The sequence below is a fragment of the Abrus precatorius genome, unplaced genomic scaffold, assembly GCF_003935025.1.
Source record: "Abrus precatorius isolate BTA unplaced genomic scaffold, Abrus_2018 Scaffold2, whole genome shotgun sequence".
NCBI lineage: Eukaryota > Viridiplantae > Streptophyta > Magnoliopsida > Fabales > Fabaceae > Abrus > Abrus precatorius.
This window is the reverse complement of record NW_020874362.1, coordinates 20,170,792-20,227,352: the sequence shown is the minus strand read 5'-3', so window position 1 is coordinate 20,227,352 and position 56,561 is coordinate 20,170,792. Positions and strand designations below refer to the sequence as shown.

Sequence of the window (56,561 nt, the reverse complement as noted above, 5' to 3'; positions counted from 1 at the left end):
TCAAGATGAAGTTTGGTGTGACGTCCTTCCCATGGATGCCTGTCACCTCTTATTGGGACGTCCATGGCAATACGATCAAAAGATTATATATGATGGGTTTAAGAATACTACTCATTCGTCAAAGATGGAGTGAGAATCAAGTTGACTCTATTGGGTCCAGAAGAAGTCAACCCGACCTTACGCAAAGCCAAACCACTCGTATCCCTAATCTCTAAACCACAGCTTAAGATGACGCGAGAAGAATCTCAATCAACAAGCTTATTACTCATGGTCGAACAAAACATTGGAACACTTATTCCACAAGAAATAGAAAAGCTCTTTGCAAAATACCCAAATGTGGTACCTGAAGAAATTCCTCCTAGTTTACCACCTATAAGGGACACCCAACATGCCATCGACTTCATCCCAGGAGCTGTTATCCCAAACAAACCTGCTTATAGGATGAGCCCACATGAATATGCTGAAGTACAACGTCAAGTGGAGGATCTTCTCAAAAAAGGATTGATCCAGGAGAGTGTCAGTCCATGTGCAGTCCCTATCATATTGGTGCCTAAGAAAGTTAGAAGTTGGAGAATGTGCATGGATAGTCGAGCCGTGAATAAGATTACCATAAAGTATCGATTCCTGATTCCACAACTCGATGATATGCTAGACCAACTACATGGTGCAGTCATATTCTCGAAGATTAACCTTCGCAGTGGCTATAATCAGATTAGACTACGTCTTGGTGATGAGTGGAAGACCGCTTTCAAGACAAGAGATGGGCTATATGAGTGGACTGTCATGCCATTTGGCTTATCCAATGCACCTAGCACCTTTATGTGCTTGATGAATCAGGTACTACGCCCTTTCATTGGAAAGTTTGTAGTTGTTTATTTCGACGATATTTTAATCTATAGCAAAAGCAAAGGAGAACACCTAGACCATATTCACCAAGTGTTGGGCGTTCTCCAGGAGAAAAGTTGTATGCCAACCTCAAAAAGTGCACCTTCTTGACCAATGAAGTAAATTTTCTGGGCTACATCATTACGGGTGAAGGTGTCAAGGTTGATCCTAGCAAGGTTGAAGCAATCATCAGCTGGCCTACCCCTAACTCTGTGAAAGAAGTACGGAGCTTTCATGGATTAGCCTCGTTCTATCGAAGATTCATAAAGAATTTTAGCTCCATTGCTGCCCCGCTTACAGATTGTATTAAAAGAGATAAATTTCAATGGTCAAAACGCACTCAAAATAGTTTTGATGAGTTGAAGAAACGACTAACTAAAGCTCTAGTTTTAGCACTTCCTAAATTTGATCAGGTGTTCGAAGTAAGCTGTGATACTTCTAATAGCGGCATTGGTGCCGTTCTCAGTCAAGAAGGAAAGCCTATAACTTTCTTTAGCGAGAAGCTAAATGATGCTAAACTCAAATACTCCACCTATGACAAGGAATTCTACGTTGTTGTGAGAGCACTACAACATTGGGGTCACTATCTGCTTCCTAAAGAATTCATCCTTTATACAGATTATGAAGCCTTGAAACACTTGAATTCTCAACAAAAGATCAGTCATAGACATGCATCTTGGAGTGAGTTCCTTCAAGCCTATCTGTTTCTGCTTAAACACAAGTCGGGGGTTCAAAATAGTGTAGCAGATGCGCTAAGTCAACAACGTGCATTACTATCTACAATGCAGATGAAGGTAGTAGGTTTTGAAATTATTATGGAATTGTATCAAGATGATCTAGATTTCCAAAACATTTGGAGCTCTACAGAAAATCAACCTTTCCAACATTACCATCAACAACAAGGATTCCTATTCAAAAATAATGTCTTGTGTATTCCCCAATGCTCCTTAAGAGAAGCAATCATTTGGGAAGCACATGACGGAGGATTAGCCGGACACTTTGGACGAGACAAGACAATAACCTTAATCAAAGAAAACTTCTATTGGCCGAGACTTGAAAGGGATGTTATTTATCACATTCAAAGGTGTCGAATATGTCACCTTGCCAAGTCCACAAGCCAAAACACTGGGCTATACCTACCTCTTCCAGTACTAGTTGCACCATGGGAGGATATCGGCATGGATTTTTTGTTAGGATTACCTCGTACACAACGACAAAAGGACTCAGTAATGGTGGTCGTGGATTGGTTCTCTAGAATGACCCATTTCATACCTTGCCAAAAGACTAATGATGTTGTTCACATTGCCGATCTATTCTTCAAGGAGATTGTTTGACTGCATGGAATTCCCAAAATCATCACTTCGGATAGAGACGTTAAATTCTTAAGCCATTTTTGGAGGACTCTATGGAAGAAGATGGGCACTAAACTACAGTTTAGCAGTGCTAGCCACCCCCAGACTGACGGACAAACAGAGGCAATAAATAGACTTCTGGGAAATGTACTATGAAGCTTTGTTTAGAAGAATCTTCGATAATGGGATCTTATCTTACCCCAAGTTGCATTCGCCTACAACAATTCCAGTAATCCTGCTACTGGAAAATGTCCATTTGAGGTCGTGTATAGTACTAGACCTCTTAGCCCATTGGACTTGATCCCTATTCCTACTAATAACCAGTTTAGTGTCGATGCTGACCAAAGAGCAAAGGAGATTAAGAAGCTTCATGAGCAAGTTTGAGCACAAATTGAGAAGCAAAATACCAAGTATAAAACTCAACGAGATAAGCATCAGAGACATGCTATTTTCAAAGAAAGAGATTTGGTATGGATTCATCTGCGGAAGGATAGATTTCCAAAGCGGCAAAATGCTAAATTGTCTCTAAGAGCAGATGGACCATTCCGAGTAGTACAGAAGATCAATGACAATGCTTATAAGATAGAACTACCTGAGTCATACGAAGTTTCTGCTACATTCAACGTTGCAGATCTATCGCCTTACTATGAAGATAATACTTAGACTCAAGGACGAGTCTTTTCCAACCAGGGGAGTATGACCTAATATCTAGAAACATTCCTAACAATATGGCCCAATATATAGAAACATCCTTAGTCTAGAAATATCCTTACTCTAGACTTATCCATTCTCTAGAAACATCTCTAATTTAGAATTATCTTATTTAATATCTACTATAAAATAATCTATGTTCTAGAACCATCCTTGTAATACTATAAATACCCCATTGTACTCCTCATTTTAGCATCAAGTTGAATAAGCAAATTCTCATTCTCTACTAAGAGTTTTAAGCTCTAGTTCTCTCTTGTCCTATTTGAGAGATCTAAGCACTACTTGGTCACTTTCCCTTACTAGTTTCTGAGCCAAACACTTTCTACTGAAACATCAAAGTAAGACCTTATTGATATTACTGGAGTACTGATGGTCAATACTATTGGATCCAGTAATGCTAGAAGCTTATTCTATGATTCTCCAAAAGAAGATGACGAAGAAGAAAAAAGAGGAAAGAAAGGAACCAAACTTAATGGAGGTCCTTACTTTACTTTTGATGATGTTCTATCTCAACACTGGAAAAAGAGATTACTTGATTTCAAAGCCTGGCTAAACACTAGATTCATGAGAACAAATGTAGATCCTTACAAAGTTGTTGAAGAGTTATGTTGCAGAATGACAGGAACTTTAAAAGAATGGTATCACAACCTTGGAAGAGTAAAACAAGATCAATTTCACCAACTCCCTGACACTTGTTCAGTCCTTGGAGCTATTCACCAAGAATTTGTGGGAGATATGGATCTCTACGATAAAAAAGTAAGGCAAGATTACTTTGAAATGAAATGTTGTTTTCTTAAGAAAAGCCATATGAATAAACATCATAAGAGAATGGTGGAAAGCTTCTACCTTCTCAACAGATACAACAATACTAGTCTTAAGAATACTTATGTTGCTTCACTTCCTCAAGAGCTACAGCCAGAAATTCACAAGATGATAGCCGCTCAAGGAAGAGATTTAATCAGTATGAGTCTAGGATAAATTCTTCAAATAACTCTCGAAGCTCTGGACAAATTATGCAGGAAACATTTATATTTTACAGACATGATGAATCAAAGATCAAAATTCTCCAAAGCTTGTAAGAAAAGTTTCTTAGAAATTGGATGCAAAGACAAAAAATGTGTCTGTTCCTCTAAGAAAAAGGGAAAGATAAAGAAATTTTCCGAAAAGAAGAAAAAGATGATGAAGTTCTTCAAAAAGAAATCCAAAAAAAAGGAAAGAACAAGAGTACCAAATGCTTTATATGTGGGAAAAAAGGTTATTTTACAAAAAAAAAAAAAAAGCCCAAATAAAGATTCTAAAGCATAAAATTTGTTCAATTCTCTTAAACTAACTGAAGAAGACATTGAATCATAATACTCAGAATAAGAAGCAGATCAAAATATAGTTTTTGCTTTACAGGACTCCTCTGATGATTTTTCTGAAAAATAGATGATGAAATTGAGTACATTCCTCTTTATGTTGTTCAAGAAGTCCAAGGTATTTCTCAAACTCCTTCATAACCATGTGTTGAAGTCCAAGTTCTCTCCTCAAAATTTGCAACTCTTATGAAAGCTATTGCTTACATGGATATTGGAGCTTAAAAGACAATGATGAATCCAAATATCCGCCCAGAAAAGCATGGATGAAAAATCCATCTTTTTTCGTAGCAGCTGATAGGAAGATTTTCAAAACTGATTTGATTACAAAGAAACCTGTTGGAATCAAAATTTTTCCAGATTGCATAGTCTGGATAAAAGTCATAGGAAGTTATCTTCCTAACAAAGATATACTCCTTGGAATGAATGCTTATTGTGCTGCTGAAAAGCTTCAGATCTTACCCAACGATATAAAGTTCAAAAGAAGCTATAAGCCTTATACTGATATATTAGGACTATAATTCTTATAACATTGTCCAAAATGATATGCTGAAATAAAGGCAAGGCTTCAACAACTATGTGCAGATGGGCATGAAAACTTTGTTCATCCTAATCCTGTCTGGAACAATCCTAAATTCTTCATACAACTTCCTTTCAAATTAAATGAAGACATCAATCCTACTAAAGCTACACATCCTAGTATAAGTCCTAGTGATATTCAACTTGCCAGACAAGAATGTACTGAACTCTTACGACAATGATTGATCGAACCAACTAAATCTGAATGGGCATGCCAAACATTTTATATGAAAAAAAGTCAAAGAAATTAAGAGGCAAAAAGAGGTTAGTAATTGATTATAAACCTCTAAATCATTTTCTCAAAGATGATAAATTTCTCATTCCAAAGATTGCCTCTCGTCACGCTCTCATGAAAGAAGCCGTGATTTTCTCAAAGTTTAATTTAAAATCTGGTTTCTAGCAACTCGGCATTGACTCAGTCGACAGATACAAAACTGCTTTCTATATTCCTAATGCTCAGTACTAATGGAAAGTCCTTCCATTTGGTTTGAAGGTTGCTCCTTCTTTATTCCAGAAAGCAATGACAAAAATCTTTGAACCCATCCTGGACAGTATTCTCATCTACATTGATGATGTTCTTCGATTCTCAGAAGATGAAGAATCTTATAAGATATTGCTGAATAGATTTTATGATCTTGCTAATACTTATGGGATTGTGCTATCAGAAAAAAAAGATTCATTTGTCTCAGACCCAAATAGATTTTTTGGGAATGCATTTTTCTCAAGGAAATTATCAGCCCCAACCTCACATTGCTGAAAAGTTACTTAATTTTTCTAATATGAAAATCTTTCTATCAAACAAATCCAACAATTCTTAGGGGTGCTGAAGCAGTTCATCATCTAAAAAAGATAGCTCAAAATCCTCCATCATTGAAAGTTCCTGAAAATGGAAAAAGGATTCTACAGACTGATGCTAGTAATCATTATTGAGGAGTTGTCTTATTAGAAATTGATGACAAGAAAGCTTATTATGGACATGCTAGTGGCCAATTTAAAGAATCTGATAAGCATTATCATACAACATATAAAGAGGCTCTTGTGGTCAAATATGGAATTCAAAAACTTAATTTTTATTTAAGAGGATATAATTTTGAGGTACAAATGGATAATTCGTCATTTCTAGCATTGCTTGAATTCAAAAACAAAATGCCTCCTGATCCACAAATCCTCAGATTAAAAAATTGGTTTTCCTGATATAATTTTTCTGTCAAACATATCCGAGAGAAGAAGAATGTAGTTGTAAACCTATTAACCAGACCAATAAAGCCTATCTCAATAATTACTTCTGCACAGATTTATCCATTAATTTTTCCTCTTAATAATGCAAAAGCCAGCACTAGTCATCTTGATAATCACATATTTTGACTTGATTTCAAGACTGATGATTTCATAACTCCAAAATATATAAAGAATTTTGCTAGAAATCACATGTTCCATTATCTGACTCTCTCTTTGCACAACCATCGAATCAGATCTAAACCATCATGGTTTCATCCAAATATCTTTGCCTTATTAATAGAGATTCCTATGATTAAAGAAGACCTTTGGTACTTATGGTGTGTTTCCTTACTATTTCATTATCTTATAGTATTTCGTACCTTCAAGATGTTCGAATTTCTCAATAATTCCCTAAATAATTCATCTCTCTTGTGGAAGTTATTAACCTAGTTTCAACTTATTCCATCTTGGAAAAAAGATATCTAGCTAGATTTGGAAAGGTTATCCATTTGGAAAGAAACAAGTTTGCCACCTCCTGAATATCTAAGAAATGTCACTGTGGTAATAATTCATAGGCCATATTTTGAACATCCAACTTCCAAATTAATTTATACCTAAAATCAAGTCCGATTTTGGAACACTTATGGAAGTATAAAAGAAATCTCTAAACAAGACAAGCCACTTTTCCATCAAGCAGATCTAATAGTTCATCTCTATGTCATCAATGGACCTCAAGAAGATATGACCAAAGTAAGTTCCACATGTACAAATCTCAAGCCAGTAGATATCACCTTCCTTCTAAATCCAGATGATGATAATATGTGGAATTCAATTCAACAAATCAGGCCACCTCTTATTTCTTCTAGTCTTGTCTTTGGTAATTAGGAAAGAGAAGGACATATTATTCCACATGATGAAGCTGAATCATCACAAGCTGACATTGTAATAGATTCACAAGATCCTTATGACTTAGTAATGAATCAAGATAGATGGGAACTGATGATGACCTAAATCTCTCTCCGAGTCATGAACCTATCTTCAAAGACTAAAGGATAAATGAACAAAGCATCTTTAAGTCTTTTAAGATGACTTGTATTGTACTAAAAGAAGCTTTAAATTTTATTGTGTACTTTATCATGTATTAAAAGCAATTTTAGTTTGTTTGTTTGCTTAAAATTTCTTTAGACAAATATTGGAATCTTATCCGATAATGTCTATTTGTAATCATGTTATTTGCTTTCCATCCTCTATATAAGGAGGAATGTTTGCTTGTAGAAGGCAAAACGGATAAATAAAAATTCTTTGTTTATACAATATCATGTGTTCTTCCTAAAGTTTCTCTCTGAAAACTTTATTAATAATGGTTATCCTTTACTCTCTGACTAGAAGTAAGTATATTCTACACTGAGGATCATGTGTATCAGAAAACTTCTTGGTTATGATCCGATTGCTACGGTCCTCTTTATTGTAGCTTTGATATGTTGAATAAGGACGAATATGAGAAAAATGCATAAAAGGATTGCTAAGATATCAAAAAGTGTTGATGGTTCATATATATATATATATATATGTGTGTGTGTGTGTGTGTGTGTGCAAATATAAATTTATATTATTTATTATAAAATTTAAATATTTTTAACATAATAATTTAATAATAATATAAAAATATTTATAGTATATTTTTACTATATGTAAAAACAATTTAAAACTGATTTTAAACTAAATCTAAATTTAAAAACTAAATTTAAACCGGTTTTAGAAAAATTAAAATGGATTGATCTATAATCCAATCCATATAATTAAGTTTTAAATAGATCTAGATTAGTTTTTTAGAAATCCAATCCATGAATACCCCTAAAGTTAATAATTTAAATTCTCTACTTTTAGGTGTAGAAAGTACGGTGAAGAGAAGGCTAAGAAGCTTATTTCACCTAGTTGATTACTCAGTCTAATAAAAAATTTGAACAAAATATAGTAATAGATTAGAATCTACAAAGAATTGGATGTAACTGCGTTAGCTATGAATAAGATACATAATTTTCTTACATTTTTCTAAAATTTGTAACTCAATTCATATTTTGATTTTCTTTCTTCTTCAAAATCAATGGCTGACATTATTAAAAGAGAAATAAAATAGAACTATTATATTTTACATGAGATAAACAGTGTGCTAAAATATGGAAATAATTAATAATTTAGTAAACTACCTTTTGATAATCAATTAACAATGTAAAAAATAATTATAGTTATAGCTGAGGATAAACGACTAACAATAGTAAAATTTTATTAAAAAGATAAATATTTATTGTATTTTTATAACTTTAATACAATAATTTTATAATTTTTTTATAATTTTTTTTATTTATAGATACTTAAACTCAAACTTAAAGGCTAAGGGACTGAGTTTAACAAAACCTTTTATTTTAAATAAAAAAAACTTATATAGTTAGCAAAATTGACTTTATAATAAATAAATAAATCATTTTCCATATTCTTATAGTTCTGGTAAATTTTTAAATAGACTTTCATAATTAAAAATTTTAAAGAGGTCCTTGGATTTTAAATTTTTTTAACTACATTCTTATTATTTTACCAATCGTTAAAAATCTTAATTTTTTAAATTATAAGAGTGTAATTATATGTAGTATAATTTAATAGATTTTAATTTTTAAAAAGTCTTTATATTTTATTAATGTTAGTGGTCGTTGTTAATAGGTAGAAATTTATTCAAAAAATTGAAATATAAGAATTTTATTAAAAATTAACAATATATAAAACTCATTTTAAAACTAAGTGAAATGATAGAAATTACAAAATAATTTAGTGTATAAAATTTCAATAAATCTTTAATTTAAACACATACAAACAAAAAATGTAGGAATGTAAATAAAAAATACATAATAATATCATAAAAAAGCTTGCATTATATGATATTACTCTTTTTTTGTTGCAGATGAAAAGAAAAGAAAATATGTAACATTACTTTAATTAGTCATATTTTCTAAAAGACTTGAATAAAAATCCTTCAAAATAAATGGATGTAATAAAACGAATTTAATGTTCGTGACTTCTGTAACACAATGCAACTTAATTAATGCAAATTGTAACTTATTTTCAATAAGAAAGTATAAAAATATTTTTAAAATATTTTTCATATTTACTTTAATATAATAGATATTTTGTATAACTTGTTTAAACAAAAAGTATTTATATCATGACAAACTAGCTCATTTAATAGAATTTGTTTTTTCTTTGACATAGCTTGAAGATGAGATTTTGTTTAAATAAAATCAAATGTGAACCATTTGAATCAATTGCAATTAAATAGACATTTTTTAAATATGTACCAAAAAGTTTATTATGTAAAATGTTATACATAATTAACTAATTATATGAAAAATTTAAAATATTGTTAATTGTTAAATTATAAAATAGATATTGATGCAAATAATATAAATACACATGAAAATAGAGCACATGCTCATATAGGTAAAATGAAAAAAAGATATGAGTTATTAACATTGTCAACTTAGAGGTGCAACAACCAATTATTTTTTCTTTAAATAATCTACACTTTTTCTTTTATTATAAATACAAAAAGACACCTAGCTAGTATGTTGATAAATCTGTAGTTAGACCCTCTTTTACATTCCATATATTCATATTTGACCTTTATTTTATTTGAGTTTTACTCTAATTTCTATATTAATTGTGCAGTTTAGTATAAAGAAGTCACAAGTGGATTTTGGATGCATTCTGAACCCAAATTGATGGAAGATTAGAGCTTCGCAACAGTTAACACGCCCAGACCCATTCAATAAGCACGGGGGTACTTTGAGCCCATGCACAATTGTGCTTAAGGCCTTGCACAACCGTGCTCATCTGCGGGAAGCCCAATTATGAAGAGTCCTTAAGGTTTTCAAACCTTATTAAAAGGAAGACCTCAGGTATCGTAAGGGGGACGGTTTTTTGACACCGTTTTTATATCAGAACTTTTGCTCTTTGATACACCTATCATCTCTCTCACACGGAATCTTTGGCATACTCTTGGCAAGACTTAGAGTTTCGAGCAACCGTACTTGAAGACTGAAAACTCATCTTATTTTAGTTTGCTTTTCTCTATGGCTTTATTTATTATTGTTCTAGTTGTTTTCTTTAGCATGAGTAACTAAGTCCATAACTAGGGTTATGCGAACTATTGTTCATGAATTTATGGAATTTTGATGTTTGAATCTAAATTTGATTTCCGTTTCATGATTAGATTTTATCCTATTGTGCTTCTTTCTTAATCCTAAATTAATTATATCATCAAGTGACCGTACCTCAGTTAATTAATAGATCTATAGGGTAAAACGAGACAAAGGATTAGGTGGACCAAACCAATCTTTCTCTTCTAATCATTATTAAATTAACAAGTTCATAGGTTCCTTAAGCTTTCTTAAATTGATGTCTTGCATGACCATTGAGGATGTTAATTTAAAGAAAAGAATATTAATATTGCATGACCATTGGGTATTAATAGTATTCATATGAATGATTGGTAATCACAAGAAAATTGGATTTAGAGTTAAACAAAAAAATAACATGAAGGATTGAATGAGAACCCTAGGTTCCTCTCCGATAAGTTTAACCAAGACGTGCATTGTATTCCTTACTCTTAGTTTTATAATTGATTTTATAAATTCTTATTTTTGTTAATCTCGCATCTTTGAAGCTTAAATAATTGAATTAGAAAATTCTTAGTAATTAGAAATCAATCCTTGTGGGACAATATTTTGAGAACTTAATTTAAAAATCCTTTATTACTTCTCGATAGGTATACTTGTCCTCCGAACATGTGTGTGTGTCTCTATATATGTGTGTGTGTCTATATATATATATATATATATATATATATATGAATTAAGTAATAATACAATTCTCTAGATTATTCCCTTTTGCACCTCTTTAAGTTTTATATCTATCTTTAATCATTTATAAATCATAAGATAATACCAGAGATAATCTAGCTCTCTACCTGTGTCACTTTAATGGTTCATGGTGATGGTTCTAACAACAACAATGGCCGTGGTCATACAAATCTATTCCTTTAGCCCATATTATATTCACATAGGGGATGGACTTTTATTTGTATTGGCTACTCTTATGTCGATTGGCTTGAACTATCATGTGTGGGCTCGTTCCATGAAACATGACTTGGTTTCTAAAAACAAACTTGTGTTTGTTGATAGGAATATACTAGTTCCTAATAGTTTTGATCCAAGTTACAAGGCTTGGAGTTGTTACTATATGATCATTCATTCATGGATTGTAAACTCAGTAGCTGAATCCATTACCTAGAGCATAGTGTCTTTGGAGAATGGTATTGGTGTATGAAACAATTTGAAGGAAAGATTCTCCCATAGAGACCTTATCAGAATTTTTAAGCTTTAGCAAGAAATTAATAACCTAAGGCAAGGTTCCCTTTTTGTCATTGAAGTTTATTTTGAATTAAAGATACTTTGGAAAGAACTTTTAAACATACCATAATTAATTATATTTTATATTGTAAGCGACCATACTACATAGACTTAATGGATCTATAGGGTAATGAGACAAAGAATTAGGTGGATTGATGTGCATATTTTATGTTTACATTTAATGTTTTATTTTGGTTAATAAACATTTTTCATATGCTTTATTTTTATAGTTTTTACCATTTTCTACTCATTTGAATAAATTGGGCTTATTACAAATAAATACTTTAATTTCATATTTTCGGTTATTTTGACTTTTGACTACTCTTTTGGCCATAACTTTTTTTACAGATATCATTTTTGGCTGATTCTAATTGCATTGGATTCTACACATCCAGAGCCTTAAAATGCATATATGGATCGCTGGATTTGGAGTTGTTTTCAATTTATTATGATTTTTTTAAGTTGAGGCAGATTTGCTGAATATTGTTGCGAGATTGCATTTGGACCTTTGTTATTTAATAATTGTATTTGGGCTTTTATATATTATTGAGGCCCATATTTTGGCCACTTAATTTACTCTAATCAGAACCTATAAATAGACTAATAAGGCTCTAAATTCGGGGAAGATTAGACACTTTGAGCTTTTGAGACTACGCCGAAATAAGAATCCTTATTTTTACTTTCTCTCAAATTCTCTCGTTCTTTTCTCATTCTTGCGTGGGTTAAGCGTTTTGATGGAAGGTTAAACCTCTTGTTCAATCTGCGGAATCCAAACACTGTAGTTCTGACTCAAGCTCTGCGCTAATTGCTCCGAGTTTGTTCTCTTTTTCTCTCTAATCTCAGAATTATTTATTGCGATCATGATTGACTTTTTTGTTGTTAAATTTTAAATTAGGACTTGATTGATGCGCTAATTTGATAATTAATACAAATTAGATTAAATGATTATTTGATTTAATTCGTAACTCTATTCAATTAGGTTATTCGATTGAATTAATAATTGAATTGAGTGATTGTTCAAACGTGTATTTAAATCTTTAGATACTGTGATAGTCGAAGTTACAGCAATTGGTATTATGTGGATTGATATTTTTTAATTCATTTTTTACTCACTTTAATTATGTTCGTAATTTAATTTGATTAATTGCAATTTTTGAAACCCCAAAAACCTTATTTGCATTTTTTTAAAAAAAACCTAAAATTGAATTTGACTGAAAATGTGCCTCCGTGAATCGACTTAGGTTTGACTCTATACTACAAAATCTTTAGAAAAATTAATTATTTTGATAGAGACTTGGCAATCGTCTATCATGGATCAAGTTTAGTTTTTCTCTTTCAATCATTATTAAACTTGTTATACGTGAGAGGGAGGAGCCACATACTTAGGGTTAGGCACTATGATAAGCTGCTCCTATCCCTTAGTCTGGGAGGTGTGCACTACAGTTGATGTGGAGGTAGAAGTGGGAGCTGTGGATGAAGGAGTGTTGCCACGATTATAATGCTAAGCAACACCTTTCTTACCTTTACTAGCCATATCTGAATGAAATATAATATTATTAGAAACCAATATCATTATCTTTATAAAATAGGATTAATATTGGTGAATATTCAAAATAGTTAATCATAGAAACTAAATATTTGTTAACTTAGCTACTTAATTTACCTTATTTACGCTAACCATCATTATTCTCAGATAAAATGTCATCTATAAATTCTTCCTCCTCATCTTCAGTCATATCATCCTTTTCATTATTTCTTAAAGCTTGGGTAAGAGGGTCAATTATTTCAAGTTCATTCAAAGAAGAACATAAGGTTGGGGGACAACAGTGTCTATTACTACACATGAAGATATTGACTTATCAATTTGATATGCATCGTCATCATCTACTTCATCAGTTTCAATCTGACCCCTTAGTTTAGTTTTTATTATGATCCTCCAACTTTTATTACATATTCCAGGGTAAGATAAGAAATATACTTGTCTTGCATTTTGTGCAATGATGAATGAGTCAAAGCCTCTACATCTTTTGATATGATTAATCTCAATTATATTGTACTAGTTATGTTTACGTGTTCTGTTAGACGTGTTGGATCAATCCATTCACACTTGAATAAAACAACTTTTTTTTATGGTTTTATCAGCATATTATAGCTCAACTATTTCCTTAAGTTTTCCATATCAATCACTATCACTAGCACTTGAATTTCCTTTGACACTAACCCCACAAATGTTTGTTTTTCTTCCTTTACATGATTTAATGATTTGAAATTTGTACCTATTAACATAATAAATTGGTTAATAATATGCTTTATTTTTTGGGCCTCTAGACAAGTTATATAGGTGAATATCAGTTATACAATTACTAGGATCACGCACCTATACATACCATTAAATATGTCAAATTGAAGAATAAGAAGAACATAAAAAGTTAGTAACAAAATCTTGTTAGGGAAATTCCACAACGTACATAACTTTTGAGCCATGATGGAAATTGATTAAGGCATTTGTCACCATATCATTGTTCAAAATATCTATAAACATTGCAACAGTGAGTAAGAATTGAATCACTTTATTGAAAAAAGAATTTAAAGCAATCATAAGTCATTTACGTTTAAAAGTTTGAACTTCATCACAATTTATCAAGATGTGCAAATGCGCAACATCTGATTCATCTCCTAAGATCCATCATTCTTCGCATTTCCCAGAAGAATGACCAGGTTGATTGAATATGGATAGAGTTGGCTCATTACTGCTTCCCCTCCATCAAAATTTTGACCAACCCGAGTCCTCCTTGATTGAACATAAGGTTCGAAATAGTATGTACAAAAATTTGATATCTTCTTTGATATGTATGTTTAGGATATGGATCCTTCAATTTAAGCTCTATTTTTTATAGTCCTTTTGAACCCTTTATTTTCCCATTTAAACAGATACATTCACCTGTATTGTACTAGTCCATAGACACGTCTTTCATATGCTAAGTGTATAGGCAAGTGTTCCATGGAGTCATAGAAACTAAGGGGAAGTATTCTCTCTAATTTGTACAAAATCACAGGGATATTTTTCTCCATCACTAACAGGTCATCAACCCTAAGAGCAGGTGAACACAGGTCCCTAAAGTACTCATTTAGCTTAATCAATGGCTTCAAAACATGGTCAGGTAGTTCCTTAAATGCAATAAGTAGAAGACACTCTATGAATATGTGACAATCATGACTTTTCATCCCAAAAAAATCTTCCTTGTTCAACATTCACACAACGATCCAAGTTTGAAGCATAACTATCAGATATTTTTAATTCCTTCACCCACTTACACAAATCTTGTCTTTGTGGTAAACTCAGGAATTTGCCTTTGGCTTTGACCATTGACAATTTGTGAGTTGTTGTAACCTCAATTTTGGATGCTTATAATACTTTTCTAAATCCTGCCTTTGCCTTTTCATTATCTTTAGTTCGATCAGTGTCCATCATAGTATTAATGATATTGTCAAACACATTTTTTTTCCACATGCATGATATCTAAACAATGGCAAACTAAGTTATTCTTCCAATATGACAGCTTTCAAAATATACTTTGTTTAGTCCAATTATGTGTCACCTCATAACTAGGAAACCTGATGGATATTCCTACTTCTATTATTTTTGGCTATTGTCTAACTCTATCTTATGCTTGATGACCATATAAATGGACAAAAGGGTCCTCATTTTTAGCAGTTGCTTTCTTAAATTTGTTGGTTTGGAATCTATAAGGATGTTTCATATCTAAAAATCTCTTATGTCAATCAAACCATAAATATTTTCCTCCATATTTCAAAGTAAATGCTTTTATATCCTTCATACAAATTGGACATATTAATTTCCCTTAAGTCATCCATCCAGACAACATTCCCTAAGTAGAAAAATCATTTATTGTCTATATCAGTGTTGCCTTCATATTGAAATTTTGTTTCCTTGATATGCCATAAATTACTACACCCTTATACCACAACTCTTTCAACTCATCAATCAAAGGTTAAGGTATACATCAATTTTAGCCTTTAGATTTTCTAGACCAGGAATTATACAAGTCAAGAATAAATATGCATTTTTCATGCACATTTCAAGAGGAAAATTAAAAGGTATAATCACAATAGGCTAACAAGAATATGGTTTATTAAACTGATTATTTGGAGTGAACCCATCAGCACACAATCCTAACCTTACATTCCTAGGAATCATGTAGCCTTTGTAATAGAACATACAACCTTTCAAACAACAATCAATTTTGACTTCTTTTAAACCAAGTTTGGAAACTAACTATTTTGCTTGGTAAAAGTCTTTTGGGATTGAGCAGGTTGAAGACTAAGCTCACTAATTAATGTAGCTCATTAATCAAATGAGCTCTAACTTTAATTTCCTTCTGACTTTATGGTTAACATTCTTACTACTAAAGATAACTCTGAATGCACACACCTATCCCATAAAAGGCTTGTTTACTACCTCTAAAAGACTATAAAACTTGCAGCCTTTCCATTAGGTTCTTGTTCAGTTTAAAAATCATGAAAAATTCTAAATTCGAAACCAACAACGTCATAAACCATTTTTTGATAACAATCATTGCTTTCTTCCTAACTCACATTATCTTCATCCTTACTTGATTGCAATATACTTGAGCTGACTAATTGATTTTCCACATTAACTACTTTCCCATGTTCAGTCCATATCCGATAATTATGTTTAAATCTAAATTTATATAGATTGAACCTAATTGAATTAATTTCCAAAACTTTCTACACTTGCACTTAAAATAAGGACACCTAACTTTCTATCAGTAATGAATTGTTGCGAATTAGAACAAACACGTATGAATTCCTTAACACCCTTGTAGAATTCAAGTTTTATGCTCTCTAGCCTGGGTTCAACCTATCATACATCTATGAACAATTTTCAAGAAACATCTTGATCAAGAACTATATAAACCTAATTCAAGTAAACAATACTGTATCAACCTTTTATTTTACATTATACGAAATTCTAATGTAAATTTCAACAGAAATTCTCCTAATATATGAACATTTCCTTACGTATGTTAATACCTAATACACAAATCTAATTTTTTTTCACACATAATATATATATATATATATATATATATATATATATATATAATATAAAAATATATTAATTAATGCATCAAAAACATATACATCACAATCCTAAACCGTTTTAGAGCGCATCTCCTTGTAACTCCATAACATACATATTCTACAATATCTGCAAGCATAAACAATCTCATAGCAAATAATAATAAGGTTCGAGGTGAACCCTCAGTCATACAATCTTTAGTCCACAATTTTATTTTTGAAATTATAAATATTATATATTAAAAATTAAAAAACTGAACCAATAACACAATGATGCAAATTGTTTTCCAAATGGATGCTCCGACCGCTTGCAAAGGCCAAAAAACTAAAGATGCTAGAGAGGTATAGATAGAGAGAGAAGAGAGAGAAAAGAAATAATGGAAAGTAAGGAAAAAGAAGGAGAAGGTGCGATTTTGATGTGTTCCACACATTATAGACGACTTTTTTCATTTGTAAATTGTTTAATGAAATAGAGCATTTTGCATGTTCACTTACAAATATATTTATCTGTTTGTAAATCCACAAAAGGCAAATAAAAACAAAAAATCCATCTGTAACAAGCTATATGAAATGTCGGTAAAATTTTTGCAAATTACAAACTTTTTTCATTTGCAATTTCCACTCAAAATTCCCCCTTCAGTTTAAAATTACAGACAAAAATTATTCTATTTATGATGTTTTACGCCAAATGGTAGATATTACAGAAGAACTTTTTCACCTGTAATACAGATGAATTTCTAAAAAAAATAAAATAGATTTATCGTCTATAAATTCGTCTGTATTACACAAGGTTTTTTTGTCTGTAAAATTCATCTATATTTTGCGTGTTTCTAGTAGTTTCTATTGAATTTAAATCCTTATTTTATTTAATTTCGCATTCTTTAAGTACAAACAATTGAATTAGGATATTCTTGAAACTTGAAAATAATTCTTATGGCACGATATTACGGGAACTTATTTTAGAACCTTTTACTACTTTTTGACGAGTACATTTATCCACAAACAAAGATTAAGACCATTAAGAGAACATATAAATGCTATAAATCTAAGTCTTCTCAATATCTTGATTGTGTGAGAACTATGAAATTCAAGATCGTAGGGGTTGTAATTTTGGCATAGGAAACCTTAAGGAGAAGATTACAACTTACAATTTTTTCTTTTAATCAATCTTTCAATATTTTTATTCATTTTTTTAGTATTTAACTTCATTTTATAAAATAAAAAATACAAATTATTCACACAATAAAAAATAGTTTTTTAAATAAAATAAAAATATCTTTAAAAAAAAAATCCTATTTTCAAAAATTTGGAATATATCTCAATCATATGTAATACGTAAGTCATATCAGGATAAAACAAATTATAATTTGTACATAAATCGCACAAGATTAGAGTGACTTGTAATTGAACACACCCTGTAAATCATGCTAGGGCGGGATGACTTGTAAATTGTACACCCTTGTGTGACTTATGCATTAACATAACCATATTTGTAATGAGCATAACCATTTTAGTCACTAAACACGAACATACTTTAACATGAGTATGTTTAAATGTTTTTTTACCTCTTTAGTTTTGAACTTTGAAAGAGCATGACTTTTTGTACATAACTCCAATTTACACAAATTATATCTCTATTTCATATAACTTATTAAAATATATCTAAAATTCCAATGTTTTTCCCATTATTTTCAATTTTTTATATTTTAAAGTATTTTTACGTTTTTTACTTCATAATCTTTTATATTTTGGTATGTTTCTCTTATGTCGCTTGATTGATGTATTTTCTTATTAATCAAAATTAATCAATCTTTATAAAATATCTTTTTTTTATATTAGCGTAGATGTCACGTTACCTTTGGACAGACGATTCATATTCTGAATGAGTTTGGTCAAATAGATATAAAAAATTATATGAAATTAATTTTTAATTTACATAAATTAGAGTTCTGTGCAAAATGTTATGACCTTTAAAAGTTTAAGACTATGATCATGCTAAGTTCAACACACCCTATGCTATAAGTTGCACAATCCTTAAGCGACTAATATTTTGTTTTTAGATATGCACATTCAATAGCACTTACCATGATTGTACTGTAAGTTGTACAATTCTTAAGCGACCTATGTTATATTTCTAGATAAACATGTTTGTACTAATATATATTTTGAGATTTTCTAAAAGGAAGACATTTAAAATTATTTATTTATTTATTTATAAAAAAGACATAAAATGCTTCATGCATCATATGATTATAAATATTAGTTAAAGATAAAAAAATGGCAAAATTACTTTTTTGGTCTCGTAACTCTAGGGTAAAATTTACTTTCGTCCTGTATCTTTTTTTTTGTTCAATTTAGTCCTCTATGTTTCATTTTTTCTCACATTAGTCCTTTTTGTGACAACTGTTAGAGAACGTAACAGAAGCATTCTATGTGGCACTAACGATATTTATTTAATCTTACCTAGAAATTTTTATTTGAAAATTAATTAAAAAATGTTATATTAGGTTCCTTCTTCTTCCAATCGAGTTAGGGCATATGAATTAGGGTTCTATCTCTCTTGGAAATAGCAAAACAAAGGCTGAGACTTTGATGGACTCACAATCATCGACAACGACGTCTGTTTGTAAAAGGGTTGGCATCCATTTTGTTATTGTGTTGTGAAGAGTGTTTATCGCATAACAACTACAACAACAAATATGGGAAGGGTTTTTGGGGATGTAGAAACTATGAGGTAAATTTGTAAGATTAAATAACTAAGTTTTATATTTGTGTATAAATAAGTTCAACCAATTTATGTTCCTAATCTATTGTATCATTTTTCAGTTTGGCAAGAGTTGTAGGTTCTTCAAGTGGAGGAAAGACAATGAAGTTGAAGATAATGAAATTGTTGTACTGAGGCAAAGGAGAAGAATTGTGCATCTTCAGAACTTACTCAAAATTAGCAAGAAAGAAATTAAGATTTTAAGTTGTATTTTAAGTATTAGTGTGTTTATTAATGTATTAGTAGTAATGTTATTGTTTTTCACGTTGTTTAGCAGAAAACCATTGTTATTTAGGGTTGTAATTTCTGTAAATGTACTATGAAAGAGTGCTTTGATTAAGTCATGGTCCTACTATTGTGTTATTGCTTTTTATGGATTCTTCTATCTTTAATGGAATAATATTTTCAGCATATATATTATCTTGAAATATGAATGTGAGAATAAGAAATCTTTGTTGAGACTGAGAATAAAAATTGATTAACATATACTGTTATGACATTAACAAAAGAATAGGGACAAAATACAAGTCCCACATAATATGTTTTCCAACCAAACTGCACAAAACGTAAAGTAAAAATAAAAAAAAACACATTGTCCCTACATAATACATTTAAATGTATTGACATCTTCGAGTACACCTCTTCTTTCTTGTTTGACCATCAATTGGAACTTGAAAAGTGCCTGAACTTTGAGTATGACTTGTTGATGCCTTTGTTCTAATAAGTTGTGTTACTTTGCAAGTAGCTTTGTTATGACCACTTACTCCACATTTGTTGCATTTAATAGTTATTCCTTTCCTATTCAATTTGTTTCCCTCAACAACCTTCTCAGATGCATCTTCATTTCTTGACTTCTTTGGCCTCCCAAGTTATTTCTTGATTGGTAGGGGTAAAATGTCAGGGTAGTCAGTAGATTCCCACAAATTAGGTCCATTTGCTAGATATATGATAGACTTGTAAATTGTTGCATAATGCTATTTTCTATAATAAATAGGAATATAGTCTTCAGGATTGATATTAACATGGTTCATGGAGGCAATTGAATAACAACAAGATATTCCAGTAAGCATCCATATTTTGCAAGAATATTCTTTTAGTTCAAGATTCACCACAAACTTATATCTCTTCAAATTAATATGTTAGACCTCAAACATATGTTGTCCAGACCACCTTGCAAAAATGAAAATAAGTAAGTTGTAATATGAGACTAAAATGAATCAATTTGAAATAGTTAAAGGACTAAAATGATTCATTTTAAATAATTCGAGGACTGAAATGAGTCTAATTTAAATCTTAGAGGACTAAAATAAACCATATCAAAAAGTTAAAGTATCGTGAAAGTTATACCTTGGCAACCACCATCTTGATGTTTTTATAACCTTTTTAAGTATATTTGGCAGTATATCTCCTATTAACATGTTGCCTTTTTTCTATTAGCAGCCCACCTTTCTATTAAATAAATCCTTATATCTTCCATCATAGTAACAATGAGTTTTGCTCTAGGTTCTAGAATAACACTATTAAAGGTTTCAGATATGTTGTTTACCACCACATCAGTCTTAGATTGGAAAGAAAACCTTGACTTGTTCCAATATCTTGGAGGAATTTTGAGGAGATGCTTGAATGCCTCTTCATTGATGTTCCTCATTTTTTTCATATGTCTTTTTCATTCTTGTGGATAAGTTGCTTTTGCTATCTTCCATATAAGCTCTTTTAATTGTTTACTTGGATATATCTTTCTGAAATTATTATACAAGTGCTTGACACAGAATCTTTGTTCTACTCCAAGCAACAACTCCTCAATGGTTGGTAATAATCCCTGAAATATAAACCATTATGTGTCATATTAATAAGTTAGTCAGCATATATAATGGATCAAGTAAAAAAAAAACCACAACATGTAATGGTAATACCTTTTGTTGGTCAAACATAAAGGTCATGTTGTTGCATACTCCCACACCTCCTAAATTGGAAATAAGTAGGTGTAAAAACCATTGCCATGAGTCCTTATTTTCACCTTTGACAACAACAACTGCTAATGACAACATTTGCTTATTAGGATCCCTACCTACAGCAACCAAAATTTATCCACCATAATATCCTTTCAGAAAACATCCATCTAATCCTATAATTGGTCTGCACATTAAAAAACTCTCCTTGCAAGCCCAAAAACAAACATATAGTCTCTGAAAAGTGGGGAAAAGTTGTCTTGGGACATTTTTACCTTCCTCAATTGCATGACTATATTGTTAAACTGTCAACTTTATATTTGAACCAGGGTTTGACCTTAACATTTCATGACAATAATCATATAACCTTTTATATTGCTCTTTAAAACTCCCATCAATAAGGTCAATTACTTTCCTTCTTGCTCTTTGTGTTGTGGACTTACTCCAATATTCCACTTTCTCTGCACTTTTTCTTAATGTCATTAACCTCTATGTTAGAATTTTCTCTTACACCATCTTGTAATTTTTTACTCAACTAAGCTGAACTTAATATCTTCACCTTATACTCTCTGCTGCATGTGTGTTCATTAATAATTTTTCTCAATTGCCAAGTGTCTTCTCTTGGTAACTTGGCACATAATGCCATCCATTTGCATTCACCTTTACACACCCACTCTCACTCTTTCATTATCATTCTTTTGAATCTTTAAATTTCTATCAGAGTGAATAGCATAGGTCTTTACAGCCTCTTTAAAATATTCTCTAAATGCAAATAATATACCTATTTTCCACTTGTAATTAGTTATTCTTAATGGCAACTTCAACAATTTTAAAGTTGTTTCTATCTTGCTCCTCATCAGAATCCACATCAGTCTTTAATCCCTCAGTGCTATAATCCTTATCAACATTAAAATCCTTATTGCTAGTAGCAAATGACATTGGATTAGCAGAAGTAGAATCAACCTCAAATTGAGATTCAAATTCAAAGTCTTCATCAGAACTTGAATCAATATGAAACTCAACATATGAAGTTGTTGCCTTCCTATTTTTCTCACTTGATCTTATTTTTGGTTGTTTTTTCTTGACTTTTTCTTTCTATTTTGCATTTTTTTTTTTTTACTTATTCTTGTTGTTTTGCTTGTTTTTCTCTCTTATTCATGTTGTTTTGCTTGTTTTCTTCTCACTTATTGTTATTGTTTTACTTGTTTTCTTCTCATTTGATCTTACTGTTTTGTTCCTTGTATTGTTACTTATTCTTGATGTTTTGACAGACATTTCTTTTGCTTTTTTTTTTACACAATTTTTTTCCTTTTTGCAGAAGATTTTTTTCTATTTCACAGCCATACTTTCTTTGATTGTTCCTTATCTTCCTCTTCCACTTGATGCTCTTCGTCTTCCATATACCTCTCTTCTTTTTCCACTTGAACCTCTTCTTGTTCCACTTCAATCATGTTATCCATTTCAAAATTTTCTTCTGCTACTTGTTCTCCACCACCCATCTCCCCAACTTGAACCCCATCTAAATTCATGGGATATTCAAGTAATGGAACATCCATACATATCTCAACTTGTGAAACTGCATGTATTACATACAACTCCACTTTTCCATGGCACTTCAACACTGTGGCAATCTCCATAGCTCGTTTATCATCTTTTAGTTCCTTCAATCCAACATCAAGACCTTTTCCACCAATCTTGTACCACATACTATCAACTACATCATATCCCAATTCACGTACCATATCCACACACTCAAAATAACTCCAGAAATCTTCTTTACAGTCTCAAATACTTGTCTGACCTCTAACATACTTAGTCTTTTGTGACTTTTCAAACTTTCCACCATGGTCAACTTCTACACAAAATTTATCCATCTCCTATGACCCAAAAAAGGTAATGACAACAAAACCTAAATTTCAAAAAAATGAAATCTTTCAGGTATTCAACAATGTCCTAACTCTTATAATCTCACAAAAGCAAACAAAATAATATACCCAACACATGTAGAGAAAAAATTTCAAAAATAGAAACATACCTTATAACCTTGATGTTCGATTCCACTTCAAAAATTTAATCTTTTTCCAATAAGAAAGTCTGATAACTTTTGATAGCTTTTCAATATTTTGCTTTACAAATTGATTTTTCGATTTCAATATCTCAAATTCTCTCTATAACACAGTGACTGTTTTCCTCTTTCCTGAAGTGTATTTCACGTAACTACAATCTCTACGTGGAATGACTTTCAACTCAGGCTTCCTTTATAGGTCCAAGTAGGATAACATAAATGTTATTAGTGCCACATAGGATGCTTCTATTACGTTCTGTAATGGTTGTCACGAAAAGGACTAACGTGAAAAAAATGAAACTTAGAGGACTAAATTGAACTAAAAAAACCTTAGAAGACTAAAGTAAATTTTACCTTAAAGTTAAAGAACAAAAAGTGTAATTTTATAAAAAAAAAATACAAAAAATATTAAATGTATCAAAAAAGCGATGTAACATATATAAAAATATATCTTCTGATTATTATTGTTATTATTATTATAAAAAATAATTAAATAAAAACAATAATAATTTAAAAATGCATTTTAAAAATTAAGTAGGAGAAATATTATTTTTAACTATTAAATAATATATAATCTAATAATAGAATATATATTTTTTATCTTAATAATTATGTACCATACTTAAATATAATTTTCAAAGGATTCTACAAGTACAATTAGTGTGGATAAAAAAAGGAGTGTTAAGAATAAATTTTATTTTTTAATACATATTTAGTTAATAGTTAAAATTTATAAAAGTTTAAAACTATGTAAATTTTAATTATATATATTAAAATTCACTTGATTTTATTAATAAATTTAAGTTAGTAAAAAAAACATTTTTAAAAACATAAATTAAATAATATATCACTAATATTTTTCTAAAAGAAAAAAGTAAAAATAATTGATATAAAAACAACAAAGGTCAAGTTAGAACTAAATTCGGATGTGCATAGCTTGGCTCCATTTTTTTCTTATTTAATTTTGGTTAATGCTAAAAAGAAACAAATTGGGCTGAAAGGTTGCAAAGGAGTCTTTTACAAAAATAAAATATTTTAAATAATAAATTACGTATATGTCTTAAAAAAAATTTATACGTAAATATCTTAAATTGAATTGTATAGAAGTCGATTATAATCGACTTCAATTTAATAGAGAAGTCGATTATAATCATTTTTTATTATACAATAAGGAAGTCGATTATAATCGACTTCTCTATTAAATTGAAGTCGATTAATCGACTTCTGCAACACATATTCCTATTAAAAAAATAAAATTTTAATTAAATTTGTTAATATTTTATAATTTATTTAAAATACTTACCCAAATTAAAAAATATAATTTTAATTAAATTTGTTAATATTTTCATATAATAATTAAAATTCTAAAGTACAGGAAATTAAAATTCTAAAGTAGACGTTAGTACCGTGATAAGGCGCATATACCAGTCGCGGTCCCAGCACATAATGAAGAACTTTATGCAAATCCAACTGTACAACATACCTCACACTACGCATATCATCCGATACTTACATACCACACCCACCACTTCATGTCAGGACCTAGCCAACAACAGTACATGGCTGGTCCTTCTCAGCACCAATTTATGCCAGGCCCTAGCCAACCATGTATGACCCTGGGCCAACATTTTATGGCAGGCCCTAGTCATCAGTTCATGTCAGATGCTGAGGTTACTCCCAGTCGTATGCAACATTTTGTCACAGGTCTAGCTTAGGATGATATTGCACGACATATATCGTTCAGTCCACCATTCATATCACCACCACCAGATAATCTATATCAACCATCACCAATACATATTTGAATTCCCACCTTTAATGGTTCATCAAAAGAGGAGGAGGAGGAGGACCATACACCTGTCCAACAACAGGAAGTGAATGATCAGAACATGCATCAGCAGGAGGAGGAACGTCCACACCATAGACCTGTACGACAGATTGTATATTGTCATTGTACAATAGAGAGTCACCTTGCTGGACCCAGACGCAACAGGCGTGGCCCATAGTCACATATGCTGGATGGTGATCTACTTTAGAATTTTAATTTTCTGTACTTTAGAATTTTAATTTCATATATTTTGGAATTTGAATTTTATGCAGTTTATAATTTAAATTATTTATTTTTTAAAATATTATTTTTACATTGATATTATTTAATTATTATATGAAAATATTAACAAATTTAATTAAAATTATATTTTTTTAATTTAGGTAAGAATTTTAAATAAATTATAAAATATTAATAAATTTAATTAAAATTTTATTTTTTAATAGGAATATGTGTTTCAGAAGTCAATTATAATTGACTTTCTTGTTGCATAATAATAAAAAACGATGATAATCGACTTCAATATTAATAGAGAACTTTATACAATTCAATTTAGGACATTTATGTACAAAATTTATTTTAAGACATATACCTAATTTATTATTTAAAATATTTTATTTTGTAAAAAACCCGTTGCAAAGTGGATGCACAAATAAAAAACAACAGCCGTCACCGGCACAGGAAAGCCATACATATCCACTTTTCGAAAACGTTTTTGCTGCTGCCAGTGGCCACACCAGTCTCACTTGTCATCTTTGAGTTCTGAGTAAATCCTAAATTACTCTCTAAAGTTCTACGGCTCCAATATTCTTTATTTTAAGATTTTTTATTTTATAAAATAATATTTATTTTAATGTCTTCAATATAAAATGATAATAAAAATAAAGTAAATAAAATTTATAGAATGATTTTTATAAAGTTAAAAATTTGTATTAAATTTTAGGAACTTAAATGCATGATTTTATAATTTTAAGAACTAATTTAAAAAGTCGTTCAATATTTTAAGAATTCAGTCACCTAGACGCTAGCTGTTATTTTTTTACTTTCTAATTTTTCTTTTTATATTAGGGAGTATATTTTCATTGTTATAAGCTTGGCGTAGTCGAATCAAAGTTTGTTTGTTCCTCAGTTTTTGTTAATTTATACCATAGTTTTTTTTTTATATAAATTTTACCTTTTATACCATAGATTTTTTATATATAAATTTTACCTTTTAAATTTATTAGTTTAGTGATTTTATAACGCATAATTTTTACAAGAAAACACAATCCTTTATTTTTCTTGAACTCGATCTCCACCTTAGTCATTAGATTGAGAATAACAGAGATAGATAATATAGGTAGGGTTCGCTATAAGGTTATTGTTCAATTTTTTTTTTATAAGCAAAATATATATTATTAGAGAAAGTTTAAGGGAAACTTAAAATTCATATATATAGAGAAAAAAATTAATACTTACTCAGGAAAATAAAAAACAAAAACATACTTATACGTAGCTAAAACGGATGTAATTTTGTGGGTTCAAATATCAATCAGTTAATAAAATAGCTTCTCCCTTACTATCAAGTAATAGTCATTTTCAAGACTTTCAGAATAATAGAATCTAGGACTTTCCTTTCATCCAAAATACCATTGAAAAATACAATTCTATTTCTGTGTAATCACGGAGACCACACGGTACTTACTCAAACAATTAATAAACATATCACTTCTCTTTTACTACAATCAACAACAACCCAAGAAAACAAGTGAGTCAATAAATCTGAAGGCAAAACCAATGAAAATCCAAGCCAACATGCAATAAAGTATCAGATTTGAGATGAAATTAATTACGTTAAAAACAAATAAGTTAGAAGTTCCTCCAAACCATGACATAAACAATAAATTATATCATCAATTTGAACACTACGATCAATCAACAAACCTTTACAAGAAAGTGCATTCAACAACAACTGCCAAGAAAATACCAGACACTTAAGAGGGACCTTCTCTCTCCATAGTATTTGCAAGGCGTCCACCGTACATTATTAGGACCACCAAAAAGTTCAAATAGTCATGAATACGCAGATTGCACTGAATAATAACCTGAAGAATCTGTCCTCTATACCCATTTATCTTCTTGTCGTACCTTAATAGAAACTCCATCCACAAGCTCCAACAAAAGATTAAAGCTTGAGATCTTATATTAAAAGAGTCCTCTTCGCCAACTAACATCTCAAACTCACCTAGTACCATCATGAAAACCATTCTCCAATACACAAGATTCAACATTCCTCGCCACCGCAAACAATCGCGACAATGCCTCACACAATCGCATCCCACCTACCCACTTATCTCTCTAAAAAAGAGTGTGCAAACATGCACCCACACTCCTATCCAACTTCTTATCCAGCCATGAATTTCCTTAATGAATAACCTCTAGCAAATCATGCCATCATAAAGAATATCTGTTGTGGACTGATGGACGCTAAGCTAATTTGTCATACTTAGCTTCCAACACCCACACCCACACCCACAATGAGCTAGAATAATTACACCTCGCTACAACCATTTACCAAGAAGCGCTTAGTTAAACCACATGCCCAAGCCACCATTCTTCTGCGGTCTACAAACTATTTTCCATTTCACCCAAGAGCTTTTAGATCCATCCTTAAAACTCTTCCATAAAAAATTTCGTTTGATAGTGACAATTTCCTTTATTACCGACTTCGGCCCCTTAAAAAAGGATAATGAGTGTAATGACATAGAATTAAGAACGACATTAATCAAAGTCACCTTACCTCCAATCGATAAATACCCATTCTTTCATGATGTCAACCTCTTTTTAGAGTCTCTAGCACACCCTTCCATGCATTAGGCTTCCTCGAGTTAATACTTAACTGTAACCCAAAATACTTTATTATTCAATGTGAGTCTCAAGGGATGTTGTTGCAGCGTGGTTGAGCGATTTAGCATGACATGGAGACATTATCGGAGGAAATTCAGATTCAATGCAGTTAAAAATGTGTGTTATACATATAACATAGATCAAAATATAAAATATTAATGCTTACTATTTGATTATACCAGTAACACTCTTTGTAAGAGTACTACATAGAATAAAGTGAACTCAGAAAATTTAGATTTGAAGGTGAAATTCTTATTTTTTTGGTGAGGTGAAATTAGGATTCTTAAAAAACAAATATCGCATAGTGTTTTCAAGTGATGGAGCAACCTCCAGAGGATTCATCGATTACTGTACAATGATTTTTATGGGCTACCTTACCCGTTAAGTTTTTTTTATGTAGGATTGTTTTGTTGGGCTTCGGCCCCATGTCTTTAAAATAAGTTAGGTGTGTGTAAAATAGTTTTAGAAATGTTATACAATGTTCCCTTGGAATGTTTCTATCTAATGTTTGGTTTAAGTATTCCTTCTATGAATATTAATGTTTCTTCTAAATATTTCCTTTTCAAAATATCTCCTGTAAAAATATTTTAAGTAGTGAGACCTACTTTGCGAGTTTGAATATGGTGAATGGAGAAAACAGATGCTTTGAAATTGTTTCGTTCCCTTGAATGAACTCAATGTAGTCCATTTAAATTAGTAATGATTCAATATGGCTTTCAGGGACCGAAGGTGTAAGAAAAAGAAAAGATACGCATCTAATTGAATATAATGATTAGAAAACAATCACAAAATGTAATGCTTATTTTAACTTATTTTATTATTTCTTTTACTTTTCTGTGAGGACCTTTGAAACAAATGTAATTATTCTCTTTAGAATTAAGCTGAATCAAACATATTAGAAGATAGCTGAGAGCTACTAAAGTGCCATTGGCAGCTGTATTTGTATAATGGCCACTTATATCGCAAAAGCATGGATCTGATAATCCTACAAAGAAGATCCAATCCCGTTCACAATATATGCTTTGACCACAATCAATGGGTAGAAACACAAAAACTTGTTAATTAGGCACTGCTCTATAGGTTTTATCAAAGACTTAGCGGGGTTTGCTTGTTGTGGATTAATGATTTTTACTTATGGCATGGTTTAGTTCTGTCACGTGCGTGACTATGATTTTCTTGCTTTGATTTTTCCTTTTTCTTTCAGAGATGGATCGATAATTCCTTTTCTTTCGAGTGCATTATTTATGGCAATTAAGAATTTTTAGTAATATTTACCTTTGAAGATTTGAGCAACACAAGCGACAACCTATTGACGAGAAGACAAAATTTCCATCTTATAAACTTGATTTTTCTTAGTCATACGAGGAAATGTTTTAAAAAAATCCCTTAATTATACTAAAAATGAGATACCGTATATTACTTATTTTTTTAATCCTTCGCTTTGTTTTTGTTTTTTTCGTATTCACACATTCTAAAAATACACATAAATATATAAAAGAACACTTAAAGATGTTCACTTTTAAGTGGTACATCAAACATTTTCATATTTAAAAATTAGACATTGTTGATTTCCAAAGGTTGGGATGTTACTCAAGACCGTGCATAGTTTATCGAACCTTGCAGGTATGGTGTGTGTAACAGTAAGACATGGAAGCAGCAAATAGGCTTGAAACCATTTCACTTCCAGAGAAAAACTTTATTGTGCGTCAAACATATGAACATAATTTGATAATTTGAAATCACAAGCTTAAGGGTAGCACTTAAGGGAAGGTAAAACAAGGGTTAACTCGTTCAAGAGCTTAGGGAGCATTCAAACATGTGGGGGTGTGATTTCCTCAGTAGGCCTAGTTGAAGTGTTCAGTTTTCTGCCTCTTTCACTTCTGCTATTATCAGCAAATTTCAAGCTTGCATGATGAGAGCCTTTCTCTTGCTCCTTTGAGTTCCACTCAGCCAAGTAGTAATCTTCTTCTGTGACCCTTTTAGATGAGGGACCAAAAAACATTCCACCCCACTGTGGAAAGTAGAGTAAGCATATTGGCAGGGTGCATAGTATGATCATGACACCCATTAGAGTTATTCCCCTTTCTTTTGAAAACTTAGATCCTTTGAAGAAAATGAGCTGGGTCACTACTGCACCCACATTGCCTCCTCCTCCTGTCATTCCAGAGATGACCCCTAATGACCTGAAGATGTATCCATTATTGCAAATTATTAGAATTTATCACTAATGAACTGTTGACATAGCATGTACTTTGTTAGTACAACTGTCTTTTGTTATGAAACTTGACCAGCTTTCAAGTTTGCGTTAAGTGTAAATATATCTGTGATTGCACATATTTGTTGACAGAATGAGATTGCAGCAGAGGAACATCTAGCATTGGAGATTGCATTGAAATTTTTCATCAATTTTGGAATCGTTAGGTGGTCAAAAGAGATCTCTTAAGATTTGTTTAATCGTAAGATAGTCTAAATATAGTGCATGAAACATGTACTATATATGTTAGAGACATACGCATTGTCACTAACTGTTGTAAGGATAAATGGATGACTAAGTCTATTGTGTCTGATATGATGGATTCTAACAAATTAAACAACAAAATTAACATTTCTTTTGTTATACACTTAACTATTGACAATTCTAATAGAAATGTTAATTTTGCAAATTTTCTAAGACTGCTCTAGAAAGAAAATATTGAAACTTTATGGTTAAACTGACACCAGTCAGTTCACAGTCATAGGATTTGAATCTTCATGTCAATTCGGAACATGACAATGATAAAACTAAGTGATTTGATTGAAACAATGACAAGAAAACGTACCTTCTTGAGACAAATGGAACAATTCCAAAGGTCATCCCACAAGCAGCTTGGACAAACACGGAGAATATGATCATAACAACAATGGATACACTTAAAGATCCCACAAGGCCAAGGATTATGCAGAACACACCAGCCAAGGTTTGGCACAGCCACAAGACCCATAATCTACCCCTCATACCGAACCTCTTTCCCATTACATCAGATAAATAACCCCCACCAGGTCTAGAAAACAAGTTAGCCAAGCCAAAGCTTGCCGCAATGATTCCAGCAGTGTGGAGTTTAAGATTAAACCTATCATAGAAGTATTCAGCTATGATGTTGTCTATGGTCAACTCTACCCCAAAGCAATATCCATAAGTCAACGCCAGAATCCACCCTCTATAATTTGTGACCCCATGAAACACCACGCTTGAAAATTCATCTTTTGCTTTATCCCCTGACTTCTTCAAGCGGTGGAAGTTCCCATCTGGCATGTCTTGGCCAAATATCAAAAGGGAAAATGCTGTCATCATTTGAAAAAAAGCAGGAACAAAGAATGCAATTCTCCATGCTGTGAACTGTGTAGCACCAATGTCGCGGATGAGTGAAAACACAAGAGGCATGATGAGTTGGGTAGCTCCTCCTCCAAGGTTGCCCCATCCACCAGCAAAACCATTGGCTGAACCAACCACAGGAGCAGAAAACATTGAACTCATCCAGAACTGTGTGGAGACAAAGGTGGCTAAGGAAAAGCCAGTAAAGAAACGGACAAGGAGGAAAGAGGTGGCTGAGTTGATAATGGAAGTGAAGTACACAAATGGCACTGTGAGCAGAATGAGCGATGCAGACGCAAGGCGGGGTCCAACCAAGTCACAAGCTGTTCCCATGGCAATTCTTGCAAAAACAGCACCTGAAACTGATGCCACCCCAGCATTTCCTATGTCAGTGGCTGTGAGGTTAAGGTTGTCACGAATTATGGGAAGAAGGGGTGGTGCAGCAAAGCTTGACACAAAGCATGAGAAGAAAGAGACCCATGATAGATGGAATGCACGCATGTGGGGTTTGGCTATGGAAAATAGTCTGAATTCTGTGGCCTTGTGTTCAGAATCCACAGGTAGAGTGAACTTTTGTTGTTCTGATTCATTGACAGCTGAAGGGAGTTCAAGATCCATGCTTGTCCCTTCCATTGGACTATTGATTTGAAATATATGTATATAGGACTCTTAGAGTGTGAGTGAATGTGTCACACCAAGTTTTCTCTACCGTGTGCGCACCAAGGTAACTAGCCAACCACTTTTTCTATCTCTTAGCTGAAAAGTAAATCCGAATTATTCATGTTGATTGATGAGATTTGAAAGGTACTTATTTACCTGTAAATATTTTTTCTCATAGTGTCTACTAATAAACTGGGATATTCTTTTGAGGCATATGAGGAAGATTAATATAGCTAGAAAGATAGCTAAGTAAAAGATATAAAAAAAGTTGTTCTTGTCTTTTCAAAGCTGGCAAATTTTGAAACATTCAGAAGCAAAATGGTTCAGAAACTGAGACTTGGAGAATTGTGTCTAACGCATGACTTTTCATGTGCAAGAAAGGCACAGTTGGGAGATCAAACCCTCCTCAGACCGCCGAGTCCCATTGTTTTTACTTTGTTTTTGATGTGGGAAGAGTGGACCAACTTGGAAATCAAAGATAAGAGAAAGGGACTTGTTGGAATAAAGCATTTCAAAATTTGACTCGTAGTTTATGAGGCTGTCTAGTAGTACAATGCATTTCATGCCAAGGAATTGCTTGTAGGAAAGATCCTAGTAAACAAGTTGAATAACATTCATTGACTTTGGAGGTGTGGAATTGAGGAAATGGCATTTATTGACAATGTACGAGGCTGCTTCTCTGCATAATTAACTCTATGTATTACTTTTGTATATGTAAAATGACTTTTGTATCCCGGCACTTCTCTGCTATCATGGAGCACTTACATATTCGGTAGCTCAACTTTCAATGGGAGGGAATTCTTATAGTATATATTTTTTCTGTTTAAAACGTGATGGTTGTAAGATTTAAGCAAGAAAAACGTACCACTAAATAATCAGTAACGCGTGTTAAAAAAAGTTACATAGATATTATATTTGATGACCCTCGGAATGAAAGATGTTCTGTGAACACAAAATTGGTACTATATAAAGTATTTTCTTTTGATATATATGTTTAAAAACTTTTAAAACATGTGAAAAACAATGATTATATATAATATGTTAATGTTTTTACATTCAAATAATGAAATTAAGGGTTGGATATGGTTGTGTTAAAGAAGTTCATGTGGAACACGATTAAGGATGACTTTGGACAAGTTCATAACTTTTATAAACTACCAAATCGGAAGAATGAAAAGAGAAAAGACATGGAAAACAGTACCAAAAGAAAGCAACAATTTCGAAAGCGAAATCCTGGCCGGCTGAAGATTCTGCAAAACTCGCTATCAATGAGAGGGTGTGAAGAATCTGGCAATTGCAAATGTAGCCGCCCCTTTATTGAAAGTCTGGTGTCTTATTTTACATGAAAGAGAAGTGTATTGACCTTATCTAGTAATTAAGATTTTCTCATAAATTTAGTAATAGTTTTTTTAAGAATTTTGTTTAAGGAATCATTTAATAAAAAATCGTTAGATTTAGTTTTATTTAATATAATTTTCTTTTAATTAATGATTTTAGGGAGTAAAATGCCCTACCTTTACCCTCTTAAGACTAAATTTAGGGTATAGTCCACTCATAATTTAATATCATAAAGTTTTGAGTGGTATAAAAATTTGTGTAACACCTTCAAGTTTGTTGCTCTTGAATGGTAAATGGGAAATTTACTGTAGGGTTTCTCGCTCAAACAAGATAGGTCTTGCTCAAGTAAGATAGAGTTTTTCTGGAAGAAGGCTCTCTAGAGTATTTTCACTCAAGCGAGATGAACATTACTTAAGTGAGATGCAATAGAGTTGCTTCAACTGTCATCTCGCCTAGGTGAGAAGGGATCTCGCTTAGGTAAGAAGCAGCTCGCCTAAGCAAGGAGTCACAGGAAAAATTGGGTGCACTCTGAAGCCATTCTCGCGCGCTCAAGCGAATCTTGTCCAAACAAGGATATTCTCGCTCAGACGAGCATAGCAAAAAAATGAGTTGTTCTACTATCTGGTTTTCTCGTCCAAGCGAGGGTAGGTCTCATTCAAGCGAGAACGTGCAAGTTTAGAGGGGAATTTAAGGAACCCTAGCACTAAAAACATTCATTTCACCAAATAGCCTTCTCTCCTCATTCTCTCTGTTCTCTCACCTTTTCCTCTCAGAGAAAACTCTTTTGAACTCTGAATCTATTCCAGATTCGAGCTCAAATGTCTATTCCATTCAAATCCAACTAAGTTTCTTATAGCTTAGTTCTCCAACTTCACTCTTATTTCTCAATTTTCTCTGATCTAAAGTCTTATGCTTTGTGATACTCAAGAAAATCTTAACCCGCAAGACGATATCTTCCTTTGAGACGTTGTACCTCCCTTTTGGATCTCTAGGAAAACCCAACCTGAGAAACTCATTTCTAGGTAAGGAGAGTTAATCCTAAATCCCAACTCCTTTTAGTATCTTGGTTTGAAAATAGTAAGTTTTTCTATAAGAACCTTAGAATACCAATGTTTTCTAAAAATCTCAAGTGTAGGAGTACAGATTTTTGACATGAAAAACTTACAATTATTTTCATCACTAGTTAAATGCAATTTGTAGCAAAATCTCTTAAAAGAACCATTTTTGAGAAATATTACAATTTTACTAGTAAACAATGTTCAGAGATAGTTAAGATTGCTCTTTGATATTTTGGAATAATAGACATACTGTAAATATTGGATGATGTCAAACTCTAGGATAGATAACTTTATTAATACTGAGAAGTGTTTATATTGAATTGTATGACTAATCTGAGTCCAGAGGTATCTGACCTTCGGCACATTGTATTGATCTGTGTGGTGTAAAATTGTGTGATGATTTCTGTACTAGATGATAGTAAGTATATAGATGTGGTATGATAGTTAAAGTATGTAAAATTGATAGATTTATATTGTTGTGAAAAAGGTTTAAGTGTTCTTGGATAAAGAGAGAGGATTATTCAAGGAGTGAATAATGTGACATAAGAGATGTAATTATGATACAGGTATTGTGGTATATCGAAAGGTGTGTTATAATACATGAATTTATATAAATCATAACTTACGTATTATGACATACTAATTGATGAAAAGAATGTGAAAATGAAATGAGAAATACTAAGAAAGAGAAAAGAAATGGTGCGAGAAATGCTGAGAATAAGTATAGATAGTTACAAAGATACACTGAGAGTGTGGAAGATGGGGGTCACTGTGAAAAGTCTAGGGAAAATGATGGTGGTAGATGCTTTTCTATGACATGCGCATAATTAATGAAAATAGAGGAAAAAGACACCACAGGCCTTATACTTATTTCTTAAACAATACCCCTGACCAACACTTTTGCTAAAAGAGGCCGGGTTGGCACACGTTGTATCCATGTGCAGCAGCGAACCAATAACTATCTATACTATGAAGTCTTCAAGGGATCCTAGGGGCAATGATTGTGAAATAATTATTGGTATGAAATAGTATAGAAATTATGTGATTATAATATGTATTGTAACATATCGATTGATATTGTTATGATATATGTCATGTGATATGATACATGTAATATGACATACATATTAGTGTGAAAATGTATGTTACAGATATTTGTAAAGATGATTGATTTGTTGTATGTGCTCTCCTATGATAATTATTGGTGTGATTTATGTGTTATTAGTTATGAGTATATGTAAAAAGGTGTTAGTCAATAATTTCAATTTCATTTAAAGTATTGTATCATAAAAGAGATTTAGTGAGGTGGGAAATATTCACTCTTACTAATGTTTTTCAGGTAATGAAAGTGAAAAGATAAAGATGATTGGTTTGTTCTAGGATTATAACCCAATGACCTTTGTGAAAGAAGATTGTTCTGTATGGTTTAGAATAGTTTAAAGAATTGTAATGTTTTATTATATTTATATTTTATTAAATGTCAATTTTAGAATTTTATAATACTTTGGTAAATTTTGTTAATAATCAGTCAATTTGAAGTGTTATTGATTATGTCTTAGAATTATACGTATGCACTGTAAATCAAATAATTTGTTAGATATAAATTTAAATTTTATTATCATTTTAAAATTTTGAGATTATTCCTTTGGAAGTTTTAAATACTTTTGAATTCGGTAAAAATTTTATAAGAGAAATGTAAGTTTTGCTTTTATTTGATTCTTTAAGCTATAAAATAAAACAAAATGTTTTCTATTTTCCCTTTTTTGCTATAAAGTTTATTTATTTTTAAATAAAAAATTGAGGATGTTACAATTTGTTTGTATGATTTATTATAGACTCATTAATGATAAATATCTCCAATATTTTAGCCCCTTGTATGCTTTTTCATCCAAGTAGATTACTAGCTTTGTAGCCTTTAATAGCAAAGACTCATTGTTGGATGAGTTGGAAGCGAGAGAAGCCAAAGGTCATGATTAGTAGACATGCCACACAACTAAAAGAATTAACTCTTAGTTGTAGTGCTAAGCATATCAAATGAGTTTCACAACTCAATTAAAAATGCCTTAAAGATTGAATTGGAAGTAATTCAAGAATTACATGACACTTCTTGAACATAATAAGGTCAATATTTTGACTAGGGAATAAGATGACATGGAGATACATGTGAATGATCATATTTAGCAAAGCATTATAGTATATCAATTTGTTGTCCCACTAACTTTTTTCTTCAATGCAATGAATACAATTATTCTCTTTTAGATTGAATTGCATTTTTCCATCGAATCTTCATATTTACACAATGAAAGGAGTTTCCAATTACCTTCTCACGTAGTCACTCAACAATAACACAAGAAACTATCTATCTCATCATGACTTAAGATGAGATAAGGTCCAACCTACTTGCTTTCTTTTCCTATTTTCCTAAGAGTCACCTAGACTCTAACTCTCCTTTTCTCCCTATTTCATTAAGCGTTTCACTCTCTTCTTTCTCTACATGAAACCTTCTCAACTACAAACTTGTCAAGGGAACATCCAAATACTAAATTCCATTCTCCTATATTGTAGGTCACTAACACAATCTCTCTCAATGAAAAGCAAGAATTGATGGCTTCTTTATCCATTTTCTTTGCAAAGACCAAAATTGACTCAAGCAACTCCATTGGAGGAGTCTTCTAGTAGCTTAAAGTAGATTTGGACATGTTTGAAGTCCTCAATACTGTCTCTACACTTTTTGAACCATTGCATGCAAGGTAGAGTAGCTCAATCCTTCTACAGTTTCTTAATAATTATAGATTTTTTCTTTGAAAACAATTCATGATCAAAAATTGACATGCAATTGCATTTCCTTCATCCTCATGGAAAGTGGTTTCTAATACACATTTTAGATTATCGATTGGACTTTGAATTACCAAGTTATGCTTAAAACCAAAAGTATGTAAAGTTTTGAAACTTAATACAACAATGCTCTCTATTTTAGCAATTTCAACTATCTTAACAACTCTGTTTGCGTGCCTAGGAGAATTTATGGATTATGCATGGTCTAAGTTTTCCAACACACTTTGTGACTCATCAATGGGACTCCATATAATCAAGATCTGCGCAAAAATGTGAGACATACACAAAGTTTGAAGTTTCATTAAAAAAATTGTGTTTTGCATGTTTTATTTGCTAAACCTTCTCAATTTCAATTGTGATTTATTTCTTCATATAGTACACTTTCTTAGCTATTTGTAGCCACTTTTGGAGTAGGATTTAAATCACAAATCAATGAGATATGCCATTTTTGTTAAAGCTATCTTAAAATCATGATTTTCTCTACTAATAGCAGCAAAAGTTTTTGTTTTGAACCACTTGCATTTGATTTTATTGACATGTATTCACATCCTTGTTATCTTTATGACATAACCTTTCTATCAAGTCATCTTGTGCATAATTTGGAGTCCATTTGATCATTCAACCACATGTATGAATTAAGCATCTCAAATTTGTCAAACATTCTATGAGAACAGAAACATAGTTCTACAAAATTATTATTTTGTACCTCTTGCATGCATGAAAATTCATTTTAAGCACATCTTTATAATCCTTAGGATATTAGCTTTCAAACCCTTTTTGTGGAACTCAATTTGAAAGTCATTTCTCGTACTCTTTGTCCAAAACTAATAAGTTACGCAAGCTAAAATTCTGCAGAAAGTATTTTCCTAAAATTACATGCAATAACAACTTTCTCTCAATTTTTGGAAAAACCTACATGTGAAAAAAAATTTATAATCATGTTTTTGTATACTAGGTAATATCAATTTTCTAACTAGCTATTCCAACCTTGATTTAGATCTCATTTGTTGTCCCAAAGAACAAGGACAGGTTAATAATTCAATCTCTAAACCTTGACAAGTACAGCTTCCAAAACTTGAATGTTGGACTTGTAACGCCCCAAATTTTGTAATATTAATTTTTGTTAATTATATAAATCTAAATGTATATATATATATATGTGTGTATATTTTTAGATATATATTATGAATATGTGTATATATATGTGTATGCATGACTGATTGGGCTGAAAATGGGCTAAGTGCCTAAGTACAAAGTGTAATTCTGGGTTGCCCTCACTGCAGCGAGAGGATTCTCGCTGTAGTGAGAGGGCCCTGGGAGGAAGAACCAAAACTGTCGCCTTCTCGCTGTAGTGAGAGACGTCCTGCTGTAAGGACAGAGCAACAATTTTGGGTGCATTTCTGGGTGCAGTCTTGCTGTAACGAGATTCTGTACAAACCAGAATACAGTTTCGTCTGAAATTTTTGCTGCAGCGAGGTCCCCTCGCTGTAGCGAGAGTGTCGCGACCAGAAGAGATTTAAAGGGGTTAGGTTCGGGGAGATTTTATTTATCCCTTCTCCTACGAAATTCCTCTGATCCCTTCACTCCCAAACCTTATTCTACCGATTACATTGCCTCCAAAGTTGTTCGAGAACTTGATTGAAGGTTAAATCCGTCTGGGGAATGCTTGGAGGTGAGTTTTAATGGTTAGAGTTTCAGTTTTTCATCCCCTTTCTCCATTTTCGTGGTTTTCCTAGGTTCTCATAGAGTTTCTCCATGTGTTTAGGACAAAATCTGTGAGAGTGAGCACTTTTTGGTGGATTTAGTGTGTGGGACGTCAATCCGAGGTAAAGGGGAACTCTACCCTACTCTTTTTATGTGTAATTGATTGAATGTGGAGTTGTGGCTGAGTTAGAAGGTAAAAATGTGTAGAGAATGAAAGTTAATTGAGAAATGTGATGAGGGCCATGTGTCACGAGATGTGAATATTGTGTGTGTTTACCCGAAATGGATGAATGTGAATTGTATGCTAGATGTTGCATGATAGAATGAATATTGTGAATAAATGTGGGCCTGAGGGCCGTATAATATAATTGAATATTGGCTATGTGTCGTGTGCTGTGAAATGGAATGTGGGCTATAGGCCGTGTGTAAGCATGATTACTGCATGCGTGAATGGAATATGTGTGAATAGGCGTGTTAGCGCCGTTGTAATGTGCTGTGAATGGTTCAGCGATATACTGGAGATGTAAAACCGACTGTGGAACGGGTGCACCACGGGCCACACACTCTATTCCTGACTAGACCTCTAACTACTATCTTGGCTGAGCGACCCGTGACTGCCCATTTGGTATCCATGAGGCGGGGGTAACCGGCGACCATTCGTAGTGTAAATCTATGATTATAATGCCACAATAAATGTGGCTGGTATGCGTATGCATGTGTTTGTGTATTGTACTTATGGATGTGATAATGTTGCCTGCAATTGTATTTGTTTAATGTATTAGAAATGTGCTAGAGGTGAGACTCTGTAACGCTCTGAATTTTGGTAATATTAATTATTATTATTATTCTTATATATATATATATATATATATATATATTCATATGTGTGTTGATTTATTTGAAAATGATGTTTTATGTGTATTAATTACATGGATATGTGTATGTATGGTTGGTTGGGCTGAAATGGGCGAAGTGCCTAAGTACAGGGCGAGATATTGGGCTGTTCTCGCTGCAGCGAGAAGGCCCTGGGAGGAAGAACTAGAACTGTCGCCTTCTCGCTATAGCGAAAGACGTCTCGTTGTAGTGACAAAGCGACAGTTTGGGGTACATTTTTGGGTGTAGTCTCGCTGTAGCAAGAGGGTCTCGCTGTAGCAAGATTCTGTAGAAACCAAAGTGCAGTTTTCTCTGGTTTTTTTGTTGTAGCGAGAGTGTCGCGACCAGAAAAAGATTTAAAAGGGGCTAGGGTTTGGGGAGAGTAATTTCTCCCTCTCCCTTCAAAATCCCTTCGATTCTCGCACTCCCAAACCCTATTCCACCGATTAATTGCCTCCAAAGCCGTTCGGGAGCGAGATTGGAGCTCGAATTTGTGTGGGGAACACTTGGAGGTGAGTTTTAAATAGTTAGGGTTTTCATTTTTCCTTTCCTTTCTCTGTTTTTGGTAATTTTGGGGTTCTCATGGAATTCTTCCATGTGTTTAGGCCGAAAGCCGTGTGGAGAGCATTTCTGTGGTTGAGTTCGGGTGTGGGTCTTCAATCAAGGTAAGGGGGGACTCTACCCTACACCTTTGTATGTGATTTGCTGATATTTTGTGTGATATTGTGATGTGGCTGAGTAGAGAGTAGGAAATTGCTGAGATATGTGATGTGGGCACTTGTGCCGTTTATACATGTGTGTATATCTGAATGAACATTATGAAAATGTGGGCCCGAGGGCCGTGTAATATGAATGGAAATAGGCTAGGGGCTGTGTGTCTTGAATGAATTGTGGGCTATGTGCTGGGTGTTCTGTGAAAATGAAATGTAGGCCTAGTGCCATAAAGTTAAACAAATATGGGCCTAGTGTTGTGTACTGTTAAATGTGGGCTATGTGCCGTATATTGAAATGTGTGTGATTAGGGCGTGTAACGCAGTTGTAATGTGCTATGAATGGTTCAGCGATACACTGGGGGTGTGGGAGATGAGAACAGTAGAAATACCTTGGGAAGAAGGAGTGGTGGTAACACCGACTGTGGAACGGGTGCACCACAGGCCACACACTCTCTTTCTGACTAGACCTTTGACCATTACCTTTGATGAGCGACCCGTGACTGCCTACGTGGTATCCATGAGGCGGGGGTAACCGACAACCATTCATGGTGTAAATCTGTGATCACAGTGTCAATATGAGTGTGGCTGGCGTGAGTATGCATGGGTTCATGAATTGTGCTTATGGATGTGATAATGCTGCTTGTGCTTGTATTTGTTTAATGTATTAGAAATATGTTGGAGGTGAGACTCTATGCTTAATTGTATGTTTTGGTAGTGTAGAGTACTCACCCTTACATTCATTTTTCAAGTAATCAAGACGATCAACATCGAACTCAGTGAAAGGGGCGGATGAAACTGCTATAGGACTAGGATTTTAATTTGAAACTAATGTATTTGAATAGGTCCTGTAGTAGTGACTTGATAGAAATTGTAACCCCTTTTCTTATTTTAAAATATTTGATGAAACCAAGGATTGAGAACCTTATTTGAAATGAAATTTATTTTATTCTGAATTTGCAAAATTATGATTTATTGAAATTAAACATAAGGTGTTACAGACTCTATGTTGACTGTGTGTTTTGGGTAGTGTAGAGTACTTACCCTTACATTCATTTTTCAGGTAATCAAGACGATCAGCACTGGACTCAGTGAAGGGGTGGATAGAACTATTATAGGACTTAGGATATTATTTTGAAAACTATTGTATTTGAATAAGTCCTGTAGCAAGTGTTTTGTATAATTTGTAACCCCTTTCTTTATTTGAAATATTTAATAAAACTTAGATTGAAAATAGAAATTTTATTATTTCAAAAATTTACAAAAATTCCTTATTTATCAAAATTAAAATTAAGGTGTTACAGGACTGATCTATACCTCGGAAAAGGTTTTATGAACAAATTGACAAATCCTTAATATTTTAGATTTCAAACAAAACTAACTTTGTAACATCCTCTTTTCACTTTTCGGTAATTTATGTTTATTTAATGATAAGTGGTATTAGAGTGTATTTAGAAGAGAATATAGAAAAATTTTGGAAGAATTTTGGTGCAGTAGATCTCGCTCAAATGAGGTATATCTCGCCCAGGTGAGATTAAGCGTGCAAAAACACCTTGCTGCAGGGCTATCTCGCTAAAGCAAAATGATTCTTACTCAAGCGAGATAAGATAAATGTTGCCCAACTGTCACCTTGCTCAGGTGGATGAGTTGCTCAGGCGAGGACCCTTAGGAATGTCATGCTCTCTGGACACCATCTTGCTCAGGCAAGATGGAGCTCGCTCAAGCGAGCATATCAGAAAATAGTGGGCGAGATCACTGTCTGCATATTTTGCTCAGGCAAGATGCCCATCGCTCAAGCGAGATGTCATCGCATAAGCGAGATATTCCTCACTCAAGCGAGAACGCGCGGGGCTAAGAGATATTTAAGAGATTTCTCGCATGAGAAATTCATTCTGGATGATTGTGATATACGCTATGTTGAGTATGGTTGAAAAGATGTTTGTTTGATGAGTTGGACCATTTGGTTTTTAGACTAAGTGGTTGGCATATGTTCATGTGTATTATGTGAAGATTATTCAGTGTGAACTATTATTGAACTAACTGAGTGATTTTATGAAATATATCTAAGTAAAATGATATGAGGAAATGATGTGAATATGAAGGTTTATGATTAAAATTGTATCAATGAATGTATGCGTGGAATAGAATTAGTCTGGAAGTGCTTTAAGAGTCAGATATATATGAAATCTAGTGTGAATAGTTACAGAGATACACTGGGGGTATAGAGTCTGGAGACGATGAGAATCTGGGGGAAACGTAGGGTGGTGAGCGACATTTGTGTATGTGTACACACTCTTTCTGAGATCGAATAAGTCACATGGCCTCACACTCGTTTCCTGACTAGACTCTTGACTATGCCTTTGCTAAGGGGTTCGATTATTGTACATGTTATATCCATGTACATGGGCTAACCGGCGACTATTTACCTAGTTGAGTAAGACCTCGAGAAATGCTGGAGGCATCGATATATGTGATCACAGTGCACTGGAAGTGCGTGTTGGAATGAGAGAAAGGAAAATGAATGATAAAGTATTAAATGTTGTGTGTGGTGTGAATATGTTTGCAAATATGAATTTATGAAATTGAATGTGTTATATGTATGTTAAAATTTTGACTATATGCTATACGTTTGTTAACGATAGAATAAACGCTCATCCTTACTAATAATTTCAGGGAATCAAGACGACGAAGCCTCAGGGAAGAGTTAGATTAGTAGATAAATCTGTACATTTTAGATTAAATTATGTATTTAATTAATAACAAACACTATGTTATTTTAAATTTGCTATTCTGATAGAGAATGAGCCTAGAACTTTTGTTATGTTAGAATTAGAGTACTTTTATAGCATTCCTTTTGACTTTCCTAGGAGTAGAATACACTAGACCCTATGTATATATATGTATAGAGCTATTATTAGAAGTCTAATAGTCCTTACGTACCTATTCACCTACCATGATCATGATCATCTTGGAAGACCTACCCGATGGACCTTTGAGCACGTAACTGGGACAGAGGTCAGAGTTGATTTGGACGATGGTTATCTAAGTTCAGATGATGACTTAGACTCAGAAGACCTGGCTGAGATAGATAGTTGGCACGGGGTTGATGAATAGGACTGATCTTCAGTGCTGAGTTATGATCTGAGACTTATATTAGTTTATATGATGTAAATTATTATATTGAACTTATGGAATATATGTATAGTTTTTTTTTTTTACTTACAAATTTTGATTATGTTTATACAAAATTTGAAATTTTACAATACCATTTATACAAATTTATATGAAAATATTTGTACAAATTATTATATCGTAAAGAAACAAATTTTGAATAATTAGTCACTGTGAAGTCCATTATACACAAATCTCATATTTTACAATTAATATAAAGTATAATATATATTGTACGGAATTTGAGATAAGGATGTTACAAACCCTTTGGACTAAATTTGGATACCAACTTACTCACTTACACTTCAATCATAGTAAGTGCTTTAGTTTTGGACTTTGCTACAACACAAAAGTCTTATCCATGTTTTCGAGATAAATTTGAGTCTCACCATGGCATAATAGCTAATTGTCATTATTCCTTGTATTGTTATCTTTCCAAAGATCTATCTTGAGCCCAATTTAGACACGATATTACTCAAGTATGCTCTATTTGGCAAATGTATGAAAACTTGAAAATATTGGTTGTTTAGAACTAAGAATAGTACCAATTCTATTTTTAGTTAATTAAAATTAGTTAACTTAGTTAAAAATCGCTTTTAATGAGCTTTGTGTTTGTATCCTTGACATAGGAACATGTTGATATTTTGTACACTTTGTTTGAGTTTTAAACGTCTAAGTTATGAGTTCAATTGCAAGAACTACCTGAAAAAAATGATTGTCGGCCCATTAAAAGACGCAAAGTACAACAAGATTGAAAGTAGAACATCTTTTTCTTATTAAACTAAGCTACTCTCTAAGGTGGGGGGGAGGGGGAGGGGGAGGGGAGAGGAGAGGGACTTTCATATAACTTGAGTTAAGGGCTGAGGGAATTGATAGGAATATACTTAGTGAAACTGTGAATGTGTATGGTTAAAAAATTTTAAGAATATCTTATAGATATATTGTGTTAAAACTCTTCTTATAAATTAAAAACAACTTATATTCTTCAACTTTAAAAGAAGTTAAATGAGAAAACTTTTAAAAAGTAGAGAAATATAAGTTATTTTTAGCTTATGTGAGGAATTTTATTTATTTTATTACTTTTTTTTATTTCTATAAATACTTATTGAGAAATTTATACAGTGGACCCAAGTAAAATATTTTTATAAAATTTCATACAAAATAAAATTAATAGGTACTTCATCATATTAATTTATTTTAATGTGTAATATGTTATTAAAATATAAGTAAATATTATATTTTGAATAACATACTTATAAACACTAGTATGAAAAAGGCTTTATACATTGAATTTTTATATTGGTTCATAAATAACCAATCTAATAAATAGCTTGGTGACATGTTTGAAAATAAAAAAAAATAAAAAAAAATTAGTTGCTATAACATCCTAAATTTTTTTAAATGAAAAATTATACTTTTTATTTTGAATAAATCAAGATAAAATATCATTTATTGTATATGCTAAACTTTATTATTATAAATTAAATAAAGTCTATTTTTGATCGGTTTGTTTATATGAAATTTTTAAACTTTGCAATGGTAATGAAACAACAATACATTAAAAAAAACCACAATAAACTAAAATTAATTCTTCTCAATAGTAAATTTGAATATACATTACATATACACTTCAACACTAAGAACCCGGTACTAATCAATTTTATGCCAACTCTGTATCTCTGTCAGATTTTCAGATTTAAGGTCATCGTCTGATCTAAGGTAACGATCGCCTGAATCAGCTATGACCTCTGTGGTAGTAACACGCTCAAAGGTCCATCTGTCATGGTCATGATATGTAAATAGATAGGTGGGGGTTGCTGAAGTTCTAACATTACCACTATAAATATAGATACATAAGGTTTGATGTATTCTATTCCTAGGAAAATCAAAAGGGATACTATATAAGAAATTCATCTCTAACATAATAAAGGTCCTAGGTACATCTTCAACAAGAACAACAAACTTAAAATAACATAATCTTTGATATTCATTAAATACATAATTAAGCCTATTATGTACTGAGCTATCTATTAGCCTAATCCTTTTTTGAGGCTCTGTTATCCCGTTTTCTTGAAAATATTAGTAGGGATGAACATCTATTCTATTATTTACAAATCATTACATTATAAAATCATAATTTTTAATATAAAGAAAATATATTCTCTTTTCACACTTATTCATATTGTAAACACATTCACATATGCACAACACGATAATTTATTATACATTATCTATTCTCTCATTTCAATACGCACTCCCAGTGTACTGTGATCACAGATATCGATACCTCTAGCATTTCATGAGGTCATACTCAACTAGATAAATAGACGCCGGTTAGCCCATGCACACGGATATAGCGTATACAATAATTAGACCCCTTAGCAAAGGCATAGTTAGGAGTCTAGTCAGGAAACGAGTGTGAGGCCATGTGACGCATTTGCTCTGAGAAAGAGTGTGTACACATATGCAAATGTCGCTCACCAACCTACGTTTCCCCAAGATTTCCATCGTCTCCAAACTTTATACCTCAGTGTATCTTTGTAACTATTCACACAAGATCCAATCCATATTCAATACTTAAAGTTATTCTCCAAATTGTTCATTTTTTCCACTCACAAGATCGTGCTTGATAAAGCACTTCCAGTTTAAATCCATTCCACTCACACCCCTTTTTAATATAGTTTCAACTGCTAAATCCTTTAGATCAGTATCACATTTTATCACGGCATTTCATCCAGACATATTACATGAAATAACATCATAATCACTTAGCAAATTTAATAATATTCCACATTGAATATTCTTCATATAATGCATACAAGCATGTAACAATTATTCAGTCCAAACAATCAAACAAACATATTTTCTCCATTATTCGCACAATAAATATTTCAACCATATATTTTCATGAAATGTCCATGTAACAATGTTCTAATGAGTACAAAATAAATATTGTAGTATAACGAAAAAATAGAGCTCTCCTTACCTCAAAGACGAGTTTAACGAAGGAAAGGGTGAAAAAGATGGGTCACACACCAAGGTCGTTCTACACCTTATAGAAAAGAGAGTGCTCCTTGAGAAAAGAGAAAACAAAGAAGATAGAAGTAAAAACAAAGAGTTTGAGCTCTCATTCAGAGAAGTTTCAGATTTTTGAAGCTTTTCTCTAAAGAAAGGAAGAGAGATTTTAGAGAAAATAAAAAGAGAACATGAGTTTTGAAATGAAATGAAATTTTCGTGCTAGAAATCTCTTAAATACCCATCATTCTCGCGTACACTTGCTTGAGTGAGGAATATCTCACTTGAGCAACAGATATCTCGATTGAGCGACAAATATCTTGCCTGAGCGAGATATATAAATAGTGGTCTTGCTTGAGCGAGATATATAGTCAGTGGTCTTGCCCAACATTTTCTAATATGCTCGCTTGAGCGAGCTTCATCTCGCCTGAGTGAAATGACGTCTAGAGAGCAAGACGTTTTTCCTGTGAGTCCTCATCTGAGAGACCCATCTTGCCTGAATGAGATCTTAGCTTGCCTGGACGAGGTAACAGTTGAGCTGATTTTATCCTATCTCGCTTGAGAAAGAATCATCTCGCTTGAGCATGATTGCCCTGAAACATCATATTCCTGGGCGCCCAGCATGAGACCTCCTGCACCAAAATCCTACCAAAAATCTTCCATACTCACTTCTAAATGAATTCTAATACTGCTTAATATTAAATAAAATGTAATTTCTTGAGTAATGAAAAATAGGGTGTTACAGTTGCCAAAATAATCAAAGTAAAAAAGTACTTTTTATATTGGTTTAGTTTGAACTGATGTAGGAAGTACTTCCTACATTGGTTAAAATTTAAAGTAATGTAAAATCTATGATTTTATAGATAGGTTAATATTTTAATAATTAAAAAGATGTATAAATCAAATCTTAGTTAACACGTGTTTTCTACAAAAACTATGAAGCATAAAAACATAAAAAAAAACACTAAAATTATAATAAAATGGGAAGACTTTTAGAACTTTGCATAAATTAAAGTTTTGTGCTAAAAGTTATGCTCCTTCAAATTTACAACTATAAAAGCAAGAAATTGTAGAATTGTTTAGATTGCCAGATTGATTGCTAAATAATTAATGTAAAAAGCACTGTTTATATTGGTTATTTTTTAAACTAATGTATAAAATAATTTAAATATAACTTCTTACATCGATTGTCTTTAAAACTGATGTAGAATGTCATTTTTAAATCAGTTCTTTCATAATTGATGTAAGAGAAATTTAAAATGTATGATTTTAAAGGTACACACTAGTAAAATAATATTGATTAGAGATGATAAACAAGAACTCTTACTTACATTCTTGTGTTTTTGTTAACATTTTTAACTACACCATTGATGAACATAAACTTTTACTTATATTTAATCTTTCTTACCTCATCTTGTGTTTTCTTCTTCATTAACTCATTTATTTTGGTAACAACACTCACCAACATTGCATAATTTTCATTTACAAACTCAATGAAAATAAAACTCAACAAATATTGATAACATTGGCACTATTGACAACGAACTTTGATGTAATTGATAAACATTAACAAAAAAATATTTTCTAAATTAGTTATTTTATAACTAATAAAAGATAACATTCTTTTACATTGGTTATTTAATGATGTAAAAAGTCACGACTTACTATATTGACTGTATCTATATCAATTCTTTAATTGATGTCAAATGTCATTTTTAACGGATGTTAAAAGTGATATTTACAGTAATAAAATGTTAAAATTATATGAAATTTGGTATACATTATAACAAAGAGTAAATATTTACTTTAATCCCTGAAATATGTAGTGTTGTTCATATCAATCCCTTCAATTTTGAATTTGAATTTTTAGTCTCTAGAATTGACAATCGTCAATCACGTTAATCCTTATCGTTAAGAGACATTGAAATTGAATGATGGAGTGATGACATGTCATGTTAAATGACACCTAGCAGTCCAATCTTGATAGAAAATGACATTTTTTTTATAATATTTCAAAAATAATTTATTTTCATCCCTAATTTTAACATTTTTGGGTAATAATGTCCCTCATCGCCTTCTTCCATGGTGTCTTCTTCCTTCCTCCGACAATAGTGTAATGACATATATGCTGTAAAAGTCTTTTGTCTTGAGTTTTCTCAATTGAATCATCATATTCAAGTCTCAAATATGTGAGTGAAGAACTAATTAGGATTGATTCAATAAAGAGGTCTCAAATCTACCACCTTAGAATTTTTTGATTCCCCTGATATTCCTAAAGCTGCCACTTGTAAAATCTTTATATTTCCTTACAATGATTCATTTATAGTTCAAAACCTCTCTGAGGTTAACAGGAGAGAAATTGTCGCAGTTTTCCCAAATGGGTTGAGTTTCAAGGATATGAGTCAAGTAAGAGAGTTGTTTTTGCTTAAATTGATCTTTCTTTCATAGCTTTTGCATTGTTGAAAATGTTGGTTTCATTGTTCCTACACTTGACAATCTATTGCAGCGGTGGATGGAGGAAGGAAAAAGATGTTGTGGAAGAAAGTAAAAAATAAAAGACAATAAGAAACCTTATTGCTTGAAAATGTTAAAAGTTAGAGATGAAAATGAACTAATTTTAAAATAATGTTATTTTGTATTAAGAATATATTGTCATGTGTCATTTAACATGAAAATTATCAACTCTGTTACTTAATTTTAATGTCTTTTAATGACAAAGACTAATGTGATTGATAATTATTAATTTTATGAATTAAAATTTTAAATTTCAAAATTTGAAGATTAACTTTAGTTAAATTGCATATTTCAAGAGATAAAATAAGAATTTATTCTTATAACAAAAATTATATAAAATGATTTAATAGTTGAATTGATCAATTTTATATTTTATTAAAAGTTATTAAAAATGTAGTTGTACAAATTTAATATTTAACATGATTCACACACATCATTGAGTGACACTACGTAGGATAAAACTTAAGAAGGATAAAGAAGTCATTTAGTTATCTGGACCAAGTCTTATATTATTATTAATATAATCTAAAATGAATGGAGGATAAGAGAGGAAAATAAAATATTCAGAGGCGTGTGCATAATCTTTTGAACGTTATTACATGCGACGGAATATTCATTTCCACCCAAATGATAATTATTGAATCTCTTCTTTGACTTCGTGTCCTTGTTTCCCGCCTCATGGAATGCACACTTCACGTTATAAATGAAACATTCAAATTAGAATTATTTTGATATAAAATTCAACGGCTCATATAAGACAATTCTGGATATAGTTAAATATATGACTCTCAACGTATCATCGATCGACTCAAGTTAATCAAATTTTCAGAAAACAAGAAATCTTTTTACTTAAGACACTTTTATTTCTTAAAGAATATTAAATGAAATAATGATGAATGATTGTGATGTATGAAAAATAGAATATAGTAAGATATTTTTCAATTTAAAAAATGAAAATTTTGTTTTATTACGTAATGTTAAAGTTTATATTTTTATGTTGACTTAGTTACAAAACAAGCATGAGTAAAACTATTATTTGATACTAAAAAATATATATTAAAACTTAATTCAATGATTAAGATATATATTATTTGGTTTGAAATTAGTCTATAACTAATACTTTTGAGTATTGACAATTAAAAAAGCACCATAATTGTTGGAACCTTTTCGTACATCACAAGATTATTCTGATTAATCTATTTTTTACATCACACCACAAATAAGATTACTAATAACTAATTCATGAGTTATGTTATTTGACTTTTGATTTACATACTTCAGTTTACAAATTGAACCAATCAGTTAATGAACTCAAAATTGAGCTAAAGATTTTGCTTATATTAATTATACTCAAATTGAGTTTGAATCAAACTATTTCTCTTTATGTTTAGTTGGGTTTAAGCAAGTTCATTTCAACTCAACTCATTTCTAGTCCTATCTATTGATTTTGTAGATAAGTAATAAGATTGTTATAAGTTTTTATAAATTTTCACTTTTTAAAAAAAAATCAAATAACATGATAACCTGGTTAATACATGTATACACTCATCTTTTTATGCTAATTTTATATAACTTTTAATATTTTTTAATAAATAGCACAGGTTAAGAAGCACAAAATAGATCCTATTAAATGTTGTAAATTATCATAAAAATAATATTCCCATCTTGTTTTTAATGATTTTGAGATAGTAAATATTTATGTTTAAAACTTCTTAACTTGTGCTTTTAGATACACATTTAAAAAACTGTTTTATTAATTGTCCTTCTTATTAAGTTAGAAAATATTGCATATAATTTAAAATTTTGACATTATTAAATATATTTACTATTTATTTTTTATAAAAGTATTAGGTTAAGAGGGTTTATAAGAGGTCATTGTAGAATAACATAATATTATATCCGTAGTTTTTTATATTTTTAATAACTAAAATTTAAAAAAATATAATTAATTATATATTTTTACAATTTAAAATTTAAAAATTATGCTCGACAAATAACATTCTCGATAAATAATTGAACTCATTAAGTGAGACAGCAGGTAAACCAATTGTGATCTATTAGTGTTGACCAATTCATATACTATTATTGATGAAATCTACGATTAAAAGCCGTAAATCCGGAATCTATGGATGTTATTATGTGGGAAGAGTATATTCATTCGGTGGGTATCAATTGTCAACGAATCTGTAATTGTCTAATCTCTTCTTTGACTTTGTGTCCTCACTCCACGCCATATGGACACACTTTCAAGTTACCACTTAAAAACTATGCAAAATTAAGGCATTCAGAATTTTACAATTTAATGGGTATTTAGTAATTTTATGTGAGACATAAGTGGATATAATATAATATGAGTCACAAGGTCACTAAATTTGAGTTAGTACTATGAGAATTGAATATTAGACGAAATTATATATTCAAACCTAGATTATCATCATTAAAAAATAAAATTATATATAAATAATAGGAGAATGTTAGCTCAAATACTTAAAAAAAATTCTTTATTTTTATCATAAAATAAATTTATTAGTAGGATTATATTCCTAATTTTTAATTTTAAAAATAAAGATAAAATTCTCTCGCATCTCTTTAAATTTTTCTCTAAACTTCGTCTTTCTTGCAAACAATTAAAAATCATGTTGGCTACCGTATGCTCACTCTCCTTTTCGTCAGAAATTAATAAATTTCTTGTGTAATTTAGAATATTATTAAATCAAAATACAATTTTTAATGAAATCTAAAATTTTATAAGTAAAAAAAGATTGTACTTAAATGAAAACAAATTAAAAATAAGTTATTAAAAATTTTAAATATAAAAAATAAATTTTCAACGCATAAAATATCACATTATAATGAGGTGGAAAAGTAACACTTAAACTACTCTCGTTTGAAATAACTCTTAAAAATACTCTTATTTAAAAAATAAGACTTATAAATTATATATATTGAAGTAAATTGTTTCTTGCAACCATATGCTCATCTTCTTTGTGTCAATTATTAGTATTATTATTTTATTTTATCTCTGTTATAGTGTGCGGGGCATTCTATCAAAGTTGTTGACAATACAAAAGCTATCACTTTCACGAGGTTTGTAAATGGAGATAGGCGAATTAAAATGATAGAAGCAACCATCACGAGAGAGAAATTTGAGATGAGGGATGAGGAATTCAAAGTAAATTTTTCTTTTTAGGAAAAATTATGTTGGCCGGGATGCGTTAATAATATTTTTTAACATAAATTCTTACCCTCACAACAGTCGTTAGCATTTGCGTATGAACTTACGAAGGCTAAAAAAATGTAGTCCAATAAAACAAAAACATAATATACTATCAGAGTTGTCTTTGAACCCGTAAACAAACCTACTGTAGTTATACAGGACTACTATAACATTATTGTTTAAAAAAGTTAAACAATACCAATAATAGTTTTTTATTTTAATTATTTGTTATTTGATTTTTATTTCTATTATTATTATTATTATTATTATTATTAGTAATTATGATGTTCTTTCTTATTTAAATATTTTTTTCTTTATATATATATATATAGAGAGAGACAAGATCTTTTTATCTTCTTATACCAGTATAAGTCTAAAAATTCTTACACTCAATCTAATTCTTTTATCAAAGTAAATATTGAAATTACATTTTTAAACAATTAACTTACTTCATACTATATGCATATATTATTATTATTATTATTATTATTATTATTATTATTTGTAAATACAAGATACATGGTCAAAGTTCCCTTTTTAGTCTTTTAAAACATGTGTACACAATAGTTTATAACTCACCGTAATATTTTTAATGTATGCACAATGAATTTTTATGTTATGAAGATACCTTCTTTGTATCATAATTTTTTATTTTTTTTTAATAAAGAGGTATTTTAAATTAAATTCTTTCTATAATAACATAATAATGTTTGTAGAATAGTAGATATAACTTTATATGATATCAAGTAAATGGTTTGATTGTGAGATCTTACTTAGTATTATTGTTAAAATACTCCTAATCAAGTTTTATTGTTAGAACAATATAAATTTTTAAGACTAATGCATTTGTGGGCTGACGATTAAGTATCATAGGTCATAGGTACGAGATATCAAGTTATTGATCATTACATGAGTGTCACATGTAACATCCTTCATTTTTTTCAAGTTAAGTATATGTTCATTTGCATAATCAATTTTTTTTTCGTATAACCATTATTAAAATTTATAGAAATAAAACTTTTCATAACACTAAATTTGTATAGAAGATAAAATTTAAGAAGATAATTACATGGAATATTACAATTTAATATTTACATAACATTGTTCAAAATGTCAGAATTTACAGCAGTTCATACTCAGTCTCACATACTAGGAACTGAAACTATTCATCTATATCATATCAGCCCTCAATTTTTGCCACGTCATCAACAGTTAAATCATCATCCTTTCCAAAATAGGCGTCGCCAGCATCCGCCACTAATTCTATACTAAGGAATCTTTCAAAGGTATAACTGTTAGATCTTCCTAAGGAATCATGATTATAACAAGTGAATACATTATTCATTGTCACGATCCCTTTTCTTTTATAAGGATTAATGACATTCTGACTTACTACTTTCAATTTAGTTTGAATTATGAGTCAATACAGATATATTACTCATAATACAATTTCTAAAGAAATTTTTTTTGACTTTAACATAAAAATCAACACAATAATAAAGCCTTAAAGATATTTTACATATCATAAAGATAGCATAAGAGTATGTATATATATTTACAACAGTGGCTCCAAGTAGAGCTCCTAATACAAAATTTTTGTATAATAATTACATCAAAACTTTAGATTCACACTAAAACCTACACTGCTAAAACTAAATAATATCCCAAAATCTTCGGCCTGAACTATTCTTTATCCAGACTCTCCAGTAGGTAAATTAGATACTCCACCTATCACTCCTGCTCATGTACCAAAGTACGATCATGGCAGCATGTGTAACATCCTTACTTTATTAATTATTAATTTTATACTTGATGTGAGTTGTTAATGCATGTTGTTTGAAACTAGGAGAGTTTTAGATGTATGAGTTGCAAGATTTTTTGCTGTAGCGAGATGTGTCTCACTGTAGCGAGAAATCAGCATCCAAAATCAGGCATTTTGGTGCTCTCTCGCTGTAGCTAGAATGACAGACAGCGAATTGTAATTTTGTCTGGTTTTTTCGCTGTAGCGAGAATTGACTTGCTATAGCAAGAATGTCGCGAGTTGAGGGATATTTAAAGGTTTTCAAGTTAAGAAACTTGGATTATAATCCAAGTCACGACTCCCATACGTTCTCTCTGACTTTTCTCCTCATTTTCTCAGCAAATCATTGGAAAACCCTAACTTTTCTCCGATTAAAGTCTTGAAGATCACTTCCCTTGCTCTTTGGTAAGTTTTTGAAGCTTAGTTCTCCATTCCTTTGGTTATTTCTTGATTTTCCTTCTCTAAATGAGGTCTCTTGTGATATTTAGGAAGACGTTTTGAGCAAGAACCCTAAAAAATCCTTTACTAAACCTCCATTTCAAGGTAAGGAAGGCTCTATTTTGTTAGCAATAAAGTGTTATGTTTGTATTCATGGAAAGGTTGTGATGAAATGCATGACTTTAAGTGTATTTTGGATGAGAACGTGTTTTTGTTATGTTTGAAGCATGTTTTGTAGTGTTTAATGAAGTGTATGATCATTGATTTGAGTGTATATGCATGTATGTGGTGGACTGAGTTTGAGGGGACTAACTCTCAACAATGATTGAATGATGTATGATATAATAATGAAACTAGAGTAAAATAAAGAGATAAAAGTGTGAATAATATATTAGTAAACAGAGAATGGAAAATATAGAGATAAAATGGGAAAATACAAATAAAGGGAAATGAAATGAGAAAGGAATATGATAAGGACGAGTATAGATAGTTCAAAGGTACACTGGAGTGTGGAAGGGGGAGAAGACTGAGAAGTCTTGGGGAAATGCGGGTGGTGGATGCTCCTATTGAATTGCGCAACATAAATGAGAGTAGGAGCACCACAGGCCTATTGTATCCGTGTAGCTGCAGCTATTCAGCAAGGAAGACCTTGAGGGATCCTAGGGGCAGTGAAAGTGAAATGAGAACCCTGAGTATTAAGAGAGAGATGAAAAGTAATAAGCTGAACACTTAAAGATTTTTGTGTGTACATGAGTATGATTTTGTAACATGATTGATTGTTGTATTATCTCATTTTACTATGTGACAAATTGTGAATGTATGCTTGGTAATATGAATAGAGGCTCATCCTTACGTCAATATTTGAGGAAACCTAGATGACAGCACCACTCGAGAACATTAGATTAGTAGATAATTCTGTAATAAATAGGTTGAACTATGTATTTAATGAGTATCAGAGACTTAGTTTCTTTAGAATTATTGTATATGATAGTGAGGTACCTAGTGAGATGGTTATAATGGAAATGGAACTAGCCTTTAGTGTTCCTTTTGATTTCCCTGTACATAGAATCCATCATACTCTTTGTATATATATCTTCCCTGGTACTGTGAGAACTCCAGCAGCAGTGACTTATCTGGTCACATATCACGACCATGATCACTTCGGAAGACCATCGCGATAGACATTCGAGCGGATCACGGGTACCCAGGTCACTGCAGATTCAAGTGATTTGTATCTTCGCTCGAATGACGATCTGGATGCGAAAGACATAGCGATGATAGAGGGTTGGCACGGGGATGACTAGTGCCACTTGGTCATATGATGGACAGACTGCTCATTAGGACCCATATTATTTTGAATAGATAGTCCTAATGTATTTTGGTAACTTTTATGAATATTTGTAATTATTGATATATTTATGTATATTATGAGAACACTGAAAGACCATGATATTTTGATATTTTTCTTAAATTGGTTTAATTATTATGATTTTATTATTCAAGCTCTTGTAATTGTTTAAAAAAATAATAAATAAATAAATAAATAAAAAGTTTGAATGGAATATACAATTAATACGTTATCATATTTAACCATTAATATAACTTAACTTATTTTCCATTTTATTTTGAATTTATACCCTTATCATGGTAATTAAAAATTAAGGATGTTACAGCATACACATAACAACACAAACAAACAG

At 31.4% G+C, this 56,561-nt stretch overlaps 1 protein-coding gene across 1 annotated transcript; it reads right to left on the bottom strand.

Moving 5' to 3' along the window:
* Positions 1 to 29,985: 29,985 nt before the first annotated feature.
* Positions 29,986 to 32,266, bottom strand: LOC113859055 (high affinity nitrate transporter 2.5). Its single transcript, XM_027491871.1, has 2 exons — positions 30,995 to 32,266; positions 29,986 to 30,358 (listed from the first exon to the last, which is right to left on the bottom strand). Exons 1-2 carry the CDS (start codon positions 32,158 to 32,160, stop codon positions 29,986 to 29,988), a joined length of 1,539 nt encoding a protein of 512 aa, XP_027347672.1. The 5' UTR covers positions 32,161 to 32,266.
* Between the last annotated feature and the right edge of the window lie 24,295 nt (positions 32,267 to 56,561).

Excerpts from the sequence above, each read along its gene's own strand:
- LOC113859055 (XM_027491871.1), bottom strand. The coding sequence starts at position 32,160 with ATGGAAGGGACAAGCATGGATCTTGAACTCCCTTCAGCTGTCAATGAA. Across the intron at positions 30,359-30,994 it reads GTTCCATTTGTCTCAAGAAG|GTCATTAGGGGTCATCTCTG; the intron begins GTACGTTTTCTT and ends ATACATCTTCAG.